Source organism: Malaya genurostris, chromosome 2 (assembly GCF_030247185.1).
Source record: "Malaya genurostris strain Urasoe2022 chromosome 2, Malgen_1.1, whole genome shotgun sequence".
Taxonomy (NCBI): Eukaryota; Metazoa; Arthropoda; class Insecta; order Diptera; family Culicidae; genus Malaya; species Malaya genurostris.
In genome coordinates, this window is record NC_080571.1 from 91,885,343 (window position 1) to 91,957,431 (window position 72,089).

Below are 72,089 nucleotides of genomic sequence, written 5' to 3' on the forward strand. Positions count from 1 at the left end.
GTATGCATCAAAATAATTCGGTAATTCTTTCTATCGCAAACGCTTAACAGTCGTATTAGACCATATCGTTTCCCGAATTGTTTTCAAACGGAATTCGACCGTAGATAATTTGAGAGTCCTGTTGTAAACAAAACTTAATTTTAAGGATAACATCAAATACATAATTTTCGAAGTACTAGGTTTTACATTTCACAAAGACCTTTAAAAACATGTGTTGCCTAAAGGCACTATATTGTGAACTGTTTTGCGATTCTTGAAAATGGTACTGTCTTTTTGGCTCTTTATTGTTAACTCGACATCCACCGCGTCGAAGCTATTCAGAATAAACTTCTTCGGTTTGCTTTTCATAGTTTCCCTTGCAGTGATCCCTGCAAACTTTCCAGCTATCAGGAGTGTCATAAATTTATCGATTTTTACTTTTTATCAGTTCACCGAAATGTGTCTTGGTCATTTTACGTAGCAGCGTTTGTTACAATCTCGAATTGGTTATCCGCATTTGTTACAAACACAGAATTTAGAGATTTACTGCCTGATGAAGAGTGTGACTATGAAATTTTCGCTCCATTGGGCTTTTTGCTGTTCAATAAAAAGGTTTAATTCAAATAAAAAATAAAATGAAACTATATGAGCAATATATGTCACATTTTATGTACTTAACATTATATATAATTGTATAAATAATCAAAACATTAAGTATGAAATTCGAGTTTTCACTCTATCAAGTTCCTCAGATTTCAGATGTCGATAGCTAATTCATCTTAATACTTTAGTAACTTACTAACGGCTTCTAGAGAAACAGTTTAAAATCTGTCTCTCCTTCATCAACTTATTCAAAAATTGATCGCTAAGTTCACTCTCATAAACAAGTATGGTATTCAGTTACAGAAGATCACATTGTAGATACAATAAGAACTGTTTCATCAATCGTTCAATAAGTATTGGAACCTTAAAACACCTTCTCGAAGAAACCATCTTAATAAGTCAACATGATTTTGAGTTGCTGGAATTTCGAACGCTGAATTGCACACTAGAGTCAGCCATGCGAGAAATTTCAATTACTGTTTACACCTTTGATCTGTGTTGACCTTCGGAACATTCTTTTCGAAAACACCGACACCACCGAAAGTAAAATATTCGCGATATTTCATGTTCAAACTGTTGTTTTATTGTGAACATATGTATTATTTCATGCTCTTTTCAAAGCGCCCCTGGCGGAGCAGTTCTCAACAAATTGTCGGTCAAATTACACTAAATTGTTGGTCCAAGTATGTATAACAAGTTTGCTGAAGATTGTATAGCTCTATCTGTCAACCGAAGCGAGATAATCGTTCACAGCCCCAATCAGTCGAAATCCCATATGCTCTGGGTCCCGTTTATCGCGGATTCGCTTTTCACGCCCCCGTTGTACCGCGTTATACGAGACTCCTCTGTATATGTTCTGTTACAAAATGAGTTTTCCGTAAAGTAAAGAGCTTTACGACAACATTCCATATCCATTGCTTTCGCGTGTTAAATTAAAGGTTCCTAATTAACGGGTTTACTTATAGAAGACACGTAAATATTTATATCGCAATAATTTCTGCAAGAGGAAATCTGAGCTGAAATAATTTTTCTCGATCAGTTTTAAGGAAAACTGAATAGTTTTATACTAAGATTTTCAGTTTTCTTGAATTGCAATTTTAAGCAGAAATAACTGATTGGTTTATTTTTCAACCATATGGAAAATTTATTGAACAAAATCAAAGCCAGAAGAATGTTTCGGGAGTTACATGGAAAATGTTGGCATCTCACATATTTTGTATTGCCATTTTTAGCAATAAAGTGGAAAAAATAAGGCGGTCTTTAAAAATCCGAGCATCATTTGAATTTTCGGATTGGATTTTACAAAACTAGTCGAATTTTAGAGTAAAAATATTGAAGAAAATCTTCATTGAGTACTACTCAAAACAAAACAATATGCAAGAGCGATTCACACGTGGTATCAGATGACTAAGGGCTACTACGTCAAGTTCACGGAACATTTTAACGTTAGGTGCGTGAATATTATGGCTAAAAAAATTATTAAATTAATCTTGACGTCGAACGAAGTGTGCACCTCGTTTCGTAATCGCTTGAGAAAAAAAAACTCAATTTTGACTAATCGCACTGTCATACCGGAGCCGAAAGTCGGATCTGGACTAACTTCTTGAGGACTTTTTAAATAATTTCTAGACCTTTTATTTGCTTCATAGTTTGTGAAAATCGGTTAAGAAGTTTCCATTTTTTCATAAATTGGCAAATATTCCCTTGTAATTAAGGACTTCAATGTTGTATAATGTATCTAACTCTCATGTGTTGTTCCTTGGAAAAAACTGGATACACTTAATTTAACCATATAAATGTTAACCACCACCATAGTTGCACATTAAACATGTTCATTCAAATAACCTGCGAGCTGGTCTCTGTCAAACCATGGCACATCGCTGGCATCCAATGAAGGCGATGATCCGATGCTAATTCAAAATTCTTTACCGTCGAAATCAATTTGGCGATTGAGGCTCGAAATGACCAAAATTCCACATATCTCCCCTTTGGCTCGGACTGTCGGGGTCGGTCTGCCACCCACCACGATAAATAGGCCTGGCCTTTAATCCACTCATCGTTCGTTCATGTGCGAGCGACACTTTAGTCAATCGACCCTAAGCCGATCTGAATCATCGCGCCACGCCAGACTCTTTCACCCGGCTATCACCCATTTGTCTGCGCAAATAAGATGACTCTCTTAAACGGCGGGTGGAACCGTATCCCACCAGTATCTCTGCTATTGTTATTTAAATCTTCGAGTTTCCGAGTATGAATCTCACACATCTTATATCTACAAACGACCGGTCGAGGGTCCCCGAGTTGATCGATCAATTGGCTGAGGAACACGTATTTTTGTCGCAGCGCGTTATACAAATTCAATTTCGATTACCAAACAGTCCGTCCGGAGCGATTCGACGATGCGCGGTGCGGCGGCGACGAACGAAACGAAAAGCAACCAACAACGCGGATAATTTACGATTGACCGGAACCTTAGCGATTGCCGGGTCCTCCCGCGCTGACCAACCGAAGGTGTGACATGAGAAGCGTTGAAAATATGGTCTCTCTCTCTCCGTCCGGCCTCATCGCATGCTGGTTCCAATCCGAACCGGTAGATCTTGTTTGAATTTCGGAACGTTTTCCTCGGTCTCTCGGCTCGGCAGACCAGATCGTTCGAACCGTTCGGAGGTTCCCAGCTAAGGGGTTATGTTTTATTGGTGTGTGATAGTTCTTCCCGCCCGGGGTGACATCGTTTAAAGTAGATTTGCCACACACGATGGGATTGCGTCGAGCCGGGCGGGTCAAAGGAGAACTGAAATCCGGGGGCATGAGCAACGATGTTCGAACGAAGCATGAAATAGTCCGTCACATGGCAAAAAATGCTTATGTTCAACATAACGTTCGACAACTACTGATCACAAACATTCAATTGGAATATAAATTAATCTTTCGGTAAAGTAACCGACTGAGCCTTGGGGAATGCTTTTTCATTCTATTTGAACAAAAATTATGGCGTATCGATAAATAATAGATTTTAAAAGGGGAAATTACTTTGAATCTAATAATTGATTTGATTCCCCAATAAGAATAAAACTGCAGAAAACAGAGATACAGAGTCGCATAGGGTAGGCGATTTTTTTCAGTCCAACTGATCACCAGATTTTATGTTTTGACTAGGTATTATACTTTTTTGGAATTTGACCTTAAGTTTCAACAGACTTTGCAGCCGATTCATAGCGTACAGAACCAGTGTATGGCTGATGCTACGATACCTTCCAGGTACGGACTCGAACATATGACAACTGGCTTGCAAGACCGGCACCCTATGCATTGAGGCGTCACCCCGGGTAATATAGATTTCATGTACTTGTGCCACATAAAGGAATCAATATTCCTCAACACTATACATTATTGATACACATTTACATAATACTTATCAATAATGATTTGACATTTGACATTAACAATAATGTGCATTTTGTTCCAAGTAGCTAGTAGAGTAAGTTTGATCAATGTAAAAATATGTTTTAACCCACCCAGTGGTGCAATGATGCCTTTCTCATATCTCGGCTGTAGTTTTTGTGTGTCTCATTTCTTGGAAGGACAATATATAGAACACTCGTAGAACTAATTTGATACTATTGTTTTGCTGAAGGAAGTATGTTGATACGTTAAGACGTTTAAGAGTTATGAAATGCTTTTGAGAATTTTGAAGATATTTTTAAGACTAATTTAAATAAGTTGAAAAATAACACCCTTCCAATTTTCTCCAAAATTTTTACTTATATTATAACCTTTCAGGAACCGCATAGGATACATTTTTATCGATCTGGCATCTAATGAATATTGATATTTGAAGCTTGACTAGTTTTTGATGAAAAAACAATCATAACTTTTTACTAATAGCTCATATGAAAAAGCTTGGTTGAGCAAAATTATGCGTAATGATTAGTCCACCAACTCTTTTGAAGACAACTTTTCCGTAGAACGTTTCACAAAAAAGTTAGAACAAAAAAAGTGATTTTTCAAGAGCCACCCTACTTTTGTTCGGGAAAATTGATGTAACTCGATCCAATGAAAAGCTAGAGAGGTGCTTTTTTCAGATAAGTTGCTCAAAATTAAATTTCCTACAACTTTATTGTACAACAAAATCATTTTTGAGTTCAAATAAGAAAGTTAGATTTAAAATTTAAATGAGGACCACCCTAGTATATTTTGTCATCAAAAGAAGCGCCATTTGATTACAAACAACTTTTGTGAAGACATCAACTACAAAAAACTAATATTTAATAGTGAAAATATATATATATATATATATATATATATATATATATATATATATATATATATATATATATATATATATATATATATATATATATATATATATATATATATATATATATATATATATATATATATATATATATATATATATATATATATATATATATATATATATATATATATATATATATATATATATATATATATATAGCAGTATCCGTAACAAATCCAGGAATTCCGAAACTAAAAAGTATGAAAGCGTAAGACTTTTCGTTTTTTTTTTAAGTTTGTGAAAATCGGAGAACCTGTATTGCCGAAGTTGGTTCGTATGGCCAGCAACGAATTGTAGAAGATTTGAGCAGTCTATATGTGCTTGTTTTGTGAGTCAATCACAGCATGCTATAATGATGTCATCCTCTTGATACGGCCGACAGTTTTGAACGTCACAGTCGGAAAAAAGGATAAAAATCGCGACATCTCTCAATAATTTCATATAAATATATGTAACACATGGATCAATAAGTCCCGAGACTAAAGCAGAGATGGCGCTCGTAGTAAACCAGTAACCACGTCTTTCTAGAGTACTAACCTTTGCCTGAAACGGGTCAAAATTTTAAGTCGATCCGACCAGAAACAGCTGAGTTATCGAGGTTGGAGTAGAGTCGTTTTGTAGTTTGTTTAAAAAATGGAAAAAACGAGTTTCGTGTTTTGATAAAACATTGTTTTTTAATGGGTAAAAACACCGTGCAAGCGAAACAATGGATTGAAAACTGTTATCCGGACTCTTGTCCATCAAAAGCAACGATTTGTCGGTGGTTCGCCGAGTTTAAACGTGGTCGTACCGATACAAATGACACGGAACGCTCGGATAGACCTGTGGAAGCTGTTACACCGGAAAATGTGAGTGAAGTGACAACAATTATAATGAAAGATCGTAAAGTGAAGCGGAGCTTGCTGAGATGACACAGATATCATATGGAAGTGTATTTACTATCTTTCATGAAAAATGGAGCATGAAAAAGGTTTTTTCCAAGTGGGTGCCGCGATTGCTTTCGATGGAACAAAAACAGCAACGAGTCGATGATTCAGAAAGCAGTGTATCGAAAAAAACGTTGGAACCATTGTATCACCCTAAAAGGTTATGTTGATGAATAAAAAAAAATTTGCAGAAAACATGTTGTTTCCATTGTTAGTCTCGGGACTTATTGTTACATTTTTTCAAAGCGGATATTTCTTCTGCCAAAATTACCGTAGAATTGGCTGATGATAATAAGAATAGCCACTAAATTCACTATCATGCCCGTTTTACCACAATTTCTCTTTTTTCCAACCTAACTTCGAAGAATGGCTGTAAAACTGTGAAAACATTAAACTTGACTAATCAAAAGGTACTCCTTACATATTTATAAGTTCCATAAAATTTACTGAAAAAAAAGTTCTACTAATCGGTGTTTGGGTCAATTATGTTTGGGGTCTCGGGTATTTTTATCCGAAACTCAACCCGATAGGTATGGGTCGGATACGGGTACAGAAAAAAAAATTGTTTGTTGGGCTCTGGTCGGATACGGGTAACGGAACAATGTCAAAAGAATACGGCCGGTGCAGCAAAATGTCCCATTTGACGCGTACACAGGGGGGGGGTTTTAGGGGTTCAAACCCCCCCCCCCCCCCCCCCCGAAACAAAAAATTATAACCCATGGGAAACATTGTGATATAAATTGTACATGTGTTGATTTATCACCAGGCTCTAAACCAAATGCAGGCGCAGGGGGGGCCAGATTTGGCAAGCTGTCATTACAGCAAAGTCGTTCAAGAATGGTATGCAGAGAAAGGGGTCCAGTTTGTTCCGAAAAACCTTAACCCACCCAACTGCCCCCAGTTCCGCCCTATTGAGAAATACTGGACAATCATGAAGAGGAGACTTAAGGCAAAGGGAAAGGTTGTCAAAGACATCAATCAGATGACGACCTGGTGGAATAAGATAGCTAAAACGATGGACGAAGAAGGTGTGCGCCGCCTAATGAGCCGTGTTACAGAAAAAAATCGAGAATTCCTTCGAAACCGCGACGAATAATTTTATCCTTATTTTTTCTTAAAAGTATGAAGAAAACGCTACATTTGTATAAAAAAAGATCTTGAATTCAATAATAAATAACTGAAATACAGGCAGTTGTCTTCGTTACAATTCTATCTGAAGGAAGCTTTAATTTCAATAGAGTGTTAATATCCATTTTGAATTTGTTTTCAAAGTTACATCGATAGATATTTCAAACGGAATTATGTTGCCTGTTTCTATTTCTGTGCAATAAACTGAAGGAAGATAACTGTTTTTTCTGATTCGGAAATACTTGTTATACTTATGATGTGCTTTTCCGATCGAGACCCTCAACAAGAAATAGCACCAAGTAATCTTAATATGAACAGTATCCATTTGAATCACCTACTACCAGGGTTGATGGTTCAATGCATAGGACCTTCAAGCCAGTCGTCGTATGTTCGAGCCCTGGGAGGATTCTTAGTGTCAGTAGGACTGCAGTACTTGCCATGCAATGATCCGCCACGCTATGAATCGGCTGCGAAGTCTTTTGAAACAAAAAGGCCAAATTACACAAAAGGAATGTATTGCCAAGACTTTGACTTTTGTACATTTGAATCGTAATTTCAATATTTCATTAAGTTGAAAAGCAACATTTTGATTACTTTGCATGAACCGATCTTACCGATACGCATCATACTTTCTGAATCATTTTTTTTCTTCTCAAAGTTAATATGTTTTATCCGTTTGTGTTTCCGTGATAATGACCTTATTTCTCTCCAATAATAGAAAAAAAATATGAGGCAATCTAAATTAAAACTCAACCAAATTAGAAATTTTCAGGTAATTCTTCCACGCTCTTTATTCTCTCCCGAAAAATAAAGGCACTGTAAAATGGTCCCGAGGACAAAAAAAAACAAACAGCAATGAAGGAATAAAACCACCACCAGATTGTGATAAAAGCGTAAAAAAATGAAATGCCCATCACACTGAGCATTCGCAAAGTGCTTTAGAACAGAGAAGATACAAAATTAAGAGCATTCCTGGCAAACCGCTAAGGCCAAAAGATTTCGAATACGCGTATGAATGAAGTGGAAGCGGAAAACACACCGGCAATAAAATATATTGAAGTGAATTTTAATGAATATTATTTATGATTGTTGTTTTTATTTATATACATTTTAAACACAGAAATCAACATCGTATATGCAAATAATAAATAATCGTAAAATGGGTAACGAAAATTGTTCTCGTTTTGGGACCATTTTCGTCCGACCATCCAACGGCGGAACCCAACCCGTTGAAGCCGGCCGGAGACTTGATGGTTGAGATTTGCTCGTTCCAAGGTGAAACAAATAATAGTACAAATAATTCAACAACAGAAGGAACACTCATAAATCATAAAAAAAAGAACCACGGCCGGTCGAGGAGGGAAAGATTTCGTTGTAAAAGCGTCATGCTGATCTCTCGGACAAGACACACAGTTGAGTGATTGGGATCGGCCGGTTGGTCTTCGAGCCAGGCCAGGCGCAACCAGGATTCCGTTTCACCGTGCGCCCGTTAGAAGCTTCTCCTGTGAATCGAACCTGAAATGGACACTTGACATGGGCCCAAGTCCAAAGCCCTTTTTCCAACCAAATTTATCTATCTAATTAGATATAATTTTATGTTAATTAATTTCCATGTTAACCAATTTACCAACTTCTTTTCGCTGTGCGGATTATCGATCTGCTCTAATCACCTTGTCAAGGCTGACAGGATCGGACGGAGCGGGACGGACGGAGTAATGGTACGAAGTAACACGCCCGCAAAGCGGGGCAGAAAAAGCTTTCGAGTTAATCTCTCAAAATCATGTTGAATGCTTCGATTGAGATGTTTCCATTCGCTCCGGGCGGGACTTACTTATCGCCGGACCAGGCCGAGAAATTATATGTCCATAAGAGGAGATTAGTGACGGATGTCAGTCAATGGGGCCGGAGCGAAAAATATGGTTCAAACGGCCGAAGGTTCAACGCCGGCGGACGAGTGGCGACTTAGAGCGCACTTATTTAGATATCGAAATTTTCAGATTTCGAACGAACAACACTTGCCATTGGCACGTGGTTTTGTGTGCTGCATGTGTGGATCTGCGTGATGCAATTAAGAAAGTGACAGATCTTAAGCGGATTTTCGCGCATTTCATTTCGTTATCAGGGCAGTAAATTGCGGCTCAATCATCTTGAGCTTCAGGACTGACTTGTTTTCGTAATTGATCTGAATGGAATGAGTGGCTTTGGCTTTTCTCATAGCGATACAATCCCCTTTGTGGAAATCGATTTTTTTTATCGTGGCCTAGATCTGAGGTTCCGTGCCGGATGTCGAATTTACGAGCCCCAATTTAAAAACCTTTTTCACTATTCGTGCGATCGTGCTCAGAATGATTTCGAAAGATTATCGGAACAGGTCTCAGGTTGGTGATTCGGAGTATAGAGTGCTGATCTCACGCTGTAGTTGTGGTATTTGGGAATCAAAGCCTGAAAGGATTCTTTGTGTCAGTAGGATCGTTGTCCTAAATAGTAATGCAATTGATGAGAGAGACGGACAAATTGGTTTTGCTTTTTTAGACGGACAAATGGGTTTTGCTTTTTTATCTGAACTGAGTCGAATGGTATACGACACTCGAACCTCGAATTTAAGGTCGATTTTCACAGTGATCAGTTAAACCGGGAATGATGATGTTTTTATATTAATCTCAGTATTTTTTGTGTGCTAATTTCAAATAAGCTCCTAATGTTCAAAAATAGTAATTAATTTTGCATTTTGACTCAAGCCTTACATTTGAGAAAAGTTGGAAATTATCATAGAATATATAGAATATAGAATCGGTTTAGGTATCCTCAGAAATATGTTAGTAACTACTGGGGCCACCCAAAAAGAGTGGTGGTTCCCAATTTTGGATACATTATTCTTTCCACTGCCCACCAAGTAAAAATAATGAAAAAAAAACTGTGGCAATCGAATAAGCATTTTTGCAGTTAACTTGAGATTCAAGTATATAGTAGAGAAATGGTACAAAAACTAAGTTTCTTCCCAATTCTACACGTTAGGAAAAAATGGTCATTCAATATCATTGAGTAAGCAAAATAGAGACCAATAGAGTCATAAAGAGATCTCACATAAAAGCCGGGGAATTGTTTGATAACATATTACGTGCGGAATTGGTCTATGGAAGTCTTCTTAGTGGTGTTTCATCACATCAACAGTAGTTCAATTGGCAGAACGATTTTCTCCGATTAGAGAAGGTGTCACTAGAGCCAATTAGTTTTGATTCCGAATTTATAACCGTCTCTAATTTGTGTCGTCAGATTTTGGATTTCGCTACTTTCATTTTACAAGTCATATTTCTAGTTTGTCTCTCCGTTGTTTATTGGAAAAATGTTCTGCATTAGGTGTGTTTTCTTGTTGCATTTCGGACGTCTACGATGGGCTGGGCATGTCATAAGGATGTCGGACGACAGCCCAGTGAAAATGGTTCTTGAATCTAATCCGACTGATACAAGAAGAAATGGAGCGCAGCGAGCAAGGTGGATCGATCAAGTGGAGGTCGATCTCAGAAGCGTCCGCGCCTTGAGTGGCTGGCGACGAGCAGCCATGGCCCGAGTTATGTGGAGACGTATTCTTGATACAGCAAAAGATACCCCAGGCTTATAGCTATTAGGATCCGGATCTTGTTGCATAAACGAGCAAAACTGTATATTTTTCTTGGGTGCTTTTATAAAAGCTGTCCAATAGGACAGAGATAAAAACAACTGACAGTTTCATAAAACCAACAAGATTTCTCGACTATTTAACATATTTTATATAATCATCCGGCAAAAAAACTGATAATCATCAGTAATTTAGATTTATAGGACTTAGCTCGAAATTACCAAAATTATTGACCGTGCTCAACTTTCGCCCAAAAATAACTTTCCAAAATATTTATGGTTTTGGATCTACTTCTTATGTGAGAGGAATAAGCCTAAACATTTGAGATCAAACAATTTACTTGAAGTCAAACAATTTATTTGCGGTTCACAGTCCTTAAAAATGGAAAATTAAAGCACAAGTTGTGATGAGAAGGATATGCATGAATGTGTTTCGAATTTTTGCTAGTTTTTGGTTCTATGCTCGTTTGAAAAACAAGCAAGTCCTCCCACAGCAATAATTAGGCGATTTCTCAGATTGGTAGCAAAAAATACATTGAATTTTCCTTCGGCAGGACATGTAGAAGGAATCGCAATAAGATTTATATCAACAATCAACTACTGTGCCCAAAAATCTATAAAATCTCCTTTGAAATAGACGTAAACTCCTCATTTTCATCAACTCATTCAATTTGTCTTGCAGTGAATCTGATTTTTTCGAATTTGAAAATGGGGTTTAGAAATTTAAAATATCATCAAATCTCGACATAAAGTCCTTCGGTGGTATTTCTAAATGAGCGCTGTATTCCTACTTATCACCATCATTAGCCTGTCGATAGGCGAACGCTAAAAGCCCACTATTTGTGACTCATTGTCCACCTGTTGGCGAATTTGAGTTTACTGCCCACTAAAAACTAGTGCCCATTGGTGGACTGCGAGGACCACTTCGGTAATCACTGGTATACACGATAGCAACAAAAGTTCTTACTTTACTACTTATTTTCAAAATCTACACATTTAGAAAATTTCGCAGAATTCGGTAATTTTTGACCAAATTTTCAACAGCAGAACATTTGGTAATCAGCTCTGTAATTGAATAAATTAGTGGTCATTCGATAATAAAAACTTTGTTGAACTGTCAAACAACTACCGAACAGTCTGTGAACCAAATCAAATCATCTAACGCCAGTTAGTTTTCACATCTCATCCGAGTCAGTCGATAAAACAAAACCGCTTACGTTCGGGACGGAAGAAACCGAGTACAGTATTGTGTAGTAAACAATAAAACGACCTCGGAATGAGAGAGCCGAACGAACAAAAGCTACCGCCGACACGAAAGAATACAATTGTTGTTGACTTCAGGCAGTGCAAAATTCGACCTTCGATACGAGAACTTGAAGGTTGGCTTAAGAAGCAAATGCATCTTGACATTAAACGTGTGCATTCACTTCAATGTAATAAGACGAATAATGTTGTTTACATTCAGTTTTATAAAGAGTTGGATGCAATTCAATTCGCTAAAGTCAATTATAATGTGCACTATGTGGAGCATGAAAATATCAAGTACAACATTCCAGTATATATGGAAGATAGTGCTATAAAAGTGCGTGTACATGATCTTCCCTCAAGCGTCATCGATCCTTATATTCGCAAAACTATGTCCTAATACGGAGAGATTCTCTCTATCGAAAAAAAAAGTGGAAGAATTTTTCCCCGGTATTCTAAATGGCGTACGTTTGTTACCCATGCGCTTGAAGAGGCCTATACATTGTTATGTGACTTTCTGTCAAGATACAAGAATTCCGTGCAAATCACTTGTTACCTATGACAATCAGATGGCTACATGTCAATATTGCCAAAAAAGCTGTTCACTACAGTAAGCCATGAGATAAACTGGACAAGGAGACAACTAAACTCAAGGACAACGGTGGTTCCTTCACACCAACCCAAAGCAACCCCGGTACACCTGTGACAGCCACCAACAACAATGAAGCATCCCCTTCAACGAAACCAACAGTATCCTCTATAGAACAAAGTACACTAGCTGCAGTGCGAATTTTGACCACACTATTCTGTTTTATGGTACGATTTGGCTGTTTGCTAGCTCGATACGACTTGATTCCTTCCCGGAGTCGAGCTCTCCTCATGGTACTATGGGCAGCACCAAGTTTTCAGATTCCTCTTAATCGTCTTCAAAATCTTACCACGCAGTTTCCGGTCGACAGTTCCACTCCGACGATTGGCTGGAGGCTTCCGAATCGTCGTCAATGTTTCCTTATACCGTTTGATAACGCACCATACGGTATTTCCATGTAGATTGTTTACAAAGTACAGTCGATTTGCGGAATGTCAAAAATCATACGTGAAGCTGACAAAATTCCCGACACGTGGACGCCAAGAGCTTCCAAATCCGTCCACCAGAAGTGCCACAATATGAGCAAAAGTTTGTTCCAATTCTAAATGAAGCAAGCATTAATCGCACTGTAATTTATTTATTTATTTATTTGTCGTCAATAAAAAGTAGACCATAGAAATAATTACAATAATCGCCCTAAATTAGAAAACTATTCTAAATAGATCACTACATAATGTATAATTTCGTATGAGTTAAATAATAATAATTATCTTACCGAATAGAATTGAAATATTGTTTTAGTTTGTTTTTGGACATTGTGAAATCGACAGCTTCTGAATGCTTGTTGTATACAGCCATCAATTGATTTATTGGCCAATTTATTGCATAGTTTCGCTGGTGGTTTGTAATAAAAATATTTCGATTTCTTTAGGGCCGAGATGGTATGTAAAAATTTAGTTTGGACAGGAGTTCACTGGAATCTATGCGATTCGAGACAATGTCTTTTTACAAATGAGACCATTGAAAATTCTCTGCGTTCTTTTAATGTTTGAATACTGATCAGCATACAGCGGATTTTATAGGACGGAAGAGAAAGTCTTGTCCAACCTAATTTACGAAGTGTAAATAATAAAAATTGTTTTTGAACTGATTCAATTCGATCTTCCCATGTGATTAAGTAAGGTGACCTACAGTATTTTAGTACTGATCGAACATAGGCCATGAATAATGTTTTAATTGTATATGGATCGTGTAAACAGTAACAAAATCGTTTTATGAATCCTAGCATGTTATTGGCTCTGTTTTTGATTGTATTATAATGGTCAACAAAAGTCATTTAGTTGAAGAAGACTTTTGTTATACCATGTATAAAAAGAAAGAATTTCTTCTTGGTAAACCTTGGCATCCTCACTTTTCTCTATTTTTAAAAATAGTTTTATATCGTTTGCGTTATCAAACAAGATAAATAAAATAGGACCTGAATGAAGTTCCTGGGGGACCCCGGAACTGACGTAAATGGGACTCGATGTTTTACCCTTAAATTTTACAATTTGTTGACGATTTGTTAGATAAGATTCAAACCATTTAAGAAGACCTGGTAAGATTCCCAATTTTTGTAATTTAAACATAAGCATGGGTATGTCAACATGATCGAATGCTTTGCAGAAATCTGTATAAAGGGCTTCAATGTGATTTCCATAGCGGTCAGGGTATAGTGGACGAATTCAATTAAATTAGTAGTAGTGGAACGTCCTTGGAAAAAATACATGTTGCATGTGAGTAATTCTATTTTTTATTTGACTAAACAGTTTGAAATTAACTATCGCTTCAAAGACCTTCGGATTGCAAGAAAGAATGGCAATCACCCGATGGTTACATAAGTCTGCTTTTTCCCATTTTTGAAAATTTGTATAAGGAAAGAGTTTTTCCACGTATCGGGAAAAATTCCAGATTGAAGCGAATTATTAAAAAGCCAGCACAAAGGGGTCAAGATCTAATGCTAATTTTTGCATAAATATGGATGGAATCTCATAAGGTCCGGCACTTTTAGAGACATCCAATTTGTTTGGGGCATCTATTATGTCTAGCACTTCGATCTGATTTACATTAATATCTTCAGTAAACTCTGGAATGAAATTAAAATATTCTCGATCGCGATCATCTTCAGAAAACTTCGTGTAGATAATACAGGAACCGGAATTCAGACCTGGATCAACTTCTCAAGCTCTTTTTGAAAAATTTCAAGACCTTTTGTTTGCATCTTAGTTTGTAAAAATCTGTTAAGAAATTTCTGAGAAAATTGAGTGCATAGATTTTCACATATTGTCTTGTAATTCCGGAACCGGAAGTCGGATCGGGATAAAATTCAATAGCGATCTATGGAACCGTAAGACCATAAGATTTGAATATGAGTTTGGGAAAATCGGTTCAGCCTCTTTAAGAAAATCGAGTGACATTATTTGTCACATACACACAGACACTTGCTCAGTTTGCCAAGTCGAATGGTATATGACATTCGGACCCCCGGGCCTCGGTTCAAAATGTGGTTTTCACCTTTTCAAGTTCTCAGGTGGTGGTGTATAGCCTTTCTTTGTGATAAAAGCAGAAATCGCGTTTTACGAATAAGCTTGCTGAAAAATTTCTTATTTGGCAAGCAGTTTACCACAGTGGACAAGCGAAATCTAGTTTTCGTTACCAATGAGTCTGAAGGAGTGAGTGAAAATTGTTTCGTTGATTATTTTGCCAAAATGCCAAGTTTTCTTATTTCTTTTTTATGTCTATCAAATCTTTCTAATAGGATTTTACAGGATGCGAATGGTATTTAAGGACAAAATGAATTTGGTCATAATAACCTCAAAAAATCTTATGCTTTCGTATTTTTTTAGGTTGTCTCAATAGACTCTCAGAGAATTTAACTATTCAGTAAAATACCAATTATTATTTTTTTTTAATTTTCGTCAAGCAAATGTAGACTACATATAAATGGTTTACAATGTTTACTTAGATACTACGCATTATTTCTACGACTAAGCTGGAATTTCATTTCATTTTTGGACATACCAAGATCAAGATGTTCGCAATACTGATTGTAGTGGCGCATTCTACGATTGATTGGGCTATATTTTGCATAATTTGTTCTAGTGTTTCTTTCTAAAAATAATTTCCTGGTTCGTAGTTGAGGGCTAGGTGTATAAAAATTTAGTTGCGATAATAAAGAAGGTGATTGAATGCGTTGAGAAATAATGTCGCTGATAAAATAAAGCATTGCAAGGTCGCGGCGTTCTTTAAGTGTTTGAATACTGATGAGCATGCAGCGTGCTTCATATGATGATAGAGGAAATGCTGTCCAGTTTAATTTACGTAGTGCATATAAAAGAAATTGTCTTTGAATAGATTCGATGCGTTCTTCGTGAATAATATTGTATGGATTCCATACTAGGCTGCAATATTCCAAAATAGGTCTGACATATGTAGTATATAATAATTTAATTGTGTATGGGTCCTGAAAGTTATGACTGAAGCGTTTAATAAAGCCCAACATGCTATTTGCTTTATTGTTTATGGTATTGTAGTGTTCCACAAAAGTGAGCTTGGAGTCTAAGATTACGCCTAAATCTCTTACAATTTTACATTTTTCTACAAGTTGATTTCCTAGATGTATGTTTGTAGATATAGTTTCATTCTTCCTACTGAAAGTTGTTAAGTTACATTTTTTTACATTGAGTTGGAGTAGACTTTTGCAGCACCAAATGTGGAATAGATTGATTTCGTTCTGGAATATTACAGCGTCGTTAATATTTTTAATTTCCATGAAGAGTTTCATGTCGTCTGCATATATAAGCACTTTCAGATTTTTTAGTATGAAGGAAATGTCGTTTATATGTAAAATGAAAAGGAGAGGCCCTAAGTGAGAACCCTGAGGTACGCCAGAAGTTACATTAATTGGTTCAGACAGAATGTTTTGGAAGCGGACTACCTGTACACGATTCGTTAAGTATGATTTGAGCCATTCAAGTAGAGTATGTGTTATGCCATATTTTTGTAGTTTGTGTAGAAGTAAAGGTATGTCAATACGGTCGAAGGCTTTGCTAAAGTCAGTGTAAAGAGTTTCTACGTAGTTGCCGGCGTCCATTGCATTCAGTCTGAATGTCATAAATTCTAAGAGCTTTGTTGTAGTTGAGCGGCCTTTTAAAAACCCATGTTGTTTGTTTGTTATTACATTTTTAAGTTGATGAAAAAGTTTTTCGTTTAAAATTTTTTCAAATAATTTTGAAATGCATGAGATAATGGCTATTCCACGGTAGTTCCTAATGTTAGATTTTGCACCAGATTTAAATATTGGTACAAGAAAGGAAGATTTCCATGCTTTAGGAAAAGTACATTTATTAAGTGATAAGTTAAAAAGTAGTTGTAGTGGTAGTGTAAGTTCTTCAGCAAGATTTTTTAAAAATATTGGTGGTATACTGTCAGGTCCAGGCCCTTTTGAGGCGTCTAAGCGACAATAACAAACAATCCTAGATGAGAAACTAATGTGTGGATGGAAATATTTTCGATAGCTGTGGCAGCTGACTAAAGTTTTTGTATCGATATCTTAGTATGAATACGGCGCCTGAAGTATTGCAGCTGGCATTCGACTGAATGGATCTGTGTTTCCATATTTTGGAAAACTACTTATAAATGCCGTGTTTCAGAGCTAGTTTCTTTCGGTTTTTGGATGAGAAAACATAAATGGCGAATTTATTGATGTTGGATAAGTCTGATTTTATAATGCCATGTATTTAATGTGTTCGAGCAACTTTACATTGCCGAGGGAATAATGCTTAGTTTTTGAAATTGATTTTACATTCTTTCAGATGCTCAATCTCATTATTTCCCGTTTGTAGTAGCCGCCGCCGTCGTAGCTGCTGCTGTCGTAGCCGCTGCTGTGGTAGCCGCCGCCGTCGTAGCTGCTGCTGTGGTAGCCGCCGCCGTCGTAGCTGCTGCTGTCGTAGCCGCCGCTGTCGTAGTCGCCGCTGTCGTAGCCGCTGCTGTCGTAGCCGCCTCTGTCGTAGCCTCTGTAGTAGATACCGGTAAAGTAACACCGTGTTTTTTAGCAATATCCTCCAGAACCTTCTGCCGAATTGCGTTCTTCAAAGCTTGAACATCTGGTCTAGGTCTACGTCTTTGACCTTCGCAAATTGAAATCTGTGAGCAGGAGTGATGAAATTAAAAGTAGGAACAAAATGATTATCTAAATTTCATTTCATTTAAAAATGTATTCTGCAATATTTTCTATGTCTTTACCACTGGTACTATAGATTGAAAGCGATTACTGAAAAAAAGACGAGAACGAAGCTTACGAAAATATCTGGGAAATTTCTTTGCATATTGAGCTAATTTGAATAACTAATGAAATCATATTTTAAATGGATTGAAGAAGGTGCCGTGAGTGTCAAAAAGGCTCTATTATAATGTTCTGCTAGGTAGCTCTTCAACAAAAATACATTTACTGTGAAGTCGTGGTTTACTGGTGTTATGAAAAAGAGATCCAATTTTAAATAATACACTCAAGTCTCTTTTCATGCGTTTTCTGTACGGTTTTTATGCAAATTTTAAAAGCTGTGCGGCTTCTTTTTATGCGATTTATTTATGCAGTACGTTCTTCCCGCATAAAAAAGACATGATTGTATTATCTTTGGACTTATGTTCAAAATCTAATTTGTCTATATTAAATTTTGTATTTTTTCGAATTCACTACATAAAAGATTACTACGTAATCCTTGCACATATATATTATTTGACTTTCCTAGAAATTATTTTATTCAGTACTTCATCATAAACTGTTAATGCCCTGATAAGTCGTTTCGCCTTCGTCAAAATAATTAAGTGCACTTAGCACAATCTAGTACCCATGCAGTTTGAGCTTGAGCGACCACCCGTAGTTGCTACTCCGTTACTGATCGGGATTAGCTAAAATTGTACAGGGAGTTCCTAAATGATTCGACCTGGGACTGGTAAATCATCCTTCAATGTACATCTTCTGGTAATCCCAGAATTCATTGATCAGTACCGGCGCCGGCCAGGCCCGAACGTAGATCGTCTAAGGAATGGGAAGGGGAGTTAGTCCAACACTTGTTGTTACTAGAGGCCGTATATACTACTGCGCATTCCACAAGTGTCACGGGAGAAGGATATTTGTTAGTAAAAATTTCAGTATTGGTATTATTCGCGCACGACTCAGTATGTTCCGGTTTCAAGATCTCCGGATGCACCACTAAACTCACTGACTTCCCGAGTAAACGTTTCAACAATATCCTATATTGAAGTCCCGGAAGTCTTGATTCACAGCTCTTATTCCTTAGCACAAACTAGTACCCATGCAGTATCAAAACTAATAAATACCCCGATATATTTATACAAACCGAAAAAGGCATGCATGGCTTCAAAAAAATATTCGAGCCACAGTTTGGGATTCATACGATGGAAAACAATTAAAACTTTAACTCAGTTATGAAGCAAAAAAAAGCAAAGCATTCTAACAAACAAGCAACGAGTACGAACAGAAAAATACTAATGACTAGTGCTTGCGTTTACGAAACACAAACGACAATTTCGACCCTAAAATACTAATCGGGATAATAATAAGAACAATAAAATTATGCGCAGCAGCTCATATTGATGAGCGGCTCCGAACCGTCAAGTTCACCAAAGTAATTCAATTCAATGAGTTCATTTAGATGCAACTGAAACAGTATATTGATTACATGGAAGTCTGGTTTACCGATTTGTATTTATTTTTAGAGATTTTTTTATGATAGCCGAATTTTTTTTTTCGTCTGTAAATTCAGAATGCTTTTCAGTTTTTCAGAGTTTTTGGTTATTGATTCAGATAATTGATCAAATTCGCAGACTGCGTTGGAGCCTTCTGCGTATGCTGATTTTTGGAAACTGATCTGCAAACATTTGAAAACTTGTCATCCCTGACTAAATGTGTTCTTCGCACAACCAGAACACGGTCCAATCAGCACTTTTTTTATTGGACTTTGAGAGTAACAGTGGTTCACAAAGTTTTGTCGCAGGTGTTGCTTTTGTAGATTCATCTGTGTTCGTAGCCGCTGGGGTTGCAGCCGTAGTAGTGGTAGTTGTAGGTAAAGTAACACCGTGTTTTTTAGCTATATTCTCCAAAAGCTTCTGCCAAATTGCGTCTTTCAGCGCTTGATTATCGGGTCTAGGTTTACGTCTTTGGCCTTCGCAAATTTAAATCTGTGAGTGAGAGTGGCATTATTAAAAACACACAAAATATTTCATTGATATTGAATGATATTTTGATTATATTCCAATTCCGAGTTCGGCCGAACAAGACAGGGAACTCGTCCAGCAAGGGACGATTGGAAAATATATTCGTTCGCTCGCTGGATAGTTGCGTTTGCACTGTGTGCGGTGTGTCGGTGCAATTTTCCTGTCTGCTGCACACCGTGTTCGCTTGAGTATATTAAATATCAATTAGTTTTTGAATAAACAAATCAGCTGGTCATCACGAGATAGTGTTATTATGATTATTTTAACATATCCCATGTATTTAGAAAATTCTTGGTGCAACATGTTAGTCGCAGGTGAGTAGTTTTTCGTACAGGGAGAACGATCTTTTATTTTAAAGTATTCTTAATTCCAGTGGAAATGTTATGTATCCTTTGAAAGCGCAAGATAGAATTTTTTATATTCTGTTTTGATACAGCTTTGCATGAAACACGTAAATTAGAAGTTTGAAGCTTTGCTGCATTGAAGGGTTAAATACGACATAACTACTATGGGATTGTTGTAACTGTTAACGCACTCTGTCTCTCACCCAACTAGTGTCAATATCACTGCCAACAATTGTTTTGAATATTAAGGCAGCAGTCTTTTGTGTATAAAAATACTTGTACCTGCGAACCAGTAGTACTACCCACCGTACCCTGTTTCACCGGCCCTGCTAGAAATACTTAACAATTACGTCTCCAAAAAGGAACCATGCTAAAAACCGATCGAGCTAAAATACTATGCTGAATGTTTTAATTATTCAGAAATTCAATTGCACTAAAAACTCCATCTGTTTTAATTAGTCAGAAATTAAGTTGCACCGAAAACTATAGCTAATTTTGATTCCAAGCGTCATTTCGTCGTGCTTAGCTCAAAATCCCTACTATTGGGACATAACGAAAAAATCGCCTGCACACAAATATAAATCTCTTTTAAAAAATTGAAAGCATTTAGGCTCCAAAATTTACCTCTGAAATGCAAATAATCAATGCGTGTAATTGGGACCACTGTGCACTGGAATAAGGGAAAAAGTCGCTCACACAAAAATTTCGATATGTCCGTTAAAATTGTGCGGATTTGAATAATCTGTGGTTTGTTGGATAGCTGGTCAATTGTGACAAATATTATCAAAACCTGTTTTAATCCACCTAGTGGTGTAATGATGTCTTTCTCATATCAATCATACCATCATATATAATACTGTGGTATTCTTCAAAATAATTTTCTTCGATTCTTAAAAGAATAACCGAAATCGGTTTGTTTGACCGTCTACTGATAAAAACTATCAATTGGAAAAGATTTGAGGTCGATTTAGAAATTTTTGTAAGGTTTTTCCCCATTTTAAGTGATAGTATACAATTTTGAACCCATTTTACAATATATTTCCGGCTCCGAAAGTCGGATCCGCATGAAATTCAAGAATTACGCATTGGACCACAGGACCTTTCATTTGAACCTAAGTTTGTGAAAATCGGTCACGCCATCTATGAGAAAAGTTAGAACACATATTTTCTTATTTTGCACATTTTACCCCATAACTCCCGAACCGGAAGTCGAATCCAAATAATATTCAGGAATTTTTTAGACCTCAAGGCCTTTCATTTGCATCTAAGTTCGTGAAAATCGGTTCAGCCATCTCCGAGAAAAGTTAGTGCAAAAAAAAAAACGTTACATACACACATACCCACATACACACACAAAATTTTCCACATAATTGATCTATCGCAAAATTTTCCACATAATTGATCTATCTCAATACCAGCTAATTCTTATAAAACTCTCATTTATTATGGACGGGCTAAAAACATTCACCGAACTCAAAGAAATCACAGAATCGATTTATACAAAATTAAACAAAGCCCATAAAATATACACCGACTTAAATCCCCGAATTAGAACCAAACGAGGAATTTTAAACTTTTTGGGAACCGGAATTAAGCAGATCACTGCAATTTAGATAATAATGATTTATTAGAGCTCTCAGGTGACATAAGAAATTTACAAACAGGAAATTCTTTTTTCGCAAATCAAAACAACGAACAAACAAAAATCAATCTGCAATTTCAAGATAGAATCAACAATGTCATTAAAAAACTCAATAACTAACAAGATCTAATTGTTAAAGGACTCATATCAGCTGGGGAAAACCGTAACGACAACACCATATCAATTATAATAGATTTGTTTGAGTTGAATCTAAATCTAGATCAATTAACTTCACATCTTCAAGACATAGAAAATACTGTTCGTTTAGCCAAACGAAATATAACAGTAACAAGGTAACAAAAAGGTCAGGGAGTCCTTATTAATAACTTAGAAGAAACATACGATTTTTTAGGTCTTTCAAGCATTTTTCAATCAATCAAAATTGTTCCTTGTTGTTTCAATACCTTTCATTGATAATAACACCAATGCATGTTTATTTCTAAAAACTGCACCAATAGGAAACACCTCCATAAAACTGCCGTCTTCACATGCCATGATCAATGATAAGGAAACCTTTTTCATCATGAAACAGTGTCAACAAATCAACTGAAATATCTTATCTGCAACAGGAAATCTACTAAATGTCACCAACGACGCCTGCTTTTCAAACCTTCAAAAAGGACTTCATGGAAATTGCCCCTTCAAATGTTGCTCCAAACCTGCCGAAGTAAAGACGTTAACCAGTAATATCGTTATTATCGACTCCGCAAAAGTCGTAAACATAAAAACTTCATGTGATCTACCATCTAGGAACCTTACAAGCACCTTCCTAATCGAATACCATAATTGCACTCTACATGTCAATGGTATTGAGTATATCAATTCAGACATTGTCAGCCATAAATCACCGATAATCCTTCCACTAAGAGGATTGAAGATAACCCAAAGCGATATTCAAAATCATACAACATTGAAAGAACTCCACATAACTAAAGAGAATTTGTATAACCAGAAATGTGTCAAGAATTACTACAAGTAAAGATGCATTATAGCAGCCTTGTTGAGCAACAAAAACTGCTGGAGAAGCAACTTTAGGCCAACACGGAAGTGCTGCATAAGTTTGCATTTCAACAGGAGAAGCCAACTGTAATACATGAGGCGATTGATGGACTAGAAGTCTTGCTGACTACCATAAAAAATGAGCTGATCGCACTAAATAAAAATAGCAGTTTGTCGGGAAGTGTGGCAAGTATTAAAAATCACAAGACTGCACTGCTATATACAGCTTTAAAGTCGACAAAGGAAAGTGTGTTCTCGACACTGCAAACAGTGACGTCAAAATTTTCTACAAATTTGCGAGACCTGAGTAACAATCCGAATTCTACGGTCGAGTTGGACATTCTAGAGGAGTTGAAGTCTTTATCAACAAATATTGCTGGAATCCAAATTGCTGTATCATCATCATCGATACCTGACTCATGCCCCAGTTTGGATGACGAATTGAACTGTAAAAAACCAGACTATTCTGGGTGGCGTTTATTACGCTCCAAAAAGGTATGAAAAGCTGATTGGAGTGAGTACGACGCACGCCAATCTAGGTTTCGACGTCAGCAAAATGAGGCTGACAAGTCAAGAAGGCGCAAAAAGCGAAATTCAAGAAAAAAAATACAATAACAGATCAAGTATTCTTTCAACGCATCATTCTTCTACAAAACGACATCGTAATAACATTATTAGTCACAAAATGAATGATAATTACAATAACTATAATAACAACAACTACAACAACAGCCAAAATAATCTTCCACCTGATAGAATACTTCTTGCTGTAGCTAAGGATCGCTTTTCGGGACCACCAACTAATTACAGACCTACAATTAATTTTCAAAGAGGACCGACGATTAATCCTTATCGAGAGCACAACCTGCAACTAACGATGCCGAATCAAATGTCCGCTGAATGTTCGTCAACTGATACGCGCTCAACATTCGTGTTCTAGGCAATTTTGACGCATTACCCAGAAGAAGAGAATAATGACAATATTATCATAAGTCAACAATCATGTTCAATAAGATCTCCTCATCTAGCGTCGTCGAAAGAAATCGTAGCATATAGTCAAAAATTTAACCGTATGAAGAGCGCATTTAAGATTAATGAAATCCATAAAAATATTTTAGGGTGTTCGTATGGAATTATTCCAGCACCGAAACTATTTGGGATGAAAGCGTTATAAGCACGGAAGTCTTCGGAAACATTTACAACGTTTTTAGAAACGATCGTGAATCTAATAAACATCTAATAAAAAATCGGGCGAGGTGTTCTTATAGCTGTTTTAGCAGAATTTGACGCCGAAATGATAACCACTACGAAATTTAAAGAATTTGAACACGTGTGGGTAAGAATTCATTTAGCAGGTGAAACACATATTTTTGTTTCAGTGTATGTTTCTCCTTACAATGCCCAAAAAGACACATATGAAAAATTTCTGCATGTTGCTGATGAAATCATGACTAAGCTTCCATCGGAAGTTAAAGTTTATATATATATATGGAGACTTCAATCAGCCCATTATCGACGACTTTATTCCAGACGCTGAAAATGATAGCATTTTACTTCATCTCGTTGGAGCGGAGAATGAAACACTTCATTACTTATTCGACAAAATATCCGGTTTAGGTCTTAATCAAATTAATCGTGTAAAAAATCAGCAAAACTGTTATTTAGATTTTTTATTTACTAATATTCACGATGATTTCTGTGTAATAGAATCACCAACTCCATTGTGGAAAAATGAAACTTTTCATACAGCAATCGACTTTCGATTATCACTTATCAAATTAAGATAGTATTAGTCGTAAGCTACGAGAAATAGATTGACAAGAACTCCTTAGAAACGAAGGAAATGTCGAAATTTCTGTCGATATTTTCTACACACTGCAGTACGACATAATAAATGAAGATATATTATTGAAAAAAATTAGGCGACAAAACAATTCAAAGTATCCTGTTTGGTATAACGAGCATATAAGAAATCGAAAACAAAAAGCTCATAAAAAGTACAAAAGAGAAAAGAATAGTGACAATTTATCGAATTACATACACATCTGTTACCAACTAAGTTTAGCAATTGATACTGCATTCAAAGAGTATAACTCAAGAACTGAACATGAAATAAAGTCTTGCCCAAAAAAATTCTTTAGTTATGTTAGAAACAAATTGAAATCAGAAAACTTTCCGTCAATAATGTATCTACAGGAAAACATTGGTAATAACTCAAGAAATTTGTAATCTTTTCGTTGAATTTTTTCAAGAAATCTACACGAAGTTTTCTGAAGATGGCCGCATTCGTGAATATTTTAATTTATTAATGTAAATCAGATCGAAGTGCTAGACATAATAGATGCCCTAAACAAACTGGATGTCTCTAAAAGTGCCGAACCGGATGGGATTCCACCCATATTTATGAAAAAATTAGCATTAGATCTTGCAACACCTTTGTGTTGGCTTTTTAATAATTCGCTTCAGTCTGGAGTTTTTCCAGATACGTGGAAAAACTCTTTCCTTATTCCAATCTTCAAAAATGGGAAAAAGCAGACATATGCAACTATTGGGGGATTGCTATTCTTTCTTGCATTCCGAAACTTTTTGAAGCGATCGTTAATGACAAACTGTTTGGTCAAATAAAAAATAAAATTACTCACATGCAACATGGATTTTTCAAAGGACGTTCCACTACTACTAATTTACTTGAATTCGTCCACTATACCCCAACCGGTATGGACAAGGGAAATTACATTGAAGCTCTTTATACAGATTCCAGCAAAGCATTCGATCGTGTTGACAGAAATTGGGAATCTTACCAGATCATCTTAAATGGGTGGAATCTTATCTAACAAATCGTCAACAAATTGTAAAATTTAAGGGTAAAAAGTCGAGCCCCATTCACGTCAGTTCCGAGGTCCTCCAAGGATCTCAGTTAGGTCCTCTTTTATTTATCTTGTTTGTTAGCGACATTTCCCTTGTTTAAAAATAAATAAAAATTCTAATATACTTAGGCGATATAAAACTATTTTTAGAGATAGAGAAAAGTGAGGATGCCAAGGTTTATCAATAAGAAATTCTTTCTTTTTATACATGGTGTAACAAAAGTCTTCTTCAACTAAATGTGAAAAAATGCAGTAGAATACAGTAAAGTAAAAAATGAAATACACCTGACTTGATACTTACTCTTTTAAGTCAAACAGTTCAAAAATGCGAAAGAATTAGGGACTTAGGAATAATACTAGATTCTAAAATGACTTTTGTGTACCATTATAATACAATCATAAACAGAGCCAATAACATGCTAGGATTCATGAAAGGATTTTGTTACTGTTTTCACGATCCGTATAAAATTAAAACATTTTACATTGCCTATGTTCGGTTAGTACTATAATACTGAAGCTTAGTTTGGTCACCTTACTTAATCAAATGGGAAGATCGAATTGAATCAGTTCAAAAACAATTTTTGTTATTTTCACTTCGTAAATTAGGTTGGACAAGACTTCCTCTTCCGTCCTATAAAGCCCGCTGTATGCTGATCAGTATTCAAACATTAAATTTTCAATGGTCTCATTTGTAAATGACATTGTCTCGAATCGCATAGATTCCAGTGAACTCCTGCCCAAACTAAATTTTTACATACCATCTCGGCTTTCAAGAAATCGAAATATTTTTATTACAAACCACCAGCGAACAAACTATGCAAAAAATAGGCCAACAAATCAATTGATGGCTGTATACAACAAGCATTCAGAAGCTGTTGATTTCACTATGTCAAAAAACAAACTAAAACAATATTTCTGTTCTATTCGGTAAGCTAATTATTATTATTTAACTCATACTAAATTATATATTATTTAGTGATCTATTTAGAATAGTTTAATAATTTAAGACGATTATCGTAATTATCCTTATGGTCTACTTTTGATTGACGACAAACAAATAAAATAAAACCCCAACCGCATATAAACACAAGCATTTCAGACAATTGAATAATTTTTGTGCTAATCATCATTTTCCTAATAATTAGAAAAACCAGATGCAGTTTTACAAGAATTGAAAACCATACCAAACTGAATCGGGACGATTTGGACTCAAAGAAGGGAGTAGTTACCAACCGACTAGCCAGGATAGAGCAGCAAACCCAACAGTTTGAAGAAGCACTGTCGCGTCTGGAAACCCGATTTAAGTAACCGAAAATGCATGGCACAAACCTTGGATCGTCGTGGGAATTGTCGCTAGAAGAACCATTGGAGGCATGAAAACTGCTGAGTAGGGATTAATTAGAACAGCTAGGCCTGTGTAACACCATGAAAACAAAATAAAGTTAGTTCAGTTAGAACCGCAGAGCAAGACAGTTCAATTTTTGTGTCGAAATTATTTTCAAAAACTATTAAAGTAAACCTGACAATATAAGTGGTACTCTCCTCTATTTCTTCTACACTGGCCCTACTTCTGAGACAGAGTATAACCACAAAAAAACCACTCTCATAAACGAAACTGTTATCTGACAAACAATGCTTCAGTTAACAACGAACCCAACGTCTGAAAAAACAATAGCAAGGCAGGAAGCTTTCATAACGATTTTTTCTACAACAACGGACGAAGCTGAGAATAGTGGACCAGCGCGAGATCGCCCTTTCTCTAACTCTGTGATCGACCACATCAAAAACCTTGTAATGAGTCGGAATAAAATAACTTTGGAAAATTAGGAGAAAAAAAATAAACGTTCAAAATCTACAATCGAAATAATCCTTATTTCTTACCAGAGCAAAGCAAATCAAACATGCAGAAAAGGTTATTTTGATTGAAGCCATTTGGTAGATTCCAAGGTACAAACACAATTAGATGATCTACTTGAAAACAAATGAAAACTAACTGTAATTGCACCAACAAGATCTCTTTTTATAGTGAATAGCAATGAAATTCTATGGTAATAAAATGCCACAATAGTCAATGTAAACGAGAGAGAGAGAAAAAAAAGTCATCACATCACAGTTCCACTTGGTAACTCAATCAACTCGTGTATGTCCGGTGAAAATGAAAACATTGACGAGTTCCCCTGTTCTACAAATGTGTTCGGAAAACAAACTATGAACCCGCGACAATGATAATATTGACAATCGTATCGGCCGCGGCTCACAATCGACGAATATTCCTACAGCTCCCTGCATCAGGTTGGGACACAAGATCTGCTCCAACGAACTGAGCAAATAACCATTGATCTCCATCAGCAGCACCTGGCTGCCGAACTGATCTGCCTGCATGCCTGCCAGCCTGCCTGAAACCGCGCCATGAATACCGGCTCCAATGCAAACAACACAGCGAAAATGTGCATCCGAATGGAGCAAAAGGAAAATATTTGTTCGAAGCTCATTAAAAATCATTTAACATACCCGGAATCGTTTGACGTTGTATCGTCCACGGTTTATTACCTCGGTAAGTTTGTTTGGCAATGCAGAAGAAAAGTATTGATTTTTTAAATTTTTTTTTCTTCTCACAGAACAACTTCATCAGAGCCAGTTTAGTTTTTGGCGCATCAACTGTCACGGTAAAACCCATCGAAACCTAATGAAAGGATCTTTCACCAGATGTTCAACAGAAGATCCCTTATAGGAACTACACCATCATACAGTTGAACTCAGTCCCGCATGTAGTTTCCCACCGTCCTGGCCAGGCACTTTGCATATCGTCGAATCGCCATCGGCTAAACAGTGCATCAATAATCGTGTGCCAGATTCGGCAGGTTTCGGAAAAATATGGGCTCATTTAAAGCCAATTAAAAACAGTCAAATTGTGTTATTAGCTTTGACCCAGCCAAGCCAACAAGATCCCATAGAGTGCGCCCGTCGAGAGCTGATACTCCAGCCGATACTGGGAAAGCGAGCGATCGGAATCATTTGCGTGACGGAACATGCGGTGCAGCAAGTCCGATCGGATCTTTCTCAAAGGTCGCGCATTGCCTTGATCCGTTGTCGGTTCATCAGCTGCAAAGCCCTGCTCCTGGGATATGATCGCTCATCAATTTCCTCCGCCGGGCAGTGCGTCTGCTATGGCTGCACTGACAGAGAGAGGGAAAGATCCTCGACGTGGATCAACACCAAATAAAGTCTAATTTGGATCCATGGCTCTTGCTGCAACAGCAGCAAAGGCAGAGGCACCAGTCGTCCAGATCGTCCGTATTCCTTGTTTTTTTTACCTTTCGAAATGTAAAGCGCGATTGGTACCAATTTGGTTATAACGACAACTTTTCACCGCAGAGCGTCCACCTAATTATGTCATAATTTATGGCTTGTCGCTTCGGACCATCACGGCATTTTTAATATCTGGCCGCCGCCGCCGTTGCCATCCCACCGCAGCAATCACATTCCACGGCAGGCTCCCGGCAGATCATCCCGCTATCGATCGCCAGAAAAGGAGCTGGCCCGAATCGTTGCAGGCGAAAAACGAGGCCCGCACTCGTAATCTGCATATAAATCGGTCTCATAATTAGATGACGAAATGTTAATGAACACTCCCGGCTTGACGATTATTGTTGTGTTGTTCTCTTGTTTATTGATGGTAATCATTGATTATCGAATTTTATGTGAAATATCTGATCGCAAAGATTTGTTTAAGGGAGATATAAAAACGCGATCTCTCTCTCGATGTTTTCCTCCCCCTTTCTCGACGATGCGACGGAATGCAACTTGTTTGTTTATACATTTGCATTCGGACATTTCTGACACGTTTGGGTTATGGTTAGATATGGGCCATTTCATCGACCAAGGTGCCATTTGATTGCTAGAAAAGCTGTTGGATGTTGCTTTTCTGAAGATGAATGTGCTTACCTGAGTATCAAATTTGCCCGAGCTATGGGAACACAACTTTCGTATTATAATGATGAAAGGATAGATAAGATCAAGACATTGGATTTGGTGCAGGGTATACGGAGTTAGCAATCTTTTTCTGAAGAGGAAAATGATGAAATTTTGGGTGATACTAGTTCAGAGTTTTATGTGCAAATCTTTTGTTCTGTCGAAGGAGACAAATCCGTCGAACTCGCCAGCAAACATCTTGGCCGAACCCTTAAAACTAATAAATCCATTCAATTCAACATGATTAAAACCCTTCCTAATCTTCCTAGTGGTGTGGTAATGCATTTCTTTTTCCATTTGAATAGTCTCATTAAAACATTTAGAACATTCTATCCTCGGTCATTAACATACACACTTAAAAATTTTTACATGCACATAAATGGAGCGTCGCAGTTCACGCAAATCTATGTGGAAGAACATTTAATATTGTGTCTAAAACTCCATGACATGAAATTCATTGAAATAAAAAAAAAGAATTTTGTAGCAACCCACCGCGCGCGACTTGAACCGAGAATTATTGGATCGCAAGTTCATCTGATAATCGACTGAGCCACAGAAGCATGCATCTGCTTGGCCGGTAAAAGGTGCATTTAAATTCATTCAGTCGCACCTGCTTGTACAACGCAAGTTTCAGTCGAAACCAGTAAAATTCAAGCTCATCTAACATTAAGTCATTACAAATAAAAGTTTCCGTCATTTGACAAATTAGGTCTTTATGAATTACATATAAATTTACATTTCTCGAACCGGAAATATTAGCCACACAGATAAAAATATTTTGTGAATTTACATTTATTTTCATGCACATATTTGGAGCAGACAATTGAATGGAAAGTTACAATACAAAACTAAGCTATTTGTAAATATACAGTATTGTTCAATGAAAAACTAAATGAATCTTAATGGATTTTTACATCAATCATGGTTTTAAATCAGATTCTCGTTTCAACTGATGTCTATTTCATAGTACTATCGGTTTACAGGTCGTGTAAGTTTCATCTTTTCTTTCTGTGCATAAGCCTTCCAAATTCGATCGACATTTCTGGCTTTAAAATAAGTCTAAGTTCACCGAAACTCTTTGAGTCATTTTCGAGAAAGTTCAGCTGATGAAAAAAGTACGATTTGTCGATTACGTCACTTATACTATTAAATCTTCAGAACAGGAAGTACCAACCATTTGATTTTCGAACTTCATGTAAAATTCAATAGTACACAGAAAGAGTTTATGAATTTTACAGGTGACATAATTCTACAAACGATACAATTCATAACTACTTAACTTCGCAAATGACGCAATATTCCATTCGTACAGAAATTTAGTAATTTGCACTCGGCTAGCAAGTGAGACTCTACGAATTTATATGTACGATTATTTACCAGTCAAGCAGATATGTGCTTCTGTGGCTCAGTCGAATAACTGGTGAGCTTTGTGATCTAATGTTTTTCGGTTCAAGTCTCGTTGTTGCTGTCGATCTTTTGATTTTTATTCCATTCCTTTTAAAGCCATGTAATTTTTAAATCACAAAATTTTACATGTTCTTGAATATAAATTTGTGTGAAATATGACGCTCCATTTATGTGCATCTGTTAAGATGTAAAATCACAAGATTTTTTCGAACTGTGTAGCTCTCAAACGAGCCTAGACTTGTAGAAATCGACTCTGCCATCTCTGAGAAAATTGAGTGGTAAAAAGCAACGCGTTTTGTCGGTTACGTCAGACGCGGTAGCAATTTTATCTGCTAACTTGATCAATAGTAGATTTTAAACAAGCTAGGCTTGCAGAAATCGGTTTAGCCATCTCTGAAAAAGTGAGCGGTTGAAAACATCTTTAAAAAGTGCACACATACATTTTTGATCCCGTCGAGCTGAGTCGAAGAGTATACAACTCTATTAGTCTTGAAGAAAGTGCAGAATTTAAAAAAAATCGAAATTGATAAACTTACCTATTACTGCATAAAAGTGAAACGATACAGTATTTCTTAAACAGATAAACTCTGACACGGATGATGGATTTATGCTTTTAAGCGATTTTCTTTTGATTCAAATTGTATATGTTTTACAATGAATTTTTGCTAAAAACTTGAAACACCACAAAACATTTTTTTTGATAATAAGAACTATATTTACGCGCCCAAAGTTTAAAGGTTGTATGGTATTTAGTATGGGGAAATAGACTTTTCACTGGACTGAAGGTCACCCCATTGACTCCAAAATCAGTGTATGTATAATTTTCGTAGGAAATTTAACGATAAAGAAAACCTTCAAATACCGCAAAACCATCCGACATTTGTAGAAAAAGTAGTTAAAAGAAAACCGACACAATGGCTCATTCTTTAATATATCTAGCACCACTGCAGCTAGTGTTCATAAAATGATTTGACTATATTTCATAATGCTAAAGACTGTCCCAGAAAGTATGGACGCAACCAAAAACCACTGCCATTTCGCAATGGTTCAGAATCTGTCAATTTTTATTGCTGCGTCCTGTTGTTTACACTCTTCTCTAACCACTTGTACAGTTGTTTATTCGTTTTCATTAGTTTGTTTCGAAATGCGTGGACTTTCAGCAGAACAACGTCAAAAACGTCAAATTATTCTTCATGCTAAAACGTCAACGTCAAATTATTCTTCATGCTAAATAACATTTGAATCTTCGAACCTATAAGAAGCAGAAACAACCAAAACGTAGTCCGAAACAAGAGGCAACGATCAGACCGAGGGTTCGAAAGCTGTACAATACGATTCTTGCTGGAAATTTGAACTGCATAATCATGGACGACGAAACCTACGTGAAACTCGATTACAAATCCTTTCCGGGACCACAATATTATACGGTGCGAGAAGGGCAAGTGTTCAACCAGTCCGAGACATCGATTGAAGTCGAAAAATTAGGTAAGAAAACTATGGTCTGGCAAGCAATTTGTAGCTGCGGTAAGATTTCGAAACCCTTCATCGCCACTGCTTCAATGAACAGCGAAATATACATCAAGGAACGTTTACAAAAACGACTTCTACCCATGATTTGAAGCCACAATGATCCTGTTATCTTCTGGCAAGATCTTGCTTCTTGCCACTACTCGAAATCAACGGTAGAATGGTGTACTACCAAAAATGTCACTTTCGTTCCAAAAGACATGATTCCACCAAATTGCCCACAACTTCGACCAATTAAGGAATTTTGAGTATTAACGAAGGGACATCTTAGGAAACTTGTCTCGGCAGCCGATACCATTCAACAGTTCGAAAAAAATTGGAAAAAAGTGTCAAAACTTGTCGATAAGAAGTCTGCACGGAATTTAATGAGGAACGTTTGCAAGAAGGTGCGCCAGCTAGTCTACAATGGCTAAGTAGCAAATGTTGAGAATAATATTCTGTTGTTGTAGTCTAATATTATGAGTATATCGAATAAAATTTGAATATCTAACTCTAGTGAATTATTTACAGCGAAATCAAAGTGCGTTCATACTTTCTGGGACAGTCGTTATAACGATTGGTCTGAGTTATTCGATGTCTTCATGATAGTTACTCAGCTTAATATGGAGATTTTTTTATGTGACAGACCATGTTCCAAAACTCACTGTAAACACAGTGTCAGATTTAATCGAATAATAACAAATAAGTAAATAAATAAATGAATGAATGAATGAATACATACATACATATATAAATAAATACATTCATAAATAAATAATTTAATTAATTAAACAAATAAACAAATAAAAAAATTAACATAATATTAAATAAATGAATACAAATGAAAACTTTTCTCAGAGACGGCTGAACTAAGATTCAAATGAAAGGTACAGATGTCTTATACAATGTTCCCAAATTTTATTTGAATCCGACTTAAGGTTTCGTAATTACAAGGTAATATATGCAAATTTATAAGAAAATGCACACTCGTTTTTTCTGAAGTTCATTAACCAATTTCCACTAACTAAAATGAAAATAAAAAATCTTGAAACTCTTCAAAGATCTTCGAGAAGTCGATCCGGATCCGATTTCTGGTTCCGGTATTACAGTGCGATAAGTGAAATTTTTTCAATTTTATAATGAGTATTTTTTTACAAGTGATTACAAAACGAGGTTCAAATTCTTATGAAATTGACTGACAAATTCATCTCTTTGCCAATCTTATTAGTTGGTGGATATATAAACCTACTTTGAGACTAATAGTCTCCGGTTTCCACTTCCGAAAGCACCGATAATAGTGAAGAAGAACTTCAAATACGGAACTCGCTTCGATTTCTCAGCAACGGATAAACCGATTTTCATAAATCACGATTAAAATAAAGCTATCATTGTTTCAAAATATACTGTGCAATTTCATCTAGATCCGACTTCCGCTTCCAAAACTATAGGGCGATGAGTGCCAGAACTTTGAAACCGTCATACAAAATGACGATTCAAAACCGGTACGCATCGGTACGTGATGGTGCGGAAGAAAAAAGCACCATTGCACAGTGGTCCGGAACGGGAAATTAGCGTGACAAAAATATTTTCACTATTAAATATTAATTTTTTGTGGTTGGTGTATTCACAAAAGTTGTTTGTAATCAAATAGCGCTCCTTTTGATGAAGAAAATTACTAGGGTGGTCCTCATTTCTATTGAAATCTGGTATCTAACTTTCTTAATTGAACTCAAAAATGATTTTGTTGTACAATAAAGTTGTAGGAAATTTTATTTTGAGCTACTTTGTTGAAAACAGCACCTCTCTAGCTCTTCATTTGATCGAGTGACATCAATTTTCCCGAGTAAAAGTAGGGTGGCTCCTGAAAAATCACTTTTTTGTTCTAACTTTTTTGTGAAACGTTCTACAGAAAAGTTGTTTCAGAGGAGTTGTTAAACTAATCATTGCGCATAATTTTGCTCAACCAAGCTTTTTCATATGAGCTACCAGTAAAAAGTTTTAGTTTGTTTTTTGATCAAAAACTAGTCAAGCTTCAAATATCAATATTCATTAGATGCCAGTTCGATAAAAATGTATCCTATGCGGTTCCTGAAAGGTCATAATATAAGTAAAAATCATAAGTTTGTTAAAATGAGTAGAATGTATTTATTCGAACCAAAACTCATTGTGCGTCGTTTTCCGGTTTTTACAGGCTATTCGGTACACAAGTGGATGAAAAAGAAGGGCCAGTGTCATAGGCGTCTTGGCACGATGTGGATAAAAATATTTGCATTTTACTGACTTGCACCAGCTTGTTGGAATGGTTGTCGAAATCAAGAAATTTTTTTTTTCATAGATTTATCATGGCCAACTAGTTTAATATTTAATTAATATTTAATAGTGAAAATATTTTTGTCACGCTAGTTTCCCGTTTCGGATCATAGTGCATTGCCTTTGCGAACGAAGCACACATCGTGAATTGTTCAATTTCGTATTGCGTCTACAAGAGAATAACAATGTTTTCGAAACACAACCGAATTCTTCGGAAGTAATTGCAAATGGTTATATTGATAATGATAACAAAAATTATTAAATTTCTATCACAAAGCATGTTTTTGTATGCTGCTTGAATAGTATTACCATCCATTTAGCTTGAATTTCTTATATAGCAATAACAGTAGAAAAAAAACCTTCTTAATCAACCTAGTGGTGTGATAATGCCTTTCTCTTCTTTCATAGCAGTCTCATGAAAATATATTACATACTTTTATTAAATAATTTCAGATACTAATTTTGACAACATATTGATTCAGATTGATTCGAGTAGTTCACAAAAGCATGCTTCAGTCAACGTGTTTTGTCGGTTACGTCACTTATACCATTATATCTCCGGAACCAAAAGTCACAGCCACTTGGTCTTCGAACTTGATCAATGGTCCGATAGTAGCTTTCAAACGAGCCTAAGTTTGTTAAAATAGGTTCAACCATCTCTGAGAAAATTGAGCGGTAAAAATATCTTCGAAAAGTGCCCACATATACACACACATAAACACACACACACACACACACACACTAAAAATATGAAAAAAGTTCAGACTAGGTCTGTTGAATTTCGAAGTTCTCAATCCATCCATTTCCCATGCCGTTATTTTGTAATGAAACAATTCATCAGCAATGCTGTCATTGGAAATGTTCCACTCGAATAAGGCGTATATTTTGGCTGTTTTCATTCAATTGCAAACTTTGACAGTATTATTGATTTTACTTCGAATGAATATTATATGTCGTATGTAAGGAACTCGGCGCATTCGAATGGCAAATTATTATTTCAATTTGGCTCAGACATCTTAGTAGAATTGAAATTTTCTTTGCATTTATTTAGTAGCATATCAGGGCAAAACACGTTCAACAGAAAATTTATCTTAGAATTATTAGGATGAGAGTAGTAATAGAGCATAAGTTGTCGTTCAGACACAAACAAAAATTTGTTTCATTCTGAAAAATCACATAGTTAGACCGATAGTTATTCGTACGAGAAATTTCACTTTAGAAATAAATGAATGAACACGAGCATGAATAGGTTTAAATTCATCGACTTTTTTTCCTATTTTCGATGCTGAAACAAATAGCAGCTTATAATAGCTTATATACCCCACGTATTTAAATATAGAATCCTCTTAGGTCAAAAATACCGCGGAGGCTCGAATCGTTTCAAGACGACATTGTTTTATTTTGGTACTAACAAACCGTCAATCACAGAAATAGGGAGTATCTAAATTAGTACCGATTAATTATATGGTGACCGACGGCACATGTAGCTAACAATAGTCCCAGTAAAATAGCAATCCTTGTTAAAATAGTACACCAGATGCAAAAATAGTACAAAAGTTTCCAAAACGTGACTGGTGTAAAAGACACCTTAACGAAACAGAAGTTCTTCACTAGTCAGTTGACGTCATACATTAGAGAAAAAAGTCCCATCCTGCAATAACTGCTCACAGACACGGCAAATGCTATTTTCACTACTGAAAGCAGGTTTAGCCTTCCAAAAGTGGAACATCCAATAGTAAAAATAATCTTCCCCATCCGCCGAATGAAGATAACTGAATTGCTCACGGTCACATGGCATCCAGCATTAACATCAACCACGTGGGTCATTCTCAAGGAAACCACCTGCTCACGTAACAGCTATTCGTTTGTCGCAATGTGAAAGGAGGACTGAATCTAAGGAGGCCAAATAAGAAACGGTTGATGATAATGTTTTACTAATGGCGGTACTAATCATACTAGAACGAGTAGTTGTGATTAATTCATGGCGTCACTTCCTAATGCTAGATAATTTTGTTTTCCTCAAATAGATCGCATTCGGGAATAAAAGCGCAAAATGCAGCTCTCCCCGAACCAACCGGTCACTGATGACGTCAAGCGGAGAACGAGAGCAAAGCAAGAAAATCGATTTTCCCAGTCCATCCGATGCCGCTGGTTCTCTCCATTTCCAGCGAAATAGCACACAGGGACGCTACATATCAGTTGCAGATTCGTGCACCCATCCTGTCGTTTCACGTTGGCCGTTTCCATTTTCCGACACCCAAGATAGGATCAGATAGGATGGAGATGATGCGAAATTTTGTTCCGCAAGCTACATATCTGTTGTAGCAGCAACTGTCAAGGCCATACGGCCTCGACTTGTTGATATACCCGTGCAGACACATGGACCGGCTATCAGCACATAAACGTTTACCCACACACATACACACTCAACTGCCATGCAATACCAGTGTAGTTTTTGACCTCGAACGATTTCCTTACTGTAGTGCGCAGTTTTCTTTCCGGTCGAAATATGTGTTATGGCATAGTGTGGGTACCGGTGGGGCTACGTTATCGTTAATTCATAAATATTCACCTTATCTTCTTTGCGTAGAATTTACGTCACACAAGCAACAGTTCCGGCCGGCTTGAGATGCACAGGGTTCCAGCCGGGAAAATTGTATTAAAAGCCGCTGGGAGCTGGCCTATGCTAATTATGAAGCTCCTTAAGCTTGTTGTTACCGACACCAGTAATGAGAATTTATTATTGGTTTTGTACTACCCAAAGATTTGCTATTTTGGGACCAGCTGTATCCATATCAATGAAAATATATTCCACCGAAATTAATCGACAGTGAAGGCTACGGTTTTTCGTTTATGTGACCTAGTTTCAGTAGGCGTCCGTGACACAAAACTGACGTTTCTAGCTAAATTCGGGCAATACGTTTTTCAGATCGAGGTCGAAAACATATCATATGAGCGTGAAGTTGGAAAAGAATATCATAGCCCTACCAAAATTAAAACTAGATAGGAATCGATAAAAAAATCAATGAGTCGTCATTAAGAATGAGGGTGATTTGGATCCCCTGATAATCCCAAGCTTCGTTTGTCATTTATAGGTGTTGTTTTGCTTAATTAGCTTTTTCGATAAGACACTACACGTTACTACCTATTAATAGTCTGATCTGGTGTTCCACAGGGTAGTCAACTCGGGTCGTTCCTTTTTGAAATTTACTTAAATGACATGAATCACGCAATAAAATACATTTGCGTTTGGAATCGTCGATCGGGATTATATTATATATAATAGCCCGAACGTTATCATCAAGAGACATGAGAAGCATGGATTATCGTATCAAAAAAATCATTGCAAATTACGCAAGCAGTGCAAAAAATATGTTCGGAATAGATTCAACGGGCATTGCCAAAGAGGAGGCGTATGATGAATTAATTATGCAGTTGAAGGAAAAGTACACTTCTCCTACACCAATGCACAGTGGTCCAATCATGTCAAAAAAACGCTTGGAGCTTTCATATCTTCCGTAGAATTTCTGTTTGATATAGTATAGCGCTTCTTTTAATATAATCAATATTGTTATTAATCCACCTATAATTGAGTTAAAACAATATGTTGCATACAATACGAGATAGAGTATTTATGTCTTTAGTAAAGTTGTAGATCATATTTAAACAAGAGAACATGCCGAAGACATGAACACTTTAAAATGCATTGGTGTCGAAATATGATAACTTTTTTCAATGAATTTTTAGAATTTTCAAATCAAAATGCACATTTTTGTCAAAGGTTGCATATTTTTAAGATCACAAACTAAAAAGCTTCTAAACAATTTAATTACAAAATACTACATATTCAGTTATCAATATCTGGAAAATATGGTAATACTTACAATTTCAACAAAGTTTGAAGGTATGATCAAATCACTATTAGAAAAATTAGTAGTCAAAACCAAAATTCGCTTTAATTTATATGAAAACACACTTTTGAAAAAGCATGTCCTATCATGCTTTTAAAAAAACCTGTCCTATTCCTTGTATAGAAATAATTCAAAATAGAATGCATGAAAATAGTTCTAAGACAAATGGTGGTTATATCTTTCCCTGATCTTTTCTCAGAACTAAACAAGAAAATAAAGAAATTATAATGGAACATAAACTTTTCTCAATGGGATTCTTGATTAATAAACACATACTTAGTTGCTAAAGTAGACAAACTTTTCTCACATACTCAATTTTTTCGGATTCTGAGATGATTACGACTTTCATTAGTTTAGTTTTTTATAAAAATACACTAAAAAATCAGTTTAGAGAATTAATAGCTTTTTTCTTAAAAAGCGTCCAACTAGAATTTTTGACGGTACATAGGAAACATAGTATACCAATTTTAAAACGAAACTTCATCCAAATCAATGTTTTTTTTTATGTGAATAGACTTTAAATTTTTGAAATCGATTTATTTTTCAGTGTAGGAGTCGAAGAAAAATTTGTTCCATATTTTTATTCAAATATTTAACTAATTTTGTGAAAATCACGCAAAATTTTTTTGTAGGATTTGTCATTTTTAGCCTATAGCCATTTGGAAAAATGGTAAAACAAATCCTTTTCAAAAGACAGTCTACACTGATTTAAGCGATTTTTTATGCTTTTTTTCACGCGGACTTTCGAAGTTACGCGGATTTTCGAAGTTACGCGGTTTTCTAGTTTTGTCTTAGTAACGCATGGACCGTCGAGATCAGGTGTTATCCCGAGAATTTTTTTTAATCAACTCTCAAAAATTTTTCGATTATTGTAAAAAATTGCATTTCTTAAAAATTTAATATGAAAAAAAAATTTCGATTTCGGAAATCTCAATACTCAAAGTACCAAAGTCGAATCTTTTGAAATTTTTTTAGCATTATAACAGATCTAGACGTTTCATGCATTTCTAAGACATTTGACATCAGCAATTTTTTTTCCAATTTTGCGATTTTTTTCTGCGTGGATTTCCCAAATGTCAAAAAAAAATTCTATATTACACCAGATCTGGACGTTTAATGAATTTCAAAGATATATGGCATAAAAAAAATTCTTAAGCTTTGCGGTTTTTTTACGCGGATTTTTTCGCATGGTATTTTTTTGGAACAAAAAAAAACACAGTGGCTTTTCGTGACAAATTCTTCATGTACAGAAAGTTTCATTCAAATCTGAGAAAGTGCTGCCTACTCTGAATACGATTTAGAGCGAAACTCGTCACGGTATCACAAACACATACACACACTGTAAATTATTTAAAGTTCCTGTTCAAATTGAAAATCCGATCCTCAAATGCAAGAGTCACGAGTCGTCACTACCCAGTAAATTTTCAATCAGTCAAAAAATATTTTCAATAACAAAATTAGCTTACTCGTGCAAACCAATGCGCATCTTTTACGCATCTTTGAACTTTCAGTCACAGGCACTCGGCACAAAAAATAAATAATGTGGTGTAATCAGTAACCAAATACGTATACAGCATTGGATATTCAATTACAATTATTTTGATATTCGATTTTCCGGGAAATTAAATAAGCAATCACTTTACCTAAAAAAAATCCCCTGACGAGAGATGTACCCGAGGTGGCAGTACTATGCTTCAGATATTGCCGAAACCGAAAACAGGGAAATGGTATTGATAAAACCGTTTCGTTTGGCCATCAACTAACAGGACCTGTATATTGGAAAAGTTTTCAACACGGAACATTTAAGCACATATGATTCCGAAACCGGAAGTCGGATAAAATTTCATATGAAAGTATTGACTCGTGAGCAGTATTGAGAAAAAATCAACGAAACGAAAATCACGAAACTCACTGAAACTTATTTCACATTACCAAAAAATCAGTCGTGAATTTTGATAGTCGTTATATATCAACCCTTTGCAAAATACATGATGAATAAATTTGCCGATGAACCAAAACTGAACCCGTCTGAAAATGTTAAGTGCGCTAACGGTTGTTGATAAGTGGATCAAAAGTGGTGATGTATTCGAGATGTACTTAGCAATACCGTGGTGGTGGAGTAATGTCATCAATAAAAGCAGCAAGTGCTGTGATTAATCAAAAGTAAAAACATTATAAAAAACCAATCACAAAGCATGTTATGCTGCTAATTGAAAATGTTACCCAATTTTACTTGAATATCGTACGCAGAATTAACAGGAGCATAGGTTATCGTTACGCCAATCCAAACGCAGGTACAACGTTCGAGTGTTTCAGACATGCTGACAATGCTGCGCTCCTGTTACTTCTATGAATCAACAATAGTGCAGTGTAATTTGCCAGCTGGAATTAAAACAGCTTTTAATCGCCATTTGAAATTTGAAAAATAAATATTTTTGTTCATATTGACCACGTGCATCGAAAATATTGCAGTCATTATTTCTCAGCAGCGAATTTATTCAGTAGAGATTTTATCGAAATATCACCGGAGTCTCTTCTCCTTTTCAATTATACCTTTAGCGATATTTCTGTGGGTGAAAATTCGTCATTAGGTTTCGCTGACACAAAAAATCATGTGAATGTGAACTTCGAGGTTCTGAGTTTTGTGGATGCTTATTTCATGAATTAGTATTTAGGAAGTGATTTTGTCAGTCACTGAGTTTTTTTAGAAAATCATTTGAACTGATTTTTTTTACGAGTGATACTGAAATGAACTTTTTCTGATCATGATTTTCCCAACACTGCTAGTGAGATCTTTTGTTTGAGTCTAAGTTAGTGGAAATTGGTCTAAGAATCTCCGATAAATCGAAGTAACTCTCATTTGGGATGTTCTACACGGGCAAAATTTCGACTCTATAAATGAGCATCACGAGTCATGATTTGGGGAAAAGAGTTTATTTTCATGTTACGATAATACGCCATGATTAAAAGTTCTCGGATCATGAACCCTTTGGATCATTTTTTCTGAAATTCAAGCGTAACGTACCTTATAATGATGGCAATAACTTCAGGCGTGTCTCAGGCTACAATGATGATCTTTGCAACATAAATTTAGAAGATATGGTGGGATGACCGTATTTTTACGCGATTCGTTCATTGTTAAATTTTTTGCTATTAACTTATGTTTCAAATGCTAACGCATTGTGAAATGCACATAGCGAATGTCCTTTGAAGATTTATTCATTTTATCTGAGTCTTTTCAATTTTATTATTGCGTTTTTGAGGAACGATAACGCTTAAAATAACGTATTCTCTAAGCAGTTTTATGTTAATTGCTCCAAGATTATTTTGGCATTTGAGAATTTACTTAAACAAAATTCGCGAAAATGTTTGTGAATAAAAAACTAAATTTCGTACATTTTTTTGTTATAAACCGCGGAATGATTTTTCAGTTTTTTTTAAATAGTGAAAACCCCGTCCTACTTAAAATATTTCGTTGGATCAATATAGTCTGTGTTTTATATCTATCATCTATGGAACAAATGAACTAAAGTGGATAAACAAGATAATTTTTTTAAGTTTCATCATTGCATTATGTTTCAAATTGTTCTAGCTACAACAGCAAATTCAAATATATAAGAATACATTCAGTTATATTCATACAAAATGTAATGCTGAATGTTGCAAAGTGAAAAGTCCGTTCATTGTCTTTCATGATGTCAATTCCCTATGAGGTGGATAGGAAACACAATTAATTTATAAATATTAAATGTATAATTCTGAAAATCAAGTAAACATTTTAGGTAGTTGTTATCTTTCAATGTCTGCTTTTTGTCTTCCTATTGATCGATTAAGCAATCCATAACATCACATGAGGCAGAAGATTCAAAGTGATATCCGGGTAGAAAATTGGAGTTAATAATTTTGAATGAAATACATTCTTCAAGTAATACATTTTCAGATCATGATTAGTTTCCATGGGAGAAGACTTATTGCCCATGATTTGATAAAAAATCACGAAAAGTCATAATGACTTCATGAGAATTTAAAATAATTGGTTTCATGATTTAGGATTAACGGATTTCTTTTTGTATGTCCACAATTTAATTACTATCCGGTACTGTCAAAATCAGTTTGTTTAGACATCACCCAGAAAGATCTGCAATCTAAAAGATTTTACATTCCAGTTTTGAAGAAATCGCTTCTCTTTGCGTGGTCACCAATTAGTAGGGATAGTACTCTGAATGCAAAATATCGATACCTAGGGTATCGGGATACCGAAATTTTGGGAATCGATACAAGGTATCAAAAGGCAATAAAATATCGATACCAGTAAGTATCAATTGATACTTGCACAGCAATCATTTCAAAATTAAATAAATGAATGAATTCGCGACTTTTGGTCCATGTCAAAGTTTTTCCGCACGCCACTTTGTGTTGGAGCCATGATCATTTCACATTTCACATATTTTCTCAAAAATTTTCATGTCATAACCTTCATATCGATACATGAATACTACACCAAAAGCCAGTTCCTACTGCCATTACGACGGTACCAAGTACGGACTGAACGGAAGCACCAGGATCTCGCATGTATTGGTATGACGTGGACTAACCGTCGTTGAAATTAGCTCTCGCCAATCTTGCGTCATCCCACAGGCGCACCGAAAGAGAGTGCAAGTATGACCTTTATGTGTGTGTTTTCTCTCATTGCACTCTTTTTCAGTGCACCTGTGGGACGAAGCGAGATTGTCGAGAACGAATTTCAACGGCGGCTAGTCCACGTCATACCAAAACATGCGCGAGCCTGGCGCTTCATCGAAGTCGAAAAAAAAAGAGATGGGTTATGTTAGAAACATAACCGGATGGCATGAATACGAATAAAATGAATTTTTGACCTAAATTCTGAAACTCAATTTTGATGCTAGACTCTGGGACTGAATTCTGAAACTAAGAGAATTGAATTCTTAATCTAGATTGTCGAACTGATCACTGAAGCTGAGTTCTGTAACTGAATTCGAGACAATTTTCAAAATCGGATCCAGAATTTATCTTCAAAACTGAGTTGTATAATCCAGATCCGGAATATAGTTCAGAAATCTTCAGAATCTAGTCTCTGAATTCAGTTACACTTCTAGAATTGTAAAAGTGAGTTTTGGATCCTAATTCTAGACTAGCATTCTCTAACTGAAACCTGGTTCTGGAAAACATTTTAGAAAAGAATTCTGGAAATAATGCGTTTTAGATCTGAATTTGATCCAGATTTTCGGGCTGCAGTTCCGGAACTTAAGGTTCAGAACTCAATTTCCGAATTCTGAACTTGAATTTTAAGTCTGAATTCTGGAAAGGAGTTTTGCAATTATATTCTGGTCTGAACCTCAATTCCAAATCCAGAATTCTATTTCAAAATTCATATTCAAGTCCAAAAATTTCTTTCCAAATTTTAGCTCCAAAGTCTAGGTTTAGAACCAAGATGCTGATCTATGTTCCAGATTTCGGGTCCATAAACCACGCTTAGAATAAAATTCATAAATTTGGTCCAATTTCCAGAATTCTGGATTTCAATTCTGGCCCTGGATTCCGGACGAGGACCTGAATATTAGATCTGGATTATGAATATGAAGAATAAAATCTGGTCCTGGATTTTGAAATCAAATTTCAGCACTGAACTCTAGAATTGGATTGTTGACCTGGATTCCGATCTGAACTGAATCTGAATCTGAATGAAACAACTACGCAGGCTAGCATAAAAGAAGCATCAAATGTTTACCTTTTTCACTCACCAAATATGAAATTTTAATTTCGAGTTATTTGTGGTTATATTACTGAAAATTTGAACAAAAAATTGCTGATCATATCTCCGATGACGTGTAAAAAAATTATGATGATACGTTGAATAAAACACGGAAATATTCACGATAAAAACCACTCTTCCAGAGGGTAAATTTTGAGTAAGACGTATTCACGTCAAAAAATGTTCCATCGGTGACGGGTATAGCGTGATGGGTTAGTCGATGCCTTTTACTCAGCCCACCTGGGTTCGATTCTCAACCCCGCACATAGGGTTAGAAAGTTTTTCTGACCCGAAGTGGCAGATATCCTTAAGGTTACAGCCTCTATACACGGAGAACCCGCAGATCACAAAATTACAATATTGCAATTGTTGTTTCACGCCCTGGTTGTTTCAACTAAAATGTTGTTGATTTAACTAACATATCTGTTGATTTTGACATAACCATTCAGGTAACCGAAATTGTTGTATTCAAATGCTGTCACTTGGCGGAGAACGAAGACAGCAAAAGGCAGAACAAAAAACCTCTTCATTTCACCAGAAGCGTTTCATATTGAAAATTTTCAATGGTAAATGAACGTCATTTATGTTAGTTATGTAGTGGTCTTTTTGTGTAAGTGAAAGTATGCAGGAGAATATAACAGTTAATTGTAAAACAAGTTTTCCATGTGTTAAATAGATATTCCTACAGTTTAAATGTTTTAATTTCATCTGAGAGTAATGTATTCTAGGACAGTTCATGTCAATATTATTAAAACCGCTTAGCGCTTAAAAATTTGCTGCTAAAGTGAAGTGGTACTATTTATATTTTCTTGAAAGTGTATCTGTAGCATTAGGTTTACCAGCGAGCCATTCTGCAAGTGAAGGAAAAATTTCCTAATTCCCTGTGACCATTTTTCTGGTGAGTTCCCTTTTGAGAATTGTAATCTTTTGGTTCATTTCCATATCCTTTGTTAGTTAGTGATAAAGATATAAGCAGTTAATTAGGTAAAATTTCGTTGTTCAAGCAGTGAACGATTAGCTGCCCCCGAAGAGGCTAACAGTAAAAAAGATTTATTGCAATTGGCGTTTTAAGTTCAAATAACTGAATAATTGGTTGAAAAAACTGAGACATTTTTTTGCTTTCATGCATACAAGTAACTTTGCTGGGATTGTGTCTTTGCTCAATTGTACGAGTGACATCTCATTGAAACGTTTCATTGTTCGCTCAGGGTGTTTGGCATTGCTCAACTGAAACGTTTCATTACTTGTTGGGTGTCGTTGCTAAGCTCCCAGCACGATAAATCAAAAATGACAGATTAGTCAAAACAACAGTCGATTAGTTGTATCAAATTTTAACCAATCAAAATCGAAAAAACAACTAATATTTTAGTTGTTTTGCGATCGCTGGTTTTTCCGTGTAATTGAAACAAAAAAAAAATATTCCGTAGTAATGGGAATTGACTTCAATCTGTTGCGATACTGTAAGTATCGAGACCTAAAGTATCGATACTAACAGTATCGCTCTGATGTAATATCGATACCAAAAATACTCGATTCTCGAATGAAAGTATCGATACTTCAAAGTACCGATTCGGTATCGGACATCCCTACCAATTAGTGCAAATATATTTTTTTTAAGCAAAGTTGAGCACAACTTTTCTGCGGTTATTTTCGCGATTAGGATCCGGATAAAATTCAAAAATTTTGTGTGGATCCGCAAGACCTTTCATTTGGCTACAAGTTCTTTCAAATCGGCTCAACCATCTTCGAGAAATGTGTGTGTTATTCAATTAAATATATTTTCTCTATTTAGTATGAATTGCACTTGAAAAGGAAATAATAATTGATTTTAGAATAACGACTGCCAAACCAAGTGTAAACTGTTTGCCAGCTCTCTAATATCTTGATAATTCCGCTCTACGAAAAGATTCGTGCAATATGATCGCCATCGTCATCATCATCTTCTGCTTCTTCATATTCGAACTAATTCCGAATCTCTCAGTCATCTCAAAACGCAGGGGGAAAAAAAAAATCTCCCGCCAGTCCACTCCGAAACAGTTTCACTGGGTCACGCTCATCAAAGGTGTCATCGTTCATCGTATTTTTGTTCTTGTGGAGCGACGATCTTTGCCGTAAAATAAAATCAATTTGTTTAACAATCGAATAAATTTAATCAAAAATTACCTCTAATTACCATAATATTTTATTCATGAGAACAACCTGCGCATATTATAACAATGGAAATGAGGCCGGCCCCCGACTCCTCCCGCACAGACTCTTACCTTTCTTTCGCTCGGTCTTTTATGTACTCCCAGGTCCCCGGCCGTGATTGTTTCAGCGGGCGCACGACGATTTCGACATGTCAGAATGAACGACACTTCAAATTTGACATTTGTGGTCATAAAATCAATATACACGTAAATCTCTTATCTCGATCTACAGCGTCTTTCTTTATTTGCGTGTTTTCCACTTTGAATTCTGCGATCCGATGACGACGACTACGACGGCGATGATTGTGTCAGAGATCAAAGGTTAGGTTGATATGTTTTTTTTTTTGTTTTTCGGCATCTATTCGGGTTTTATTTTGCTTATTGATATTCGAAGGCAGGAACTTTCGGGGCCGCGCTATAGCTTTATTAAGACCGGAGAAATCAAATTTCATTGTTTTATTGCAGAATATTCATGAGTTATTAGTCGATTCCCAAAGACACCTTTCCCTTTTTTTGATTTTTAACAGAGAGAGCCTAATTTATTTTATCGTGCTACTCACGGAAAGTTCAGTGCGTCTCGCGGACTATCTGTTTTTTTTGCCCCATCTAACATGTGAATGTGAGTCATTTCCATTCGATTAGTGTTCAAAGTGGTGCGATTTATTTCTCCCCCTATCCGAAGCCACAAATTCCGTACAAATTATTCTCGCGCATTTTCAATTTTCCTAATAAAGACTACAATTGATGACAGTCATAAATAAGACGTTCGGCGACTGACAACGAAGAAGCCATTCCGCCGAGTTCAGGTCGATTGAGCCTCTAACTTTCCGGATGGTTTAGGACCTAACAACACTGATACAAATTAAATTAGCATAATGGCACTCAAGCGGTTCCCCATCAGCAGTACCAGCAGCGAAATGAAAAATCGTCCAACAGTGTCCTCAATCAGGTGCCCATTTACGGCTCGAACCAATCCAATTTCAATTGGAGGAGATCCGACACGCGCCTCATTTTTCACCTGAAAGTTCAAAGTTATTGTTTCTCGTAAATATATACACAGAAAGAAATAATGAAATTTACACGAGATGAAAATCAATAGTTACATGGAATAGACATGGGTTGAATCGAAATTTTGATTGAAAACCTGCATCGATGCAATACTAAATTGAATTGCATTAAATTTTCAATGAATATAACTGTATCTTTCAATTAACGCTTATTTTGCGATTAAATTATATTGAAACGTACAGAATTGTAAAGTAATTTTATGTTTAATTACCTGCTCCAAATATGTGCATGAAAATAGATGTAAATTCACAAAATATTTTTATCTGTGTACTTTTTTTTGTAGGGAGAACAAAAATGCATTCCAACCGCTCGCATAGCCGTGCTTTAAAAGTTTCGATTTACAACCAATTTCCAGTGGATTTCATGTTCCATTTTGAAATGTGCAGTATTTTAAGGCGATTTATGAAGTTCATTCGGATTAGGTCATGGTGTGACGGAAGAGTTGGAATAAGACGCGCGCAGAGTGTCAAGCTCGGTCGGTTGGACCTACGTCAGATAAACCTCGAGGACGCACCCTCTCAGCTTTCGGGGCGATCAAAAATGTTTGAACTTTGTTTTATAGGCTTAGTCAGCTTTTTTGTTACATTGTCGGCTGTATTTACGAGTGGAAGGAACGAATGAACAAAAAAATAACGACACACAACATACTATGATGCGGAATTATGATGGGAAATTGGACAGCATAAGGGACACAATAATAGCTGATGCAATAAGCTATGCTTGCGCTCGGGAATCGATGCACTGCCAAAGCGACCGAAGTGCAGCCGAGCAGAAAAGAGGTTGGTTCATCCACGATTTTTAATTTTATTATTTAACGGCTGTAATCAAATTGTCTCGAGGGTATAATTTATAGCGGGAAAATTGGTTTCGAAAGCGTAAAATAATGTGTAATTGATTTTGTCCTGACGATGAACTACGATTCTTTGATGCTCTCGTTGTGAAGCTGGAGATTTTCGAAACATGTTTGATTTATTCTGAGAATGTGTATTTATTTCTGTAATTGCAAAACGGTTCACGTGTCTATTTAGTTGTGTATTTATGATGAATCAATACATTATTGTTTACAATACCAAAATTAAAAGAGCGCTAAGATGAGGTGAGCCTAAATCCAACATTTTCTTATCGTGAAGAAAAATTTTTAAACAATATTTAAATACGATTTTAAACAATTACAAACTATTTTGTTAAATATAGGTAAATTTCGAGCGTTTCAATAGGACAGTATTTGGACTTAAGTTTTAAAACAAAATATTTTAAAGGGGCTGGGGTACAATCAAGCCCGTACACAGAAAGAAATAATGAAATTTACACGATATGTAGATCAATAGTAACATGGAATTGACATGGGTTGAATCGAAATTTTGATTTAAAACCTTCATCGATGCAGAACTAAATTGGATTGCATTGAATTTTCAATTAATATAACTGTATCTTTCAATTAAGGTTTAGTTTTGCGATTAAATTATATTGAGACCTACGGAATTGTAAAGTAACTTTATGTTTAATTACCTGCTCCAAATATGTGCATGAAAATAGATGTAAATTCACAAAATATTTTTATCTGTGTACCCATGGTTTGCTAACAGGGGGAATTTGATGCAAAATGTTTCGAATTTTGCAAAAATCGTCATTTTTTGACAGACATAGCAAAGTCCTGACATTACATTCCTTCCGTGGAATTTGGCCTTTTTGTTTCAACAGACTTCGCAGCCGATTCATAGCGTACAGAATCATTGCATGGCTAGCGCTACACAAAAAGAAAAGATTAAACTTACACGACATTTAAATCGATAGTACTATGAAATAGTCATCAGTTGAAACGAAAATCTGATTTTAAACCATGATTGATGTAATATTACATCGAGATTCATTTAGTTTTTCATCGAGCAAGACTGTATATTTACAAACCGCTTAGTTTTGTAATGTAACTTCCCATTCAATTGCCTTCTCCAAATATGTGCATGAAAATAAATGTAATTTATAATTCACAAAATATTTTTATCTGTGTACGATCCTACTGACACTAAGAATCCTTCCAGATCGATATTCGAACATACGACAACTGGCTTGTGAGAACAGTGTCCTATGCATTGAACCGCCAACCCGGTCAGACACAGTGCGATTAGTGAAAATTTGAAATTTCATGAGTATTTTTCACAAGCGATGGCGAAAGGAGATGCACATTTTGATAAAACTTACTGCTAAATTTATCTAGTTGGCAGATCTTTCTAGCTAGTGAATATATAAAACTACTTTGAGGCTACTAGTCTCTCCTGATTTTCGCTTCCGAAAGCACCGATAATAGTGAAGAAAAGCTCCAAAAACGGATCTCACTTCGATTTCTCAGCAACGGTTAAATCGATTTTCACTTATCATGATTCAACTTAAAGTTCTCATTGTTTTAAAATATACTGTGCAATTTCATTTAGATCCGACTTCCGGTTCCGAAATTATAGGGCAATAAGTGTCAAAACATTTAAAACGTGATTCAAAATGCCGATGCAAAACTGGTAAGCGTCGGTACGTGCGTCTTCGCACCGTATGCAGCGTGCTATGTTCAATTTCGTATAGCGTGCAGGGCTGCGTGCTTTAAATCTATATTTTTAAGTGAAAAATATGTAAATTTGTAAATCTTTTATTCAATTCATACCTACTTGTTAGTGCCTTTCTCATACAGAAAATTTATGCAATCACCTGACTAATTGATTAGTAAAAATTGGCCCGGAAAGCTGAGTGTACTATATCATTCGACAAAGTTCATCGAACCCAGCAATGTGTGTATGTTTTTGTCAAATAATGTCACTCATGCAATATAAAATCTCATAGTCATACACACCGCACACCGTCAGTTAGAGTGATGAGGCAAAACAGGGTAAAATTCTTCTAGATTTGGCTTATACTGGTTCCAAGTTCCCGATTCCAGAAGTACCGGAAATAGTGGTCAAAAACTCTAAAACTAAGAATCTAAGGCGATTTATGATTTTTAGTTCGTTTGACGTAAAGCCGCCATAACTAAGTTCAGTTTTGCAATGACTGAGCGGAAACATATATTGGAGAAGCCAAATGAATGAAAAACTAACAGAAAAGATGATTTATTGGAAAAAGATACGCTCAGAGACAGGACTCGCACCTGCGCTCTTATACATTCCGTGCATACGCGCTACCATTTCGTCACTCTGAATCTTGTTTTAGTCACTCTAAAACGCCAGTCAGACACAGTAGCACGTACATCGGACATGGTCTATATCCTGACCGTCACCCGACCGATACCTTACTTCCAAACATCTTCTCTGTCCATCAAACACTAGTCTTCTCGCTTTATACTTATTTCTCCGATCAAGCATTGAGTACGAGATAGACAGAACGATTTCCAAAAAAAAAACATTTTTGATTTTAATAAAATTTTGTCTCAAGATAGGTGAAACTAAAACTTATATACCGTTCATATATTGCAATATGGGCAACTTTAAGGGAAAAAAAGTTTTTCTAACAAAATCTACTTCTTGTACAAACTGATTTTTTTTACTAGTGTCATTTCATTGAAAACTGAACTAAACTGATAGTCATTATCATCCTTCTAGCTTCTAGCTTCCAGCGTTCTAGTTTCTAACTTGTAGCTTTTACCCTTCTAGCTTCTAGCTTCTAGCTTCTAGCTTCTAGCTTCTAGCTTCTAGCTTCTAGCTTCTAGCTTCTAGCTTCTAGCTTCTAGCTTCTAGCTTCTAGCTTCTAGCTTCTAGCTTCTAGCTTCTAGCTTCTAGCTTCTAGCTTCTAGCTTCTAGCTTCTAGCTTCTAGCTTCTAGCTTCTAGCTTCTAGCTTCTAGCTTCTAGCTTCTAGCTTCTAGCTTCTAGCTTCTAGCTTCTAGCTTCTAGCTTCTAGCTTCTAGCTTCTAGCTTCTAGCTTCTAGCTTCTAGCTTCTAGCTTCTAGCTTCTAGCTTCTAGCTTCTAGCTTCTAGCTTCTAGCTTCTAGCTTCTAGCTTCTAGCTACTAGCTTCTAGCTTCTAGCTTCTAGCTTCTAGCTTCTAGCTTCTAGTTTCTAGTTTCTTGCTTCTAGTCTTCTAGCTTCTAGCTTTCTAGCTTCTAGCCTTTTAGCCATCTAGCTTCTAGCCTTTTAGCTTCTAGACTTCTAGCTTCTAGCCTTACAGTTTCTAGCCTTCTAGCTTCTAATCTTCTAGCTTCTAGCCTTCTAGCTTCTAGCTTCTAGCTTCTAGCTGCTAGCTTCTAGCTTCTAGCTTCTAGCTTCTAGTTTCTAGTTTCTAGCTGCTAGCTTCTAGCTTCTAGCTTCTAGCTTCTAGCTTCTAGCTTCTAGCTTCTAGCTTCTAGCTGCTAGCTTCTAGCTTCTAGCTTCTAGCTTCTAGCTTCTAGTTTCTAGTTTCTTGCTTCTAGTCTTCTAGCTTCTAGCTTTCTAGCTTCTAGCCTTTTAGCCTTCTAGCTTCTAGCCTTTTAGCTTCTAGACTTCTAGCTTCTAGCCTTACAGTTTCTAGCCTTCTAGCTTCTAATCTTCTAGCTTCTAGCCTTCTAGCTTCTAGCTTCTAGCTTCTAGCTTCTAGCTGCTAGCTTCTAGCTTCTAGCTTCTAGCTTCTAGTTTCTAGTTTCTAGCTGCTAGCTTCTAGCTTCTAGCTTCTAGCTTCTAGCTTCTAGCTTCTAGCTTCTAGCTTCTAGCTTCTAGCTTCTAGCTTCTAGCTGCTAGCTTCTAGCTTCTAGCTTCTAGCTTCTAGCTTCTAGCTTCTAGCTTCTAGCTTCTAGCTGCTAGCTTCTAGCTTCTAGCTTCTAGCTTCTAGCTTCTAGTTTCTAGTTTCTAGCTTCTAGCCTTCTAACTTCTAGCTATCTAGCTTCTAGCCTTTTAGCCATCTAGCTTCTAGTCTTTTCGCTTCTAGTTTTCTAGCTTCTAGCCTTACAGTTTCTAGCCTTCTAGCTTCTAGTCTTGTAGCTTCTAGCCTTCTAGCTTCTAGCTTCTAGCTTCTAGCTTCTAGCTTCTAGCTTCTAGCTTCTAGCTTCTAGCTTCTAGCTTCTAGCTTCTAGCTTCTAGCTTCTAGCTTCTAGCTTCTAGCTTCTAGCTTCTAGCTTCTAGCTTCTAGCTTCTAGCTTCTAGCTTCTAGCTTCTAGCTTCTAGCTTCTAGCTTCTAGCTTCTAGCTTCTAGCTTCTAGCTTCTAGCTTCTAGCTTCTAGCTTCTAGCTTCTAGCTTCTAGCTTCTAGCTTCTAGCTTCTAGCTTCTAGCTTCTAGCTTCTAGCTTCTAGCTTCTAGCTTCTAGCTTCTAGCTTCTAGCTTCTAGCTTCTAGCTTCTAGCTTCTAGCTTCTAGCTTCTAGCTTCTAGCTTCTAGCTACTAGCTTCTAGCTTCTAGCTTCTAGCTTCTAGCTTCTAGCTTCTAGCTTCTAGCTTCTAGTTTCTAGTTTCTTGCTTCTAGTCTTCTAGCTTCTAGCTTTCTAGCTTCTAGCCTTTTAGCCATCTAGCTTCTAGCCTTTTAGCTTCTAGACTTCTAGCTTCTAGCCTTACAGTTTCTAGCCTTCTAGCTTCTAATCTTCTAGCTTCTAGCCTTCTAGCCTTACAGTTTCTAGCTTTCTAGCTTCTAGCTTTTAGTTTCTAGCTTCTAGGTTCTAGCTTTTTTAGGACATAGGAGGATTCTCTTATCATTGATATTATAAGAGTACGCTCTAATCACTACTCCATGATGTTTTAATATCATCTAGTTCAGTGTTCAATGTATCTCCTATAAACTGTTCAGAACCCGTATATAGTTTTGTTCAACTTTTTAATTGAAATGTTTTAATGCCTACATAATACTCCTTAAATGGTTAAACATTCCATTTCCTTTTTTTTTCAATTCGAAATGTGATATCATCTTATACAAGTGAAGTTTAAAATCATCTTAAACATTAGAACAGCTTACTCTTATTTTATATTTGGCTTATGTTTGGATTAAACACATATAAAACTTCTTTTTCCTGACAACCAGTATCTACAGGACAGTAACAGGAGGCGTGTCCAACTGCTCGAACGATCACTCGTCGCTTATGGGATACCAAACTTGGAAAGGCACTTTACGATCAATAACTGTTTGAAAGATTCGTGCTACTGCACGATGGTAAAGTGCGATGTAATGAACCCAATTAGCAGCGGCCCATTGCATCGGCAGAAGCTGCAGTGAAGCCTGGCTTGGCGATGAACCCTGCCTCTTCGTCGCTCGCATCGTATGCAATTCCACAGCATAATACGCTTTCCAGTTCTGCTGACCGGTGCACTTTGGATCGGTGGGTAGGGCCGATCGGATCGGTAATTTGTCTATCTTCTGCAAACAACTTTCCGCATACACAAATACAGCTTCATGCGGTAAGTCATGACAGAGAACTCGACCAAAACATATGCAGATAAAGATCTTAAAATCCTCATTAAGAAATCAATCAATCAATTATCGCAATTATGATATTTTCCCCATGTGAACAAATGCGTTGAAATATTATGATCTCCATTATGCTGTGACTGGTCGACGAAGAAACTGTGAATCATTTAGGTGAAGAAAAATGAAGCACTTTGTTCGGGAAACAAATTCATTTCAGCACCGCACCGCACCCATGCTCCACTTGGACTCGGACCGAGAACTCGAATGACCCCGCACTGCGTATATCCTCCATCCACAAATTTTTACAAATATACACATAGCTGAAGAGTTCTTACCACGGCCCCAGCACCGTGTCTGCCTTTCACCGCTCACCTGACATGAGCTGCTAATGGGTTTGGCTAACAATCGTTCGGAAGATGCGAGTTGCGCTGCTCGGCGACCTTTGGCTTACGGCCGACCCGCGAATTGATCTGGAATGCCGCCTCTCGAGAGAAGAGTTCCCGTAACCGTTTGTGCATCACATTGCTGAATAGTACGGAAAGTGCGAAGAGTAATGATCCTCTCATATCTAGCCGTTGGTGGTACATTTTTCACCTGTCGGTGTGGATACGCTGCCTTTGTGTACATGACTAATTACCGGGCGTTTCGTTTCGGTACGTACATGGTTGGTTTGTTTCCAAACTTTAGGAGGTCCGCTGGGGCGGCACGCGGCCATTGTCATGTGGGTAATGGATCACCGTCAGTCTCCGAGAGGCAGATATTGGCATTGTTCGGTTTTGGACAATAATGAACTTTCATTTCAACAACATTGGAGATTTTACGGTTTTTAGATCCGACCCCAAGAAGACAAATTTCGAATGTTCCTGTTTTGGAGTTGGATTTTCGTTATTTTGGCTGTAATTTTGTGTTCGTTCACATTATACAATCTTATGCTTATTGTAAATAAAATTGAAACAAATGGAAAGGAAAATATTTGTTTTAAAGGTTTGTCACTTTAGTAATTAATGAAAGGTTCTACAGTTTTGCAATGATATAAAAAATAAAGATAACTAAAATTTTCACAGATTGTCTTCACTGAAAAAAATTATGAATATTGTTGTAAAAGCATAATACGTTCACGATAACGTTTTTAACGGGTACTTTGAGAATGTCGCATGGCACCATCGGAAAAAAATTACAGGGTTGGGTACAAGACACGACATAATGAAAATGAAATTTTCACACTCTCTGATAAACAGATTAAAATTCGAAAAATAGGCAAAAAATTTGAACCACTACTGTATCTAGGATTCTGAAGCTAATTTTAGCATGATTTGTTTGCTATTATTGAGTAACGTTGAACACTGACGCATATCAACGGATTTCTATTATCTTTATAACTATAATCTATGATTATCTTCATAACAAAACTTTGAACTGAATCCATTTGCAAGCCACCGCTTCGCTCGTAAATGGAGATTTCTGTATACATAGTACCCGTCGACAAACCAATCAATTTTTAGGCGTACGATATTGAAGTAATGCTTTCGAATCAAGTTACATGAGTTAAATCCCTTAAAAAATACTGCTATTTATCGTTGAATCAACAGCTGATCGATATTCAATATACTCAAGCAAACACGGAGAATAGCTTTCACGTACAGCACAAATGCGAATATTCAGCTAGTGAATAAATGTAAATTTTTTTCCTTCCAGCCCCTACAAAAGTTAGAATTGTAAAATGGCATTTATTTATAGATTCCTTTTTGTGCAAAGAGGCGTTGCAGAAGGGAGCGGTTCTTAAAATAAGTTACGTAAAAAAAGGAACGTAAAAAATGTTAAAAATGGACGGATAATTTCACGTTCTATGGCTTGTAGATTGTTACAAATATTGTCAAAAAATTATCAATTTTGACATAAAACTATGTATAACTTTAGATGTAAACATCTAATGTTATACATAGTTTTATGTAAACAAGAATATCCAAAGCACTCAGGCTGACGAGAAGCCTTTTCATTTGCTACTAATTCGGTCAAAATCGGACGACGATCTCGACCTCGGAATTTAGTCAATACAAACAAAACGACAATTTGGTCCCATCAAACATAATATAATTACCTGAAGTTGAACTTTTTATCAAGATTTTCTATCCAAAAAGTGAAATTCAATAAAACCGCTTTGCGTTGTTATAAAAACCAACAATTTACAGGCATTTACAAATTTTTCAGTTCTTGATGATCAATTGCCAATTATAATTAATATATGATTTTACGAATTGAAATCAATAAGTAACCAAGAAGTAACCGTTTTCGAGAGATTTAGACAAACAATTCGGGTTTTAGAGAGATTTAGACAAGTCTTCGTAAAATTGAGTCGTTTCATACACGGAAAAGCTAGCGATCGCAAAACAACTAAAATGTTAGTTGTTTTCTTGAATTTGATTGGTTAAAATTTGGTACAACTAAACGATTGTTGTTTTGACTAAACAGTCATTTTTGATTTATCGTGCTGGCGGTTTAGCAAATCACATCCAGCAAAGATACGCACCACAAATGAGTAGTGAAACGTTACAGTTGGGCAATGACATACACCCTAATCGGAAAATGAAACGTTTCAATGAGGTGTCACTTAAGACACCTATTGCGATAAATATTTTTTACTGTTAGTCTCTTCGGGGAGCAGCTAATCGTTCACAATTTAAACTACAAAATGTTACGGTATTGAACGATAAGTTAATGATTCTAGGCAACTTTAATTGATCTGGTGTTAAATGGATTTGCTCTGTTTCCAATTATTTGTATCCAAATGATGACTCCTTGAATAGCACTGTTTATCATAGACTATAACACTGCTGGTCTAGTTCAATTGAATGATTACAAGAGCAACCATCGCCTTCTGGATCTTTGTTTTGTCTGTCAGGAGCTTTTGAATTTATGTTTAGTTGGTGCGGCCCCCGAACCGCTGGTTAAACTCTGTCATCATCACTAGAGATGGTCGGGTATCGAGTATTTTACCCGAAACCCGACCCGTACCCGACGGGTTTTTTGTCGGGTACGGGTAATTTTTTTTTCTGATCGATTACCCGACCATTTGTACTTCACATAAATATGTTTACACGTAGACGAGAATTTTTTATTGCAAAACAGTTCTTCCGAAAAATAAACAATTTGATTCAAGGGGTTTTGACATTCGTGCCTAGGACTAGACCTGACAACTGGCATATTTTTCCAGAAAAAAAAACATTTCTTTTCTTCATTTAAATAAAACGATCAATCATAGTTACCTGATAAGTTATGTGAGTATTTTCCACCCTACTTTTTTCTAACATATTAAATAAGACACACTGCCTTAGCTCTAAGATGTTGCGGCCAGACCCTACTTTTTACGTAGGTTTTAATGGACTGCAATTTTAAAGCTGTTAAATGCACAATCCAGTAAAAATTATTTGATTCATATATAAAAAGTAGTGTAGTACTCATATCACATTCAGATACCAGAAAACTGTTATTTTAAATATTGGTTGGAGATTTTCAAAATTTTCATATAATGCGTGATGCGTGACAACGTAGAATCGCAAAGGTACGGGTGAAAATCTTTTCTCGCGAAATACTCAAACTTTCACCGCGTTCACTCGTTGAGGGTTCCACCGGAGGTGGCACAGAAGTTCAATGGCTGTAAAAACCACCAGCTACCGTTAACATCGTGGGTGTGGGTTTGTGAGGCTTACAAAACGGGCATATTTGACAGGTTAATTTAAATCAAAATCATAATTCATTTTGCTTTGTAGTAAAAAATTGTAACCAAAAAAAAATTTCTCACGAATGTTCAAACTACTTACACTTGAAGGACTCACTGTTCACCATTTTTAAAATTGATTTTTTCACACCGGGAATACACGTACATTATTTGATGGTTGGTCAATTCACGTAAAATAACTTTCATTTTCGTCAAGTAAAAAATTCAATTTTACATTTGGAACCATTTTACGTGATTTTTCAAGTGATTCGAATGTGGATTTTCTTGTGTGTGTCAAGATAATGAGCACGCTTACTTGTAGTTCTAAAGAATTGGATCAAAAGTCACACTGTTTCGTAAAAACCATACCTACAAAACCATACCTACCCAAAATTGAATACAACGGGTACTACGACATTTTGGGTAAATGTGCTTCTCGAAAAATTTGAGTAGATATTACTCCCTTTTGTTGACATTTGTAAATGAGTATAAAGTACCAAAGACATTGGAAATCTATTCATGCTTCACAGTGTATTTATATGTTTAAATGTAAACAAGCATTTTAATGTATTTTACTTACCAACTAGAGCCTGATACGGCTCGCTATCTAAAAAACATTATTTTCTCCATCCTGAATTTTGGTAAAATTTTTACTACTCATTCGGGTCGGGTACGGGTACAGGTAATTTTTAAACGGGTACGGGTAAATTTTTTTATTTTTTATCGGGTACGGGTAATTTTTTTTACTATTGATCGGGTACGGGCAGTTTTTTTAATTTTTAAACGGGTACGGGTCAGGTACGGGTAAATTTTTTTGCTGATCACTCGGGTACGGGTCGGGTTCGGGTATAAGTATTTCTATACCCGACCATCTCTAATCATCACCCACCTCTCCATATTTCTTTAATGGAATCTTCACCACTAATCTTTAACAAAACATCAGAATCAATTTATTACAACTACAAGAAAGGTAACTTCCAGGCGATGGATAGGTTTCTGTTATCACTTGATTGGTGTTCGCTATTGTCGGACAATCGCTGCCACAATTTGGACGAATATTGTGCTTTAAGCAATTGACCAGTTCGTTCCAAAGAAAACGTGTTTTCAACAAATTTATCCTCCCTGGTCAAACTCACTTCTAAAACGATATAAACGTGAAAAAGGTTTGAAGAAACTTACAAAGCATCCTTCTCTTCAAATAAGATCACATTATGTGTTTGTTAATAACCGTTATAAACGACTGAATAAGGCGCTCTACTATAACTCCTAACGCAAAATCCAGAACAACCTCAAAGATAATCCCAAACGTTTTTGGAACTGTGTCAACGATCAGAGGAATGAATCGGGATTACCAACTCATATGTTGTTTGGTGAACTGGATGCTTCGACTCCTTCTGGTGTTTGTAATCTATTCCGCAACTACTTTAGCAGTGATTTCTCCAAAGAAACTTTGTCTACGCAGGATATTCTCTTGGCCACCAGCAATGTTCCACTCCGTTCATCATTTGGTCCTCATCCTACAATTACGACTGCGGTCATTAACAATGCATTTTTGAAACTGAAATCATCATTATGTTCCGGCCCTGTACCTTTGACAAAACTGTGCAACCTCGGCGGTCCCTCATAGCTATAGGAAAAGAGCAAACAAATCCTGTCATAAGCTCCCTAGTAAGGGTTCGAAGGTATCTTCCGAAGAGCTTAGAAAAGTTACAGCTAACGGGAATCGTGATAAACCACCGAAGCAAAAAGCTCCTGGTCTCGGAAAACTCAATTCCGAGATGGAATTCCCACCACTTCCAGGGACTACAAAATCCCCAAGCGTCCCTGAAAATCTACCAGAGAACGAACTAGGTGCTGGACTTATCAAGTTCTCTGATGTTGTGGACTGGATTTTTACAACTTTCAATATTTCTGACCCTCTTAGAAGCATTTTAATTGCTTTCATGCCAACAGTAAAAACATATTTGAAGCGGTTGACTGCAATTTGGCCCCTTTTCTCAGCGATTGTATCCTTCGATGGCTAAATCATCCACCGAGGTCACGGATCTAATCACTGTTTTACAGTGGAATTGCAGAAGTATCATCCCAAAAATAGATTCATTTAAATTTCTAGTAAATAATCTGAAATTTGGTTAACTTCTGAAATATCCTTAAACTTCCACGATTTTAACATTATTCGCCTGGATCGAGATGATCCCTACGGAGGAGTACTTTTGGGGATCAAAAAGTGCTATACTTTTTATCGAATTAACCTCCCCTCGATACCAGGTATTGAAGTTGTCGCATGTCATGTTACAATCAAAGGTTTGTTTTGCTTCCATCTACATTCCTCCTAGAGCCTTGGTTGGGCATCGGCGGCTCAGTGATATCATGGAGCTCCTTCCCGCACCGACGTTGGTTTTAGGCGACTTTAACTCACACGGTATGGGTTGGGGTTGTCTTCACGATGATAACAGATCAGCTATGATCCATGATATTTGCGACAACTTCAATATGACAATCTTGAATACGGGAGAAATGACACGGATCCCTGCACCACCAGCAAGACCAAGTGCGCTGGACTTATCCCTTTGCTCGACATCGCTACGGTTGGATTGCACGTGGGAGGTAATTCCTGATCCCCACGGTAGCGATCATCTACCGATCGTAATATCAATCCCCAGCGCCTCAAAACCATCGTAGACAATCAATGTTCCGTATGACCTCACACGAAATATTGATTGGAATAGCTATGCGAACTCGATATCTGAGAAACTTGAAAAAACTCAACAACTTCCTCCGGAGGAAGAGTACACGTTTTTGGCTGGTTTGATTCTCGACACCGCGACCCAAGCTCAGACGAAACGCGTACCCGGCGCGAAAACTAACATCCGTACATCCGGAGAGAGCCTCCGCGTATAAAATATTCAGAAAAAATGGAACACCTGATAACTACCGGAATTACGCGGCGTTAGACGTTAAAACTAAGAACTTGATTAGAGCCAAGAAACGCGGTTACTGGCGTCGGTTTATAGACGGCTTAACGAAAGAAACATCTATGAGCACTCTTTGGAACACAGCGCGACGAATGCGCAACCATAACACCACGAATGAAAGCGAGGAATATTCCAACCGCTGGATATTCAATTTCGCTAAAAAAGTATGCCCAGACTCTGTTCCGGAACAGAAGATCACCCGCGCCGCGACACCAAATACAAACGAAACACCGTTTTCGATTGTAGAGCTCTCACTTGCACTCTTGTCATGTAACAATGAAGCCCCGGGATTAGACAGAATAAAATTCAACTTGTTGAAAAATCTGCCTGACCCCGCCAAAAGGCGCTTGTTGAGTTTATTCAATAAGTTCCTTGAGGACAACACTGTTCCACATGACTGGAGACAAGTGAAAGTGATCGCCATTCAAAAACCAGGAAAATCAGCCTCCGATCACAATTCGTATCGGCCGATTGCTATGCTTTCCTGTATCCGGAAATTGTTCGAAAAAATGATTCTCTTCCGTCTAGACAATTGGGTCGAAACTAATGGCTTACTTTCAGATATACAATTTGGTTTCCGCAGGGGTAAAGGAACGAACGATTGTCTTGCGTTGCTCTCAACAGAAATTCAAATGGCATTTGCTCGTAAGGAACAAATGGCGTCAGTTTTTCTAGACATTAAGGGGGCTTTTGACTCTGAGAAGCTGCATCAGCATGGTCTTTCGCCAGTTTTGAACAACTTTTTACATAATCTATTGTCTGAGAAACACATGTTCTTCGCGCATGGTGATTTGTCGACAATACGATTCAGTAACATGGGTCTTCCTCAGGGCTCATGCTTAAGCCCCCTTTTATACAATTTTTACGTAAGTAATATCGATGGATGTATCAACACATCTTGCACGCTAAGACAACTTGCCGACGACAGCGTTGTGTCTATTATAGGACCCAAAGCTGTCGATCTCCAAGGACCATTACAAGATACTCTCGACAACTTGTCATCATGGGCTCTTCAGATGGGTATCGAGTTCTCTACGGAGAAAACTGAGCTGGTTGTATTTCGAGGAAGCGAGAACCAGCACGACTACAGCTTCAACTAGGGGGTGAAACCATAGCTCAGGTCTTCACATTTAAATATCTCGGGGTCTGGTTCGACTCCAAAGGCACCTGGGGGTGTCACATTAGGTATCTGAAACGAAAATGACAACAGAGAATCAAGTTTCTTCGTACAATAACCGGATCGTGGTGGGGTGCCCACCCAGGAGATCTGATCAGGCTGTACCAAACAACGATATTGTCCGTTATGGAATATGGATGCTTCTGCTTCCGATCCGCCGCGAACACCCATTTCATTAAACTGGAAAGAATTCAGTATCGTTGTTTGCGTATTGCCTTGGGTTGCATGCAATCCACTCATACGATGAGCGTCGAAGTGCTGGCAGGCGTTCTTCCACTGAAGAACCGTTTCTGGGATCTCTCGTATCGTTTGCTCATTCGATGCGACATTTTGAATCCTCTGGTGATTGAAAACTTCGAAAGGTTAGTTGAGCTTAATTCTCAAACCCGTTTTATGTCCTTGTATTTTGATTACATGGCTCAGAATATTAATCCTTCTTCGTTTGTTTCCAACCGTGCTCATTTCTTGGATACTTTTGATTCTGCTGTGTTTTTCGATACATCCATGAAAGAAGAGATTCATGGAGTTCCGGATCACGTACGCCCTCAAGTGGCTCCTACTATCTTTAATAACAAATTTAGAACAGTCAACTGTGAAAAGATGTTTTATACTGCCGGATCAAACATCAACAAGTCCACAGGCTTCGGTATCTTTAATCAAAACATCACCACTTCGTTCAAACTCAGTGATCCGGCTTCAGTTTACGTCGCAGAATTAGCTGCTATTCAGTACACCCTAGAGATCGTTGAAACCTTGCCCAAAGACCATTACTTCATTGTCACGGACAGTCTAAGCTCAATAGAAGCTCTCCGGGCAATGAAGCCAGAAAAGTATCCCCCATATTTCCTGGGGAAAATACGTAGGCAAACTTCATGGAGCAATGGCGAACTGGGACGATGGTTACATTCCATTATCCCTAAGGTATCGACGAAACCTTGGTTCAGGGAGATGAACGTGAGTCTTGATTTCATTCGTGTTATGTCACGGCTCATGTCAAATCACTATACATTCAACGCACATCTCCGGCGTATCGGGATCGTGGAGAGCGGGCTCTGCACCTGTGGCGACGGTTATCAGGACATCGAGCATGTCGTGTGGTCGTGTGTAGAGTATCGCGACGTCAGGTCGAAGCTACTGGAATCCCTCAGGGCCCGAGGTAGACCGCCTGAGGTTCCGGTTCGGGATGTGTTGGCGAGTCGGAATAGTTCATATATGCTTCTTATATATCATTACCTTAAACACATTAACATACAAGTGTAATCTGTTACATCTTGCTTAGAAAGTTCCTCCCATTTATCGACGTTGTTTCAACTGTGGCTAAGAATAATTTTCACCTGCAGGTTCGACACTAACTTCCGCCGATTATCCCGATTCCTCATCTGTCCACCATCTTCATCGGAACTAACAAGATCCTTTTGCTGTCACTAACCTTTTCGCTTCCCCCCTCTTCGTCTCTTCACCATCTCGATGTCAACTAATTAGATCTCTTTCGTTCTTAGTCATTTCATTCCCATATCCCCTTTTTACTTCGTTTTCCGCAATATTTACTTCTCTATATTTTTTCGTTCTCTTCTGTAACATCACCATCATCGCTCACGAAAGGCCGCTCTAGTCTATCAACAGCATGCGGGCCACCCGCCGGGTATTCGTAACCTGGGGGTGTTTCCCGCGGACCCACACGGCCAACATGGATATTCACCAACGCCATATCGAACAATCTCATGCAAACCACTGCGACCCAAATGTGACATTACCCAATGATACAACCCTAGTTTTAAGTTAGTCGTTAATTGAAATTAGTAAAAGCCCTTGGCATCTTAGAGCTTAAGCAGTGTGCCTTAAACATTATATTATTGAATAAAAAAAAAGAACTGTGCAACCTATCTCTCCAGCTTTGATTTTTTTCCCGAATCTTGGAAAAACTCTTACGTTTTTCCCGTTTATAAGAAAGGCGAAAAAATCCTTTATTTCAAACTATCGAGGAATTGCTGCATTATGTTCAGTTTCAAAACTATTTGAAATAATAATCCTGAACTTCATAACTCACAACTGCTCCAGTTACATATCTGATACTCAACACGGCTTCATGCCTAAAACTTCTACGTCTACAAATCTTGTTTAATATATATCATTATCATTCGATATATGCAAGCGCAACATCAAGTTGATGCCATCTATACAGATTTCACTGTTGCATTCGACAAGATTAACCATCAAATTGCAGTTGCAAAGCTCGACAGGCTTGAATTTAGCGGTCCCTTTCTCAATTGGATTGAATCATATCTGACTGGTCGTAGTATGAACCTGAAAATTGGCGACTGCGTTACTCCATCATTCATCGTGAGCTTTGGCGTTCCTCAGGGAAGTAATCTAGGACCATTCATATTTCTGCTATATCTAAATGATCTTAATTTCTCATTGCAATGTATGAAGCTATCATTTGCCGACGATTTCAAGCTGTTTCATCTCATCAAATATCTGAAAAATTCAAATTTTTTGCTGTCACAGTTGGATGTATTTTCTTACTAGCGCAATGTCAAAAGAATGGTTCTGAACGCCTCTAAATGCTCCGTTATCTCCTTGTCTCGTAAACGAACCACAATCACGTATGATTACACTATTTCGTAAGCTGTACTAAAACGGGAGACATTTATCAAGGATCTAGGAGTGTTAATGGATTCAAAACTTAGTTTCAAAGATCTCATAGAATATACCCTCTCTAAAGCATTCAAGATGCTAGGTTTCATCTTTCACATCTCAAAAAAGTTCTATAACATATATTGGCTGAAATCGTTATATTGCGCTCTAGTTAGCTTTACACTGGAGTATGCTGTTGTTGTTTGGGTACCATATTACCCCACTGATAAGCTGCGCATTGAAACTGTTCAACGCAAGTTCATTCGTTTTGGTTTGCGTCGCCTGCCCTGGAGAGATCCATTCAATCTTCCAAGCTACAAAAATCGATGTAGGCTCATACACCTCGATTTGCTATCTGTCCGCCGTAATATACTAGAAGCTGTTTTCGTCGCGGACTTAATCCAACCTCGAATTGATTGTGCAGAGCCAGAAAAGTGATACATCAGTTCAAGAGTCGTCCAAACGTGTCAATTCGAATTGCAGCTGAAAAATTTAAGATATCGAGTTTGTATAGAAAATCTTGAAGCGAGTTGTGTTACATATTCTTAAGGTTCAGAAAAACTTCAAACATCACTGCGAAAACTTTTGCACGAAGTTGCTCTCCAAATCGTGTTACATCGTGATGGTTTAACGAAACTTACGTCAAGGCGTTCCACACACAAAATGAAATAATGAAATTTACACGACATATAAATCATTATAAACATGAATCGAGAGTTGAAAATGGATTGCATTAAATTTTCAATAGATAGAACTGTATCTTTCAATAAACGCTTAGTTTTGCGTTTTAATTATATTGAAACGTACAGAATTGTAAAGTATTAGTACTTGTTTTTTCATTTGTATTGGTATTTGTATTTATATTTTCCGAAAAACTTTAGACTACTGTATTTTATGTTCGCGTATGGGGTAAGATGAAGTACGGTCGTCAAATGGTGATATAACTAAGTCCTCACAAGTCCCTATCTCATGCCTCCCCGAGCGTCTATGATGACATTTGGTCAATAGAACGGCGTCGACTGGGTGCTATCGCCTTCTGCGTTAGTAGCAGAATGAGAGGGTGCGAAATGGCTTGTAGATTGAAGCCCATCATAAAGTGCAGTGTTTATCATAGTATATTACAACATATAATTCTGTTGTTTATTACATCATGTATTATTATTATTATTTTTATTATTATTATTATTATTATTATTATTATTATTATTATTATTATTATTATTATTATTTTTATTATTATTATTATTATTATTATTACGATTAGAAGAGCGTAACTTACACTGCGACATTACCTGTTATATTGTATCATAGCATATTATTTCATATATTATCGTCTTACACTATTTTATGTTATTATATACTATGTTGTATGGTATTATACTGCATTGCATTATATCATATTATATTGTATTATATTATACTCTATTATATTTTATTATATTATATTATATTGTATTCTTTTATAGTATGTTATATTGTATTGCATTATGTTGTATTATATTATATTATAGGGTTTATTATGAGTAGTACTACGTACCTCTGCGCAAAATATAAATTTGTTTTCCTTATAAGTTATCATTTTTAAAGTAACTTTCAACTAAATATCAAGGTCGTCACAAGGTGAGCTTGGTCCTCACTGGTTCCTGTTTCATGCTTACACGTGTGTCTGTGGTGACAATTGGTCGAGGGAATGCGTTGATGGCAGAATGAGAGGATGAGAAATGATATATAAATTCAAGTAATATAATATCATAGCATATCGCAACATATCATTTTATTCATTCTATTATTCATTATATAATTCATTGTACTATATTATATTGAATGACATTGTATTATATTATATTAAATTAAAATATATTATATTATATTATGTTATATTATATTATTTTGTAATCTATTACATCATTTTATGTAATATTAATATCATTACACTATGTTTCATTGTATTTATCAATATAAAACATTTTGCACGGGGGTGTAAAGGGGAGGGAGCATCAGGGCATCGGACGAATTGATGACTGGACGAGGGATTGTGGATAGCCAGCCCAAGTCACTTGATGGAAACATGTTTCCTTCTGAAGGTTTGAAATGAGTCTGACGCGCCCTTCTCAAACAAACCATCAGGCGGGTTCAAGCATGTATAGCGATATGCTTCATCCATGCACTGAATATTATGGTTGGAAGAGCATCTTTTATTCCCGCGGAATACGAGTAAGTGACTCTATTTACGTATCCGCCCCACCGTTTTTGTTCGCTTTTCGGTAAGAGCTATTTTAAGAAGGTGAATGGATGAGTCATATCTGGGCTACTGTAAGTCTACCCGCATCCACTGGCAAGTCCTTGAACTGATGGTGGATTCACTTCACATCACATTACACGTATGGGGTAAGATGAAGTACCAGTGCCAAACGTGCTAAACTAATTTAACTAAAAATTCTGAAAAGTAACTTTAAGTTTAATTTTTTGCTTCAAATATGTGCATGCAAATAGATGTAAATAAATTCATGCAGAGTTTAAGAAAGAAAGGTTATCGAAATTTGCAAAGAATTTCCTGATTTGGAAGATAATTTGAGAATGTGAAGAATCAAGCGTTTCCTCTACTACATTTGAAACAATCATGTCTTGTGTCATTCATGCACGACCCCCTCTATTTTAGCACTGATCTAGTATCCTGCCAATTTTCGTGAAATCAATTTTGCTTCAGCAAGCCAAGTAAAATGAAAACTACGTGCTTGCTTTCGTCACACCGTTCGAAATGATGACATAAAAATATATATGTAAATAAACCTGCAAAAAATATGTAAAAAAATGTAAAATAATCCGCTGACAAACAGTTTGGTATGACGACATCGAATATTAACAAAAGGGTTTCACCCTCTGTGCTATTCACATACATTCGTATATCAGATAAAATTCACAGCGCAGCCCAAGCAATGAGAGCTCCTTCGTTCGTTCATTAGTTCAGGAATATGTGCACCAACTGATGACTATGCTTCATAAGGTTAGCATTTGATGAATAGTTCTCATATTGAAGATGCCTGTGAGAAAAACCAGGTTCATAACTTTTAGTTCCAATGAATATTAATTTAAAGGGCATTGATCTTAGTGTTTCTAGGATATAGGGTAACGGCTCCCTATTTCATCTGAGCTCCTATTTCCATCTCATCCTTTCATGTCATTACTTTGAACATGAATAATATCTTATAACGTACCTGAACCAAACTGTGAAATGTTTTAAAATGATTTTTTAAGCTATTGTCACATTTTTCCATTGAAAGAAATGGTTTTAAATTCTTTGGTAGTCGTTTTTTACCTTTTTTTATAAAGGGTGATTTTTTAAGAGCTTGAGAACTTTTTTAAACAATAAAACGCATAAAATTTGCAAAATCTCATCGGTTCTTTATTTTAAACGTTAGATTGGTACATGACATTTACTTTTTGAAGATAATTTCATTTAAATGTTGACCGCGGCTGCGTCTTAGGTGGTCCATTCGGAAAATCCGCTTTTTTATCGACAAATTTTGTTCAGCGATGAGGCTCATTTCTGGTTGAATGGCTACGTAAATAAGCAAAATTGCCGCATTTGGAGTGAAGAGCAACCAGAAGCCGTTCAAGAACTGCCCATGCATCCCGAAAAATGCACTGTTTGGTGTGGTTTGTACGCTGGTGGAATCATTGGACCGTATTTTTTCAAAGATGCTGTTGGACGCAACGTTACAGTGAATGGCGATCGCTATCGTTCGATGCTAACAAACTTTTTGTTGCCAAAAATGGAAGAACTGAACTTGGTTGACATGTGGTTTCAACAAGATGGCGCTACATGCCACACAGCTCGCGATTCTATGGCCATTTTGAGGGAAAACTTCGGAGAACAATTCATCTCAAGAAATGGACCGGTAAGTTGGCCACCAAGATCATGCGATTTGACGCCTTTAGACTATTTTTTGTGGGGCTACGTCAAGTCTAAAGTCTACAGAAATAAGCCAGTAACTATTCCAGCTTTGGAAGACAACATTTCCGAAGAAATTCGGGCTATTCCGGCCGAAATGCTCGAAAAAGTTGCCCAAAATTGGACTTTCCGAATGGACCACCTAAGACGCAGCCGCGGTCAACATTTAAATGAAATTATCTTTAAAAAGTAAATGTCATGTACCAATCTAACGTTTAAAATAAAGAACCGATGAGATTTTGCAAATTTTATGCGTTTTATTGTTTAAAAAAGTTCTCAAGCTCTTAAAAAATCAACCTTTATATATAAAAAATAGGTATAGAATTCGCTCAAACTTTCGAAAAATTTTCCGAGGCCCGGAGGGCCGAATGTCATATACCAATCGATTCAGCTCGACGAACTGAACAAATGTCTGTGTGTGTGTGTGTGTGTGTGTGTGTGTGTGTGTGTGTGTGTGTGTGTGTGTGTGTGTGTGTGTGTGTGTGTGTGTGTGTGTGTGTGTGTGTGTGTGTGTGTGTGTCTGTATGTGTGTTGTCAACTAAGAGGTCGAGATCTCAGAGATGGCTGGACCGATTTTGATCAAACTAGTCGCAAATGAAAGGTCTCCCCGTCACCCAGAACGCTTTTGAATGGTTTTGAAATCGGATGTTTACTTTTTGAGTTATACGAAGTTTTATGTCAAAATTTTCAGTTTTTTGACAGTATCTGTCACATTTGACCTTGAAAACAGAATATGTTTCCAGACTTAGATTTCGCTCGGTAATACCTATCCAACAAGCCATAGATTGTTAAAATCCGTCCATTTTTAACGGAGATATCGATATTTTTGTGTAAACCTTGTTCCAGTAGAAGGGATTTTGAGCGCTTACATATCATTGTTTCAAAGTACCAAAAAGACTGTGTACAGCATCCTTTTTTATGACAATTTGCCTCGGACCAATTTTAGCACGGTTCATTTTTGGCAACATAATCTTTCGAATATGGCATATGTAAACCAGATGATACCAGCATTATCGAGTTGGAAGTAATTCCATAATTATATTGATTTAAACTATTTACAGCAATAAATGCTGGAAGAACATGACTTCCATATACCATACGACTCAGTTAGTCGAGATCAGCAAATGCGTGTGTGACAAATAATTTCACTCAATTTTCTAGGAGATGGTTAAACCGTTTTCTACAAACTCAGATTCATATGAAAAGTCGTATACTCCCAAACAAGGTTCCTGAATTACGTTTGGATCCGACTTCTGATTGCGGAACCACAGGATGATATGTGAAACGAAATTAAAATAATGCAATTAATTTTTCTCGTAGATGGCTGAACCGATCTATGATTCAAATGAAATCTAAGAATCATCTATGAATCGAATGAGAGGTCTTAAAATCCTATAAAACCTCTTACTTTTTAGTCAGATCCGACTTCTGGTTTAGAAAATGCAAAATGATTAGTATAAAAATGTCCATTTCACATAAATTAATCAGGTTTATCGGGTTTGCAGATTTGGATAGTCGATTACCAAATAAGTTTATTTCAGTTTGAGCGGTATTCGTTTTTGGATTCGGAATGTACCCCCAAATTTTTATTCGCACTACAATTTCTCAAAGATGTCTACACACTGCTCAGGTGAATTTAACTTATTTCGGCTACACCGATTTTAGAATTCCGGTTCCAGTATCGAATCGATTCTCAAAGCTCAAACATTTTCTCAAAAAAGACCAAAGAACTTCAAAAACAAATATTACAGGACTTAAGGTCCCATACAAAATTGGTGAATTTTATCCGATTCTGGAATTACAGATGATGAGTTTATAAATTTCATGTAAATTGTTTGGCGTAATAATTTATGGCCATTCGAATCATTTTGGGCTATGCTAATTCCTGAATACCGGCTCTGGAAGTACCATAAATAATGACGAAAAACTCTAAAGTGGAACTTACTTCGACATCTCATGGAATGTTCAATCGATTGTCGCACGCTAAGATTGAAATTCGATATGTTTTGCAGTTTCGGCATTACAGGGTAATGAGTGATTAAAATCTCAATTTGCCGTTTAAAACGACGATAATTAAAATAATGCCATGAGAACTAAAACGCCTAAGAATATCCATGCAAAAACACATGCGTATTGATAAAAAAGGTATCATCTCACTGGTAGGTGGATTAATCACGTTTTTTTATTTAAAACAAACCCATTGTGGCAAATCTATTAGCACTGGTTTATTTCCGTTAAGTTCAAATTGGTTTAAAACTTTAATATAAATGTTTGTCAGTGTTCATCATCAAATTTCTCCACAAAAGATTTCTCCATTTAAACGTTGATTAATTGATTAATAGACTTTTGAAAAATTACTGCAATCAAATACTAATAGATACTCAGAGAAAAAAGTCTATTTTTTTACTTCTCACTGTTCATGAACCTGTATAAATCTGTATTACATATAAGGAATCTGTAACCAAAAACATACAGACCTTTAAAAATTTTTTATATATCTGGAGGACAAAGAAGGTCCCATACAAAATTGGTGAATTTTATCCGATTCTGGAATTACAGATGATGAGTTTATAAATTTCATGTAAATTGTTTGGCGTAATAATTTATGGCCATTCGAATCATTTTGGGCTATGCTAATTCCTGAATACCGGCTCTGGAAGTACCATAAATAATGACGAAAAACTCTAAAGTGGAACTTACTTCGACATCTCATGGAATGTTCAATCGATTGTCGCACGCTAAGATTGAAATTCGATATGTTTTGCAGTTTCGGCATTACAGGGTAATGAGTGATTAAAATCTCAATTTGCCGTTTAAAACGACGATAATTAAAATAATGCCATGAGAACTAAAACGCCTAAGAATATCCATGCAAAAACACATGCGTATTGATAAAAAAGGTATCATCTCACTGGTAGGTGGATTAATCACGTTTTTTTTTATTTAAAACAAACTCACTTTTCAATTTAGGACACATATTTGTCTCAAGATTTACAGTTCGTTATGTTTCTGAATATCTACTAATCGATTCGTCTCAAAACATGATCCCTATTTCGCACAATTACACTACTATTGAATTCTGGATGACTTCATAATTAGTAATGTTCACTTGCCACTTGCACACAAATATTTTTTGGTAACCGTGATATTAGTTTCTCTATATTATGGATATTTATATTTCAATAAAATTGTTTCGGCTTCGAATATTACCAGAAAGAGCGTGTTAAATACTATTGAAATAACCATTGTGGCAAATCTATTAGCACTGGTTTATTTCCGTTAAGTTCAAATTGGTTTAAAACTTTAATATAAATGTTTGTCAGTGTTCATCATCAAATTTCTCCACAAAAGATTTCTCCATTTAAACGTTGATTAATTGATTAATAGACTTTTGAAAAATTACTGCAATCAAATACTAATAGATACTCAGAGAAAAAAGTCTATTTTTTTACTTCTCACTGTTCATGAACCTGTATAAATCTGTATTACATATAAGGAATCTGTAACCAAAAACATACAGACCTTTAAAAAATTTTTATATATCTGGAGGACAAAGATGGATAAAAAAATTCGGAGGATTTTCCGAGTCTTATAAAAAATAGCTCAGAAAAAATAGTGTTTTTTGA

At 36.5% G+C, this 72,089-nt stretch overlaps 1 protein-coding gene across 2 annotated transcripts; it reads right to left on the minus strand.

The window, feature by feature from the left end:
* Positions 1–13,184: 13,184 nt before the first annotated feature.
* On the minus strand, positions 13,185–27,533 carry LOC131429586 (dopamine D2-like receptor). Of its 2 annotated transcripts, none has more exons than XM_058593804.1 (2): positions 27,415–27,533; positions 13,185–17,587 (listed from the first exon to the last, which is right to left on the minus strand). In XM_058593804.1, the coding sequence occupies exon 2, from the start codon at positions 16,554–16,556 to the stop codon at positions 15,411–15,413; it is 1,146 nt and encodes a 381-aa protein (XP_058449787.1). In that variant the 5' UTR covers positions 16,557–17,587; positions 27,415–27,533; the 3' UTR covers positions 13,185–15,410. The 2 variants fall into 2 exon arrangements, with proteins under 2 accessions (XP_058449787.1, XP_058449788.1); XM_058593805.1 differs by having other exon boundaries at positions 17,140–17,587.
* Positions 27,534–72,089: the final 44,556 nt, after the last annotated feature.

Excerpts from the sequence above, each read along its gene's own strand:
- LOC131429586 (XM_058593804.1), bottom strand. The coding sequence starts at position 16,556 with ATGACATTCAGACTGAATGCAATGGACGCCGGCAACTACGTAGAAACT.